The sequence below is a fragment of the Zea mays genome, chromosome 3 (assembly GCF_902167145.1).
Source record: "Zea mays cultivar B73 chromosome 3, Zm-B73-REFERENCE-NAM-5.0, whole genome shotgun sequence".
NCBI classification, from domain to species: domain Eukaryota; kingdom Viridiplantae; phylum Streptophyta; class Magnoliopsida; order Poales; family Poaceae; genus Zea; species Zea mays.
The window spans coordinates 22,332,974-22,404,488 of record NC_050098.1 but is presented as its reverse complement, the minus strand read 5'-3'; the positions used below and the strand labels follow the sequence as shown (position 1 = coordinate 22,404,488).

At 45.7% G+C, this 71,515-nt stretch overlaps 2 protein-coding genes and 2 non-coding genes across 7 annotated transcripts; 3 read left to right on the top strand and 1 right to left on the bottom strand.

Annotated features, from left to right (window-relative positions):
• The first annotated feature begins 17,570 nt into the window (after nt 1-17,570).
• LOC103649838 (phospholipid-transporting ATPase 2-like) lies at nt 17,571-25,140 on the top strand. Of its 4 annotated transcripts, XR_002267963.1 has the most exons (7): nt 17,571-17,671; nt 21,256-21,463; nt 21,584-21,652; nt 22,380-22,550; nt 22,990-23,106; nt 23,909-24,025; nt 24,132-25,140. XR_002267963.1 is itself a non-coding variant. In XM_035966160.1 (5 exons), the coding sequence occupies exons 1-5, from the start codon at nt 21,326-21,328 to the stop codon at nt 23,948-23,950; spliced, it is 537 nt and encodes a 178-aa protein (XP_035822053.1). In that variant the 5' UTR covers nt 20,921-21,325; the 3' UTR covers nt 23,951-25,140. The 4 variants fall into 4 exon arrangements, 1 of the variants encoding a protein (XP_035822053.1); XR_002267962.2 differs by lacking the exon at nt 17,571-17,671 and having other exon boundaries at nt 20,924-21,463; XR_004857095.1 differs by lacking the exon at nt 17,571-17,671 and having other exon boundaries at nt 20,924-21,463; nt 21,584-21,759; nt 22,462-22,550.
• On the top strand, nt 20,287-20,360 carry TRNAT-AGU (transfer RNA threonine (anticodon AGU)). The gene has a single exon. It is a non-coding gene; the product is annotated as a tRNA-Thr (tRNA).
• A 3,972-nt stretch (nt 25,141-29,112) lies between the features above and the next one.
• TRNAT-AGU (transfer RNA threonine (anticodon AGU)) lies at nt 29,113-29,186 on the top strand. Its single transcript has one exon. It is a non-coding gene; the product is annotated as a tRNA-Thr (tRNA).
• Nucleotides 29,187-61,190: 32,004 nt separating this feature from the next.
• Nucleotides 61,191-62,881, bottom strand: LOC100382381 (uncharacterized). Its single transcript, NM_001321419.1, has 5 exons — nt 62,596-62,881; nt 62,422-62,521; nt 62,006-62,323; nt 61,595-61,912; nt 61,191-61,515 (listed from the first exon to the last, which is right to left on the bottom strand). The coding sequence occupies exons 1-5, from the start codon at nt 62,806-62,808 to the stop codon at nt 61,328-61,330; spliced, it is 1,137 nt and encodes a 378-aa protein (NP_001308348.1). The 5' UTR covers nt 62,809-62,881; the 3' UTR covers nt 61,191-61,327.
• Nucleotides 62,882-71,515: the final 8,634 nt, after the last annotated feature.

Genomic DNA, 71,515 nt, shown 5'->3' with positions numbered 1-71,515 from the left:
AACTTCCAGCCGTCGTGGGGGGGTTGATGTCGTACGCCTCCCTGGTCACCTGCGAGGGGGCGATGAACGCGCTCTCTCGCGAAGGGTGCCGGCACTTTGAGGCCCTCGACCAGGTAGATGAAGATTTTGGGCGAGATATCTATGAGGTCGAAGACCCCGTGGTGAAGGAGTCCGTCGGGGCCCTCTATGACCGAATGTGGGGTCTGTACGGTCGTGAGGTGGTCAGGGAACGGGCCGAGGCTGCGAGGGCTCAGGTAACGTTGTCGTTTGTTCGGTGTTTGCTGGATGTGTTCTGTGCGTGTGCTTGCTGAATTTTTGTGTGTGTTGTCTTAGGCGGAGCGTGGCGAGCGGGTGGACGACTTCGGGGCACTGAACAGCGCGCTGCCTGGCCCGGAGCCGACCCCTGCGGAGGCCGCGACTGGAGTCGCCCTGGAAACAACCCCGGAGCCTGCGGAAGACGCGCCGAGCGTGCCCACCTCTGCTGTGGCCGGCGAAGACCTGCCCCCAAAGGTGGCCGAAGGCGCGCCTGACGCCCCCGCAGCTGCTGCGCCGAGCGCTGAAGATTCCGCGGCGGTGGTGGCGGAAACAGCGGCGGAGGAGACAGCGGAGGCTCCCGCAGCGGCAGGGCCTTCGCAGGTGGCGTAGTGGGTGTTTAGGGTTGGGGACTTTTTGGATGTTGTACTGAATCTTGGTTGCTGCGCAGGTTCAAGATTTTGGGCCTGCGCACGCAACCGCTACTACTGGGTTTTTGGCGGCTTCGACCGCGGAAGATGGAAATGAATATGGTGGGTCTGTATCTGAGTTTTTTGATTTTACTGATTCTGGGAGCTCGGTTGAGTGGACTGAGGAGTCGTCGGAGGAGGACTTGGATTATTTTGCGGCCTTGGACGTGGCTGCGGCGGAGGCTTCGCCACACGCCGCGGACGCGCCAGACGTGCCGGGTCCTAGCACCGGGCGCCGACGACGAAGGGCGGTTGCAAAGCGTAGGGTTAGTGCGGAGGAAGGGGCTCGGCTTCGCGTGAGTAGGGGTGGTCGGCAGGAACTGTTGTCTTTGCCGGCCGCCACGAGCACAGGGGAAGGGGAACTGCGAAGTCTTTTTGCGGGTGAGGAGCTTAGGATAATGTTATTTAATTATAGGGAGATGGGGATTATTCCTAAGGTGGAGCCGATGTAGAGCGTGGTGCCCTCGCTTGTATATGTGTAAAAGGTTGTAAGATGAAGTTGTGTGCCCTCGCGTGCCTGTGCCTGCGAGGGCGCTGTGTACTTTGTGTGGCATGGTTGGCTATGCTGTGCTGGTGTGATTATGGTCGGTCTTAGCGCGGATGGTTTGATGCTGTCGCTTCTGCTTTTGTTGTACTAGTTTGACTGCGCCCTTAGGCGGCTTCTGCGCGGAGTCTTCGCGAGAGACATCGGAATTTTTCGCACTTGATGTGTTTAGTCCGGCTGCACCCTTAGGCGACTTCTGCGCGGATAGTCTTCGCGATAGACATCGGAATTTTTTCGCACTTGATGTGCTTAGTCCGGCTGCACCCTTAGGCGACTTCTGCGCGGATAGTCTTCGCAATAGACATCGGAATTTTTTCGCACTTGTTGTGCTAAGTCCGGCTGCACCCTTAGGCGACTTCTGCGCGGATAGTCTTCGCGATAGACATCGGAATTTTTTCGCACTTGTTGTGCTAAGTCCGGCTGCACCCTTAGGCGACTTCTGCGCGGATAGTCTTCGCGATAGACATCGGAATTTTTTCGCACTTGTTGTGCTAAGTCCGGCTGCACCCTTAGGCGACTTCTGCGCGGATAGTCTTCGCGATAGACATCGGAATTTTTCGCACTTGTTGTGCTAAGTCCGGCTGCACCCTTAGGCGACTTCTGCGCGGACTTGTCGCACGCGAGGGTGGCTAGCGCTTAGCCTCGCGGTGACTTCGAATTGGTCGAATGCCGAAGACCGTTGTCGCGGTCTTTTTTCGACACATGTTTTTGCGGGGGATTTTTCTCACATATATTACATGGCTCCGCCTCGTTAAAAACCTCACCCCCCGGGAGGAAAAGAGTGCGGGCCGGTACAAGATTGTTTGCGGCGAATTACAAGGGCGAAATCAGCCCTAAATGGGTCAAACAAAAAATTTGCGAAGGTTGTCGATGTTCCAGGAGTGCTCCAGGTCCTCGCCGTTTGGCGTTGTGAGCCTGTAAGCGCTGGGGGAAGCTTTTGACTTGACTATGAAGGGGCCCTCCCACTTGGGCTCCAACTTGCCCTTGGACTCCGTCCGAGCCGTCCGGATGAGTACGAGGTCCCCCTCGTTGAACTCCCTCGGGATGACTGTGTGGTCGCGCCATGCTTTGGTCTGGGCTTGATATTTGTTTAGGGCCTGTAGGGCGAAGACCCGGTCTCCGTCAATGAGATCTTTTGAAGTTGGCTCATCCACGTCGGGGACGGCTGACGGAACTGTACGCGGGGACCCATGCTTTATTTCTTGCGGGGTCATTGCCTCCGATCCGTATAGAAGGCGGAAAGGAGTGAACCCGGTCGCCCTGCACTCAGTTGTGTTTAGCGCCCAGACTGCCTCCGGTAATAAATCGGTCCATCTGCCTTTTCTTTCATCGAGGAGCATCTTTTTGACAGCTGTGAATATTTTCCCATTGGCACGCTCCACGACCCCGTTGGACTGCGGATGATAGACTGAAGCGAAGGCAAGCTTGGTGCCGATGGAAAAACAAAAATCCTTGAAATCTTGGCTGTCGAACTGCTTGCCGTTGTCAACTGTTAGCTCGGACGGTACTCCGAAGCGGCAAACGATGTTCTGCCAGAAGAATTTTTGGGCAGTCTTTGATGTGATTGTGGAGACAGCCCTCGCTTCAATCCATTTGGTGAAGTATTCGACGGCTACGAAGGCGAACTTAAGGTTCCCCTGAGCGGTGGGCAGGGGCCCGACGATGTCCAGGCCCCAGCGCTGGAGAGGCCATGTATGGGCAATCAGCTTTGTATATTGCGAGGGGTTGCCTGACCGAGGAGAGAACTTCTGGCAGGCTTCGCAGGACCTCGTGACCCGATTTGCGGCGCAGGTCATTGCGGGCCAGTAAAACCCTTGTCGGATCACCTTGGCAGCCAGGGCCCTCGGCCCTGCGTGCGAGCCGCACGTGCCACTATGGACTTCGCGTAAGATCTGCATGCCTTCGGTTTCGGTGACGCATTTGAGCATTGGCTGACTGACCCCTTTCTTGTATAATTGGCCCGCAATCAGTGCGAAGTCCCTGCTTCGATGTCTGAGGCGCTTTGCCTCACTGACGTTAGTTGGATGATAGTACCCCTGTAGGAACAAGGTTATTGGCGCCCGCCAGTTTTCGGTCATGATTAGGTTGACTATACGGTGGCCCTCGCTATCATTGGTTATTTGGAGCCCTTCGGGGCTCCGGACGGCGGGCGTGCCGATGGTGTGAAAGAACACGTCGGAGGGCAAGGGCTCGCCCCTGGCGGCAGCCTTGGCCAATGCGTCGGCCTCCTCGTTCTTGGCCCTATCCACATGCTGCAGGGTGAATCCCTTGAACTGTCTCTCGAGACTTCGGATAGCCGCAAGGTATTGCATGAGCGCGGGGTCCTTTGCTGCATAATCTTTCTCGATCTGGCCGGCAACTATCTTGGAGTCTGTCTTGATGATACATGTGGTGACTCCGAGGGCCCTTAGCTTGCGGAGGCCGAGGATAACCGCTTCATACTCTGTGATGTTGTTTGTGCATCTGTCGGACTCCAGAGCGAAGCTGAGGCGTGCTGCATATCTGTGTTTGACTCCGGTTGGTGAGGTGACAATTGCAGCGACGCCTGCCCCCGCATGGCACCATGCGCCGTCGCAATGGATGGTCCAGACCTTTTCTGTGGACGGGTCCGGCTGTGCTACTGGCCCAGTCCAGTCGACGATGAAGTCTGCCAGGACTTGCGACTTGATGGCTGTCCTGGGCTCGAAGCTGATGTGGTAGCCGGAGAGTTCGGCTGCCCACTTGGCAATCCTCACCGAAGCCTCCGGGTTTCTGAATAGTTCGCCAAGCCCCCTGTCAGAGGTGACTCGGACCTTGAATGCTTCAAAGTAATGGCGCAATTTGCGCGAGGACATAACAACTGCGTAGGCGATCTTCTCCAGCTCTGTCATGTTGCATTTGGACGGTGTCAGGACTTCGGAGACATAGTAAATAGGGCACTGTCTGACTGTGCCTTCGATAGTCTGCTCCTGTACTAGTGCCGCGCTGACCGCGTGCGGCGAAGCCGCGACATAGAGCAATAGGGGGAGCGAGGAGTCGGGGCTTGTGAGGATGGCCAGCTCCGATAAGTACTGTTTTAATGAGGCGAAGGCCGCTGCTTGCTCCGGCCCCCAGGCGAAGTCTTTCGCACCGCGAAGTGTTTTGAGGAAGGGGAGACTTCGCTCGGCGGACCTGGAGATGAATCTGTTGAGAGCGGCCAATCTGCCTATCAGACGCTGACGTCCCTGACGGACTGCGGAGGCGACATGTCGACGATGGCCTGGATCTTGGTTGGGTTGGCCTCGATGCCGCGGTGTGACACCAGGTAACCCAATATCTTGCCCTGGCGAACACCGAAGACACACTTTTCCGGGTTCAGGCGGAGTCGTGCATCTCGCATGTTCGCGAATGTCTCGGCGAGGTCGGCGAGATGGTCCTCCTTATTCTTGCTGGCGACGACGATGTCGTCCACATATGTAAATATGTTTCTGCCGACCTGCCCTTCGAGTACTGTTTTGGTGAGTCTGGAGAAGGTGGACCCCGCATTCTTGAGTCCCTCCGGCATCCTGATGAAGCAATAAGTGCCGAAGGGTGTTATAAAGCTGGTGCTAGCCTTGTCTTCCTCCTTCATGTATATCTGGTGATAACCGGAGAAGCAGTCGAGGAGTGACATGACCTCGCATCCGGCCGCGCTATCGACTATTTTGTCGATCCGCGGCAATGGGAAATTGTCCTTCGGGCAGGCCTTATTGAGACTGGTGAAGTCTATGCACATTCGCCATTTCCCGCTTTTTTTCTGCACCATTACGACATTGGAGAGCCACGTGGGGTAAGCCACTGGCTCGATGAATTTAGCTTCTAGGAGGCGGTGCACTTCCGCCTTGGCGGCCTCTGTCTTTTCGTCGGACATTTTGCGGAGCCTTTGCTTTTTTGGTTGCACCGAAGGGTCAATTCCCAAGCTGTGCTCAATTATGGATCGGCTGACTCCGACCAGGTCTAGGGCGGACCAGGCGAAGACATCTTTATTTTTGGCCAGGCAGCAGAGAAGCCTTTCTTCTTCAAGTGACGTAAGGTCTTCGCTGATAGTGACTGTCTGCTTGGGCGTGGCCTGATCAAGGGGAACAGTCCTGGTTCCATCTTGGCTCTGCAACTGTGCCTTCTCGTGCTGCTTGTCGGCTGGGCTGGCGGGCGCGGGGACCTCGCGCTGGGTCGTGAGACAGTGTACGTTCCTCTGACCAGGCACGAAGTCCCGCTCTATGTTGCACGCCGTCTGCTGGTTGCCGTAGATCGTGATAGCGCCTAGCGGACCTGGTATCTTCATACATAGGTACAGTCTGTGGATGGCGGCTTCGAACTTATTGATGGAGCCCCGACCCATGATGGCGTTGTACGGATATACCATGTCGACAATGTCGAAGGTTACTTGCTCACTTCGGGCATTGGGTGCTACACCGAAGGAGAGGGGAAGCTCTATTTTGCCAACGGGGAAGGTGCCTTTGCCGCCGAAGCCATACAACGGATTGTCCGAAGGCTTGAGCAGGCTGTGGCTTATACCCATGCGGTCGAAGGCGTGGAGGAAGATGATGTCCGCCTGACTGCCGTTGTCGACTAGGACTTTGTGCAAGTCCCAGCCTGCCACGCTGCAATTGATGACCATAGCGTCGATGTGGGGGGCGCTGCGCAGGTCGACGTCTCGTGCATCGAAGGTTAGCGGTATGTGGGACCACTTCGTCTGCACGACTGGGCCGGTGACCGCGACATGGTTGATGCTGCGGTAGTGGTCCCGCTTCTGCCGCTTGGTGTCGAAGTCAGTGCTGGACCCCCCTATTATCATCTGAATGACTCCGCGATATGGTTGATCGGCGAAGTCTTCCTGCTTTGGGGCATGGGGGATGTTTTGGTGTTGCTGGTGTGGTGGTGGGGGTGGAGGAGGTACGATTTGTACTTCCTGATGGTGTTGGTAAGCGTGGTGCGGTGGATGCGGAGCGGGAGCGTGGATATATGGTGGAGGGGGTGGCTGGTAATTATGCGCGACAATTCTGGGATTGTCGGCTGGCTGCGCCCGCGCCATTCTGTCTCTGGTGGCCTTCGTTTCGGGGCAGTCTTTGGTTTGGTGGGCGCAGTCTTCGCCGTGGAAAAGGCAGTAGAACCGGCGCGGCGGCTGCGCGCGCCCTCGGCCCCTGCCACGAGTTCCGTTTCCGCGGCCTTGGGGGGGATATTCCTGGCGACGAGGGGGTCAGCAGCAGGCTGCTGGTTTGCGATGTTGTGCACTTGCTGTTGACCGCGGCCATCTCGACCGGAGTCTGGTTGCGGAGTCCTCGTCCATGTGCGGCTGGACTGCGGGGCATCCTTGGGCTTCCGCTGTGACTCAACTTTGCGCTGGTGGAGCTCTTCGGATTTGGCATATTTTTCAAAGAGCTGATATAGCTCCTGAAGGTTCTTGGGTGGATCTCTGATACAGTGGCTGTAGAGGACGCCGGCCCGAAGGCCACTGATGGCGTAGTGGATAGCGATCTGATCATCGACGGAGGGCAGCTGTGACTTGAGTGTTAGGAATTTGCGGTAATACTCCCGCAGAGTCTCCTTTTCCAGCTGTTTGCAGAGCGAGAGCTCGGCCAAAGCGTCGGTGTCTGGACGGTACCCTTGGAAGTTGAGAAGGAACTTGTCCCGGAGACTTCTCCACGAATCAATGGACAGCGGAGGCAATCTGGTGAACCAGGTGAGTGCTGGGCCCTCTAGGGCGATGATGAAAGACTTCGCCATTATGGCGTCGTCCTCTCCGGCGGATGCAACGGCGACTTGATAACTCATTATGTATTGCGCCGGATCGGTGCTGCCGTTGTACTTGGGATATGCCCCTGCTCGGAAGTTAGCTGGCCAAGGCGTCACTTGCAGGTGTGGCGCCAGGGGACTGCGCTCGTCGAGGTAGTTGACCCCTTGGAATGGCGCGCCGTGCTGGAAGGCGTAGTCATGTTGGGGGAAGCGCGGGTTCTCCGGCTGCGCCCGGTGTTGCAGGGGTGGGCCATGCTGCAGGCTGAGGTGGCCTTCGCGCGTGTCCTCCGGTTGCGCGCGCTGCTGGAGGGGTGGCTCTTGCTGTAGACCGAGGTGGCCTTCGCGCTGCATCAGCGCGATCTCGCGCTCGAGGTCTTGGGCCTTCTGCTCCTCGTCGTGTATCATCTGCCGCACCTTGGCTAGTGCGGACACACGTTGGCGCTTGGCTTCCAGTATCTCTTTCTGCCTCTGGAGATTGCGGTTCTTGAGGCGCAGGGCGCGCAGCTGTAACTGTTCTTCTGTTGAGACGCCGAGGACCTCGCCGTCCTCGGTGAGATCCGCGCCCTGCACTGGGGCGAAGCCTGGGGGCGGCTGCGATTGTCCTTCGGGCCCGCAGGTGCGGAAGTTGTCGTCTTCGCAGGTGCGGGGAATGTTGTCTTCAGTGGGCTCTTGGTGGGTGGATTGGGTGAGGGCGAGGGCCTTGCCCTTTCTTGCGGCCAGCAGTGCTGCCTTCGCAGCCTCGTCAGCCTTCGGGTTAGCTCTCTTGGGTGCCATCGCGGGTGGTCTTGTCGTAGCACGAACGGTGGGCGCCAAATGTTGGAACTTGCTCTCAGCAGCAAGGAAGCCAACAAGGGTGAACGGTGGTGACAACAGGGTTACGTGCACGGGGGCAATAGCTCTGTTGATCTAGCCTCTCATGGGCACTGTGCGGGGGTATTTATAGGTATCTGAGTGCCCAGCGCCTTGTGTTAAGGACGCATGTGCCCTCAGACACCTAGTTTATCCCCAGAATATTCCCATAAAGCGGGGTTACAAGCCGTAATTACAAGAATGCCTTTACAAACTAGGCCCGTAACACAAAGGCGGCCACGCGGGGCCCGTTACAATGGGCCAGATCACACGTGGGCCTCAGAGCAGGACGAGGCCGTGCTACGGGGAGACGTCACCGCAGGCCTTCGTCTGGTGCTGAATGAAGCGAAGGGTGTCCCTGCCCGTTTTGTCTTCGCCAAACCAGCGACTGCAGCGAGAGACGACAAGCGAAGGGTGGCGTCTTTGCCTTCGCCCCAACATCTTGCCAAGCAGTTATCATCATTTGCTTCATCAAAAGATAGTTATATGGTGATTTTTCCCAGATAAAAATAAATTCTTGGCCTTGTCTGTTCTATTCCAAAGCTTCTCTTTTTGCCGAACAACGAAGAGATCGAAATAATGCTTTATAGAACAATTTGGTATATAATATGAGGAGAAATGTTTGCCTTGCTGGCAACACCACAAATAATTAATTATTGTTATAAGTTCTCTCTCAAAATTATTATACCTAAAAATGTTGCATTAACCGATACCCAATTTCAGAACGGTATGAGTAATTGGGTAAACCATGGGCAATAATAAAATGAACTGGACTATACATCTCTGCATATAAAAATCTTTGCTTGGCAGTATTGGCCTGATGCCGTGCACTTCACTACCAATATAAACACACACATTTTTCCTATGTGCTTAAAAGCACAATGCAACCAGTGAATGTCTTTGTGAGCGTTAGACCCTGATGGCCATTTTACTTGTTGATCTGAAGTCAAGTACTGGCTCCAAACGACGAATGGTATGCATGAGCCCCTGAAGGACCCTTATGGATAAAATAGTGTTGTGCATATCAGTCTAAATCTTAATGATTGACTATGCATTTGGTAGTAATAACAATAAGTTTGCAGAATTGTAACCATGAAGCAACTTGTTGTTGCGTGTCTCGCTGGATGTTGAGACTAACCCTTCATGTTGAAGGACAAATATGTAGTATTCATGCCACTACATTAATCTAAGTCCAAAGCTCACTGCATAAAACCCCTATCTGTAATGTGCGTAAGATTTCCCAAATAAATCACCACAATAGCATACAATGGTCACAAATGGATGATTGTGGTTGGGGATATTATCTGTATGCTTTTAGAACATCTCGGCATTAGGGGGAGATAAATGTCCATCTAGTGTAATGCCTCAATATTCTATTAAACGCACAAAAGCTAAACTGAACCTGTCGTTCGGTGTGTACTCCTATGTATATGGAGTCTGCCAGAAATCGTTGAGGAGTAACCATATTGGTTTGAATGCTTCTACCTGATGTAGATGTGAATATACTCGGGATTAATATCATATACACATTTGACTTATTGGTATTTGATCTATTCTCGGGGACGCCTGCGAATATGATCCATCAGCCTTAGTCAAAGCATATGTTCTGATTGCAGATACACGTGGTCTGTGATAACTCTCCTCTGATTAATTCACCCTGATGGTGATTTACCTCACAAAGAAGTTCATCTTGATGATGAAATTCCTAGCAATGCGCGCAATATCATTGTGCTGGGAATTCGGAACAATGAATCTTTCATTTTGGGAAATGATGGAGATCATTATTAAATGTGGGAGACAAATATGTCGACACTTATCTTGCCTCTATAGATTGCATAGGGATACAAAACAAAGTCCTAGGCATGAGTGCTTGAAGCTCTCTTATCGGGTCATTGATAAATGCAATCGAGGCTGAACCAATAATCGCAAAATGAAAGTCACGAGCCTAAAGTTTGGATATTTATGGGCACTATTGAAATAATGTGTGGTGAATGCGATGATTCAAGTGGTCTTGTAAGAGACCCATCCCACATATGTGTTGAATAAACACTGTTCCGTTATGTAATATATCTGGCAAATGGCATGAATTAAAATATGCAGTTAATAGGATTCTGAAGATCCATCATGAGATCCTAGGAGGACTCATAATCTTGAATTATAAATATGCAACATACAAATATCATACCGTATAATGCATTCCTGATGAATGACCACTCTCCTATGTAGGGAGAATATCTCCTAGTTGAGATTATAGTTCCTTGATGGAACCTTTCCAGAAGAAATAAAGTCTGTGTTGAACACCAAAGTTTGATAATCCCTATAAAGGGATAAAGACCCATACAGACCCGAAAAGGAATAAGATGAGGTACCAAAGGACTTGAAGTTCACCGAATAAGCACATGTGCATTCCACGAGTTTTACTCATGGTATTTTCCACTTGATGTGGAATTACGGTATCCTCTAAAGCCCCGATGGCAGAAACCTATAAGGTTTAGGTGTTACTGGCAAAAATATCCCCATTATGCCAGAATGACAGACTATAACGATGTATCTGATCGATGAAAAATCCCTGATGGATTATGATCTTTGATGGACTTTTGTTACACCATCATAGATGTTGCAATGGATGAACGCCTGGAGCGATGTGTCATATTTAGAATATGTACTATTGCAACTATATTATCCCCTAAGTCCTATATAAGGACATGTTACTTGCTTTGCACAACTATGTATAAATTGTGGTGTAAGATAGAAAATGATAGCACCCCAACCTCGTCCATTCTCGTTATTCCAGATGAACAATGAGATATATATCTTGAAGAATATGCTTGAGTTATGAGGGATAACGACTTTGACATATGTCATCGTCAGGGGGAGCGAATGCTTATATTGATCACAATCGTGTGACAATAAATGTCATATTCTATGCCCTGAAGGCGTCAGCTTGATGATCAATATGTGAACCTTTATGGAAGTTTCTATCAAATATGTAGATCTAGTCGATCGAACACCACTAGTCGAAGTGGCTTATTTATGTTGATACGTGCACTTACCTCGTGTATCCTAGAAGTGAGTTGAGGTGAAGTTCCTGAAATAATCTTTGCAAGGATATGCAATCTGTTTGCTAAATCTATATGTGCATATACTTCCAGAAGAAAATATTTTGCCATATTGATACAGTTTTGCAAGGATCAGGGGGAGCACATTTCTAAAGTTAGCCTTTGTAGAAGATTCGGTAGAATCTAGATCCTAGAGGATCGAAATCTGTCCCGATGACAGCTGTTGTACTCTTTTTCCCTTGGTGAGTTTTCTTGAAGTTTCTCACATGAGGTTTTTAACGAGGCAACAAAGTGCAAACGCAATTTATATCACCATGCACTCTTTCTCCATATTTTTCCCACTGGGTTTTTTGGAGTTTTAACGAGGCATGTGTTGGTCGCGGTATTCGCCCAAGGGGGAGTATTGAGAAACCCTAATGAAGGGTTATGTGGGCAAATACCGAATATAGCCCTGAGGGCTATCGCGTCTCTATATATAGAACTTGTACCCCTCATATGGAATACAGATCAGAAAGAGGCCAGAGGCCCAACCCTATATCCAGTGTCACGTATGTTTTCTCTGTCGTGCTTATGAGAAGGGAGACGGGTTCTCTACATCTTCTTGCGCCTCTACTGCTGATGGAAGTGAAGGGAGCGGATCTGGTGATCCGTGGTAACGTAGTTCTCAATAATGGCAATATGGATCCAATGCCCGGTTATTAACTAGAAATTCTCCTCTTATAGAATGTGGATGGAAATAATTTAATTTCAACATATATTAAAATGGAAAAAAATTAATCATCAGATTTACAGGGACATTGATAGAGAACTATTCTATAATGGCAACGACTAATATATAAACAACAATTAGGTAAGCACACAATCATACATTTTGATCCGTTAAATCTAGATCCAACCATATGTCATATTTAGCATTTAAACACTTCTACTATCACCTCGTCTAGCTTTATAAAAAATTCCGAATAAACCAAGATTGCATCTGCAATTAGATTTAAATTTAACAGACCAAAATACATACTTACACTCTTGCACCTAATGGCTACTGCATATTAATCGTTGTCTTATATAATTTTGTTATTCGTATTTCAATTTAGTGTTTCTCTTCATTTAAATTAGTCTCCTGATATGTTAAAGTTTTATTAAAAATCCAACACATAGCTTGGTATAAATAGTAAACTAAATTTTAAAGTGATCTCTTATAATTTTAAACCTTATTTATTTAATTTATATTGATTTGATATAATTAATTTATATTTGTCTATAATATTGTATTCGTAATGACGGATTGCCGGCGGGGAAGGTGCAGGAGGAGAAGAGGCTCCCCGCGAGCGCTGAGCCGCTGAGCCATCCCCCAGCACCGGCACCGCAGCCACTGGGCAGACGACTAGAAGCTTCGCGGACGTCATGACCTCGCCGTCGCCGTTGTGCGGTGTCTCCTGCTCTGTCACAGCTCGTGGCCGAGGGAGCGCCCGCCTCCCTGACGTGAGCCGCGGCAAGGGGATGAACTCAGATGAGTTCAACGGGCAAGCACACCAGGTAAGTTTCCCAGGTGAGTTCGTGGTGGATTTCTGTTATTCATTTCCTGTCTTTCTTCTTTCACAAGTATGAGTACTTGTAGCTATTACAATCTGGGCTTAATACTCCAAGATTACATGGCCCAATACCGGCCTGTCATATCAACAGATAATTGCTATACTAAGTAGTAGTAGAGGTTCTCACATCTCCCCCTGCTCCAGAAGTTGATTGCCCCCAATCAAGCTCATTTGGAAACCTGGCCTTCAAAACATCAAAATCCTCCCAAGTAGAATCAGCAGCATCCAAATGAGACCAAGCCACTTTCACTTGAACCACTGGGTGGCTGCCCTTGCGCACCAGACGGCGGTCCAAAATCTGCACTGGTTTAACCTCCAGCCCAGACAAATCCACCAACTTAGACAGATCAGAAAATACTGGAACAGAGTTAGGAGTAAAAGGTTTCAATTGAGAAACATGAAATACTGGATGAATTAAGGCATGAGCCGGCAACTCCAACTCATAAGCAACTGTCCCAATACGCTTCAGCACAGTAAAAGGTCCGAAATATTTGAAAGCCAACTTTGGACATGGTCTATTGACCACTGAACTCTGCACATAAGGTTGCAGCTTAAGAAGAACTGATTCTCCCACCTGAAATTCTCTATCAGTTCGATGTTTATCTGCTTGTAATTTCATACGATTACGAGCAGCTGCCAACTTGTCTTGCAAGAACCTGGAATAACTCTGCCTTTCAGCCAACATCTCATCCACAGTATGCTCACCAGTACCAACAACCCCAAACTCCCCAAAAACAGCTGGATCATAGCCATATAGTGCCTTAAAAGGAGAACATCCAATGGCTGAATGAAAAGAAGAATTGTACCACAATTCAGCCAAGGGTAACCAGTGCTTCCATTTCTTTGGAGTATCATAAATGGCACACCTCAAATACATTTCAACACATTGGTTAACTCTTTCAGATTGGCCATCTGACTGAGGGTGATAGGCTGTAGATAAGGCCAATTGAGTTCCCAATGTCTGAAATAAAGCTTTCCAGAATTGACTAGTGAAGACCTTATCCCTGTCAGACACTAATGTCTTAGGAACTCCATGAAGCTTAACCACGTTATCCAGAAAAACCTGGGCAACAACAGCAGCAGAAAATGGATGTTTGAGTGGTAAGAAATGAGCATACTTCGAAAAACGATCCACCACCACTAAAATAGTGTCATAGCCCTCAGATTTAGGTAATCCTTCAATAAAATCCATGGTGAGATCTTGCCAAGCCCCACTAGGAATTGGTAATGGTTGGAGCAACCCAGGTGGATGAATCCTTTCTGACTTGGCATGTTGACACACCAAACATTGCTGCACAAAAGAAATCACCTCAGCTTTCAACCCTTTCCACCAAAAAAGTCTTTTAACTCGGTGATAAGTAGCAGGTCCTCCAGAATGACCCCCCACAACACTATCATGCATAGCAGCAATTATTTTAGTCCTGAGAGCAGAATTATTAGCAATCCAGATTTTATTCCCTTTCTTAATCAAACCTTGGCTCAAAGAAAAACCTTGTTCATTTGGACTATGAACACTTAATTGAGTCAACAGATCCTGGGCTGCCTGATCGGTGACATAGGAATTGATAACTTCTTGAATCCAAACTGGTGTCACTTCTGAAACAGACTGCAGAGCCATCACATGACCCACTCTGGACAAAGCATCAGCAGCTAAATTCTCTTTACCTTTTCTATATACAATTCTGAATTGCAGCCCCATAAGCTTTGCCATAGCTTTCTTCTGCAAATCTGAATGCAATACTTGATCCTCCAAAAAACTCAAAGCTCGATGATCTGTTCTGATCACAAATTCCGCACGTTGCAGATATTGCCTCCACTTCTCCACTGCTAAGATCAGAGCTAAAAATTCCTTTTCCTAGATGGACAACGACTGATTCTTTGTGCTCAAAGCTTTACTGAGATAAGCAATAGGTCTATGTTTCTGCATTAACACCGCCCCTATGCCCTTCTCACATGCATCAGTCTCAACTTCAAATGTGTCCTCAAAATTTGGTAGGGCCAAAACAGGAGTAGTAGTCATGGCCCTCTTAAGAGTCTGAAAAGCCTGTTCTGCTTCAGAATTCCACTGAAAATTCTTGGTCTGCAATAAGTTGGTAAGTGGCTTAGCAATCATCCCATAATTCTTCACAAATCTCCTATAATAGCCAGTCAAACCAAGAAATCCTCTCAAATCTGTTACAGAAGCAGGAGTAGGCCATCTTAGCATAGCATTAGTTTTGGAGGGATCAGTTGCCACCCCTTGCTGAGATATCACATGCCCCAAATAAAGCAATTCAGTTTTGCCAAAAGCACATTTGGTCTTCTTCAGAAAAAACTGGTGTTCCCTCATCTTCCCAAAAACCAGTCGAATATGAGATAGATGTTCAGACCAAGTAGCACTGTAGATCAGTATATCATCCAGAAAAACCATAGCAAACTTTCTAAGAAAGGGAGCTAGAATAGAGTTCATAGCGCATTGAAATGTAGCAGGAGCATTAGTGAGCCCAAAAGGCATCACTCTGAACTGATAATGTCCCAAATGTGTCTTAAAAGCTGTCTTAAACTCTTCACCCTCTCCCATTCTTATCTGATGATACCCAGCTGTGAGGTCTAGACTGGTAAAGTAACGAGTTCCTGCTAATTCCTCCAAAATTTCTTCCACCAATGGCATGGGAAATCTGTTTTTATGGTCAAGTCATTTAACTTCCTATAGTCCACACAAAATCTCCATGACCCATCCTTTTTTTTGACTAGTAAAATAGGTGAAGCAAAAGGACTGACACTAGGAGTAATAAATCCAGCCTCTAATAATGCAGCCACCTGTTTCTCAATCTCATTCTTATGCAATGGAGAATACCTGTAGGGTTTAGAGTTGACTGGAACAGCTCCAGGAACCAGTGATATGTGATGATCATAAACCCTAACAGGAGGAAGTTGAGTAGGTGTGGCAAATATATCACTGAACTCCTCAACTAGAAGTTGGATATCAGAATGTTGAGAACCTTCCTTGTTAGCAGCAGCCGATTCCACTAGCACAAAGGCCCACACATCATTGCCCTTAATCCATTTCTGTACCTGCAACACAGATATCCCAGGCACAGAAGTAACTTCTTGCACTTCATCACCAATCAATTTCACCTGAACTCCTTCATCCACAAACTGCAACTTCTTATGCTCCCAATCACACTCCATTGGGTTGTGTTGCTTAAGCCAATCAAACCCTAGAATAGCATCAAAAGCTCCCAAAGGTAACACCCTCATATCTGTATGATAGAAATGTCCATTAGACCACCATTCCAGATTCTGAATCAAAGTAGCACTCAGCAGCTTCTCCCCACTAGCAACCTTCACCTGCACAGGTTGGCAAGGCACCTTAGTCAGACCCAACTGCTTCACCATGTGCTCACTGATAAAGCTAGTAGAACTCCCAGAATCTATGAGCATAACCATCACTTGTTTGTTGACTATGGATCTGACACACATACTATCACTGCTGTCTCTGCCAGATAAAGCATGGATTGACAAACGACAACACGCCTCCTCTTTTTCTTCCTCTTGTTCCAACTGCAACAACACCTCATCAGTTAATTCCATTTGGAAATCTTCAGTAGTCAATGCATTCAGCTGACCCTGATTTCTTTTAGCACACTTCGCTATATGCCCGGGTTCAAATCTTTCTCCACAAGCATAGCACAACCCATTAAGTCTTCGAAAATCTCTGATCTGCCTTTCTCGACTCAAGTCCACAGGCTTCTGAACACCCTTCTCCTCCATCCTGACTTGATAAGGTTGTTGCCTCACCATACCAGCAGACTTGATACTTCGAGTTTTACTGCGGTCCAACACCTCTTGCTGCATGCGGGCCAACAGAATAGCCCGATTCATGGTGGTAGGTACTTGAACTTGAACCACATTTTGTATCTCAAACTTGAGTCCCCTCACAAACTGAGTAACAAAAAATGGTTCACCCATCCCTGGATTATGAACTACTACTCCATACTTGGCTCGTTCAAATTCATCCACATAAGTCTCCAAACTATCAGTCTGACGCAGAGCCAACAACTTCCTCAAGGCTTTTGGATAGGCATCAGCACCAAACTGTTCAGTCACAGCTGCAACAAACTCCTGCCAATTCCCAATTCCATGACTAAGCTTATAACATCTCCACCACTGGGCAGCATTCTGTTCCAAATTCATGGTTGCTGCTGACACCCAGATTGACTCGGGAACACGATAGATAGTGAAATAATCCAAACACTGATCAATCCAAACCACTGGATCTCCACTGCCAAACTTGGGAAAAAGGAAGTTTAGGCAATACCTCTTTGTTAGCATCAAATGGGTGTCGCCCTTCTCTGTTTCCCTTTCCTTGCTCCCCCTTCACCTGTCTGTTTTGTTGAGGAATGCGATTCTGATCTCGATTAGGGAGTTCCTCTTCCGATCCTCCTGATGTATCTCCCAGTTCCCTTCCCATCTGCTCCAGACGCAGCTACGACATCTCCTTGCCTGTCTCCTCTACCTTGGCGTACAACTCGTTCCTCTCCATTGCCGCCTGCTCTGCTACTGCAGCCGCCAACTCGGATTGCGTCATCAGCTGATGCTGCGTCCGCTCCACTTCCTTGACCCGCCCCGTCAAGTCCTCCAACGCCGCGAACACACGATTCCAATTCTCCTGGTTCGTACGCTGGTGCTCCTCCATGGCTTCCAACACGAAGCGCGACTGCACCGATGGTCTCGCCGAAGGCGCCGTCGCGTCCTCTTGAACTCCACCGCAGGACTCCAACCTCTGATACCAACTGTCACAGCTCGTGGCCGAGGGAGCGCCCGCCTCCCTCACGTGAGCCGCGGCAAGGGGACGAACTCAGATGAGTTCGACGGGCAAGCACACCAGGTAAGTTTCCCAGGTGAGTTCGTGGTGGATTTCTGTTATTCATTTCCTGTCTTTCTTCTTTCACAAGTATGAGTACTTATAGCTATTACAATCTGGGCTTAATACTCTAAGATTACATGGCCCAATACCGGCCTGTCATATCAACAGATAATTGCTATACTAAGTAGTAGTAGAGGTTCTCACATGCTCCACCGTTCTCCGCGCGCCGCCGCCTCTCTTTCGTTTCCGCCGCCTCTGTGGCGCGCGCGGCGCCCGCCGTCTCCGACGACCTCGTCCTCCGTATCGCCGAGCAGCTCGAGGACTCGGTAACCTCGACCTCCCCGCTCCTCGCCCCCCTCCACTCCGCCTCCGCGCTCTCCCTCCTCTCCACGCTCTGGCCCACCCGCCGCTCCAGCGAGACCTTCCGCTTCACTGACATCTCCTACCTCCGCTCCCGCCCCATCTCTCTCCCCTCCCGTGAGCCTGACCTCGCGCTGCCGTTCTCCCCTCTCTCTTCCCTATGGCCGTCCCCGGGACCACGCCGCCGCTGCGCTGGCCGCTGCCGCTGAATTCGCCCACAAGAACCTCTTCTACGACTTCAACGCCGTTGGGGCGAGGGACGTTGTAGTCGTGCACGTGCCTGAGGGGGTCAATGTTGCCGACGACTCAGTGCATATCATGTTCGCCTATACCAACAGCGGTGCTGAGATAATGCTGATGTCCAATCCAAGGGTTCTGGTAGTGGCCGAGAAGGCCGCAGAGGTGGCCATAGTGGAGGAGCAGGAGCACTTCGGGGTTGGAGAAGAAGGTGGTTGCTATTGGGCCAATCCAGTGGCAGAGATTATCATCGACGAGGGCGCAAGAGTGGTTCATTCATACGTGCAACATCAATCATTTGCTGCAGCACATACTAAATGGACAGTCGTCAAGCAGGTGAGTCTGGATTTTAGATAATTAAATGTTATAAGTTACTTGTAATTGTAGTTATGACGGTAAAGTTTTGAGTGTCATATGCTCTTGAAATGGGATAAGATAATGATGATAAGAGAACTCAACTCTGACCAAATTATGGAAGAGAGATTGTCGGAGGGACATTTGTCATTCCAGGGTCTCACTGTTTGATGTATCTCAAAATTTCGGTATTTTTGGTGGGACCCAAAAAAATTGTTTCGGTAAAAAAAAAAGCTGAATTTGTGCATCCACGAAAAACATGCCAGAAAAGCTTATTTCCCATCCTGGCCCATTAAAAATTATATTTCGTTGTTTTGCTGCAATTGCCTTATATTTTTGTTGCCATGTTTAATTGTGATATGTAAATAAATATAAACTGGTTTCTACCGTGAATGTAATATTTTTCTTTAAAAAAATTGAGGTTGCTTGAATTTGACCCGAAATTTCTGGAATTCCTGAAATTTTGAGCTTTTCGGTGAGGCTCAAAATTTTTACTTTCCGAAATTGTAAACCCTGATCATGACTCAAGACAGTTACCTTCAATAGTTCAATTTGCTAGTGTTAGTAGTCATTGTGGGTGTTAGCCAAGTTGTGCTTGCTCTAGTGGGTTTGGGCTGGGATTGATCAATGAAGCTTGGTTGGAAAGGGTGAATCAGTCTTTCTTTTTAATTGCTGCAGGATGCAACTAGTAAATAAGTACGAGTTTGTTGAGGTCAGCACTGGAGCAAAATTGAACAGACACAATCTCCATATCGAGCAATTAGGTCCTGAAACAGAGACGGAACTATCAACACTTCACTTAACATCTCAGAATAAGCAGATACATGACCTCTTGCAGACTGATACTTGATCACCCTAGAGGTTTTTCACGACAGCTCCACAAATGCATTTGTTGTGTCACAGGAAATAGCATATTTGATGGCAATATTAAAGTCAACAGGTATGTTTATCAGTTTTTTTCTTTTTGTTGTTTTGTTCTTCCTGGAGAATTGTTATCTATTCCGGTCATTTACCTGACCAGCATTGCACAGATTTCTAGTTTCGTCCACGTGCCATACACTTTTTTATCGCTCAATATCTCACAGTAGGCGAATATATGGCATCCTGATATTACATATTTGTTTAGGATAGATTTAAGTTTTAACTGAAATCTTGAATATAATATATAGTTGCATAACATGTTTGATGTGTTTGTGGCATAAAAATCTAGTTTCATGCATGTACCAGAAATCTTTTTATTTCTGAGGTTTCACAGTAACTGAATATATCACATCCTAAGATTAAATATTTGTTTAGGATAGATTTAAGTTAACTTGAAGTCTATAATATAGTATGAATAGTTGTATAAAGTGTTTGGTGTGTTTCACGACATAAAATAATTGAAAGAGAGTTAGCAGAAAGCCACACAAACATTACTTATTACCTTGTACAAAGCTGTTTTATCAGTTAGTTTGGCACATTTTGGCGAGATGAGAAAAATAGCAAAGGTTAGAAATATTTCTGCTAAGCAAGGGGAGTATCTATAACCACATTTTAAAATGCTGTAAGCAACACTACCCTAGCTTGCAAATGCAGTTTGTTTGCAAGCGGCTTATTCGTCTGTAGCAAGAGAAGATGCTGTGAACAGCAGAGTAGATTATTGTTGTTGCGCATGTTACATTATACTTCAGTCGAATCTGAACATGAAAAAAAAATTAATAACCACAAAGTGATGCAGCTCGGCGGAACAAATGAAGCTTTTTTTTTCTTTGGACGATTAAAGACATAGGGTAGGGCAGGCACATTTTTTCCTGCCGAGTTTCCAGTTGTTCTGTCTTATTAACTTTTCTGGATGAATATGACGCCTAAAATTGTATCTGTGCTTATGTGTGCACTGTGCGTCGACTGCTCGATTAGCAAGCAGAATACCAGATCTGGACAGTTATTGTCACACATTGATGCAGAATATAGAACAAATAACAGGTAACCGTTTAACATAACCAATATGATTGCTTTCGTAGCTCAGTTGGTTAGAGCACCCGTTTAGTAAGCGGGAGGTCTTGAGTTCGACTCTCAACGAAAGCAGTTTTTTTTAATCTGTGAATTTAAAAATAATTTTTATAATTGGTAGTGAAATCTCTACTACTACTTAAGTGTGTATTGTAGGCGTCCACTGGTGCACGTTCTGCCGCGACCGCGGTTCGCTCCCCTCTCCCCCGCGGCAATCTCGGCGAGCCCCCAGCCGCCATTCATGGCGCCTTCCAATCTCGCTTCTAGAAACCCCGCCCGCCAATCTCGGGGCGCCCTCGCTCGCTCGCTCCGCGGGCCCCCCAAGCTCGCCATCCCCCGCGCGTCGCGTCCGCGCCGATCCACTTTCCATCGAGTTCTAGGCTCTCGCGGCAATCTGCCTCCCCCGGAAAGGTGCCATCCCGAGCCCGCCCCAGCCGCCATTGTCGCTTCGGGGCGCCGCGCTGATCCACTTTCCATCGAGTTCCAGAAACCCCGCCCGCCAATACCCTCGCGTGTCGAGGCGGAGCGGTTCCTTCGAGCGGTGGACGACCTCTGCCGCCTGGCGCCGGCGTCACCGGCCTCTGTCGGTAGCCCGCGCCGCGCCTCGTCCGCGGGCGGTGCCTGCACCGTCGTGGAGGTCGCCATGACTCGGCTCGAGGACGAGTTCTGCCACGTGCTGTCGGCGCGCGCGCTCGACCTCGAGATCGAGGCGCTGTCCAGCCTCAGCTCGCTTTCGATGGCCAGCGACTGGAGTAACTCTGACGCCACAGAAGCGGCCGCTGGGGAGGAAGACGACGGCTCCGTGTCGTCCTCCGTCGGCAGGCGCAGCAGCTACCGCTCCCTGCAGAGCATCCGCGAGATTGACCTCTTCCCCGTGGATGCAATCTCCGACCTCCATACAAAAGTCCGATCTGCTCGTGCATGTCACCCATCGCCGATAATGAGATCTGACATTATTTTGTTTCTGAAGGAAGGATCACAGTTGAAAGCATGGTGGCTTCATCATTGCATTCACGAGAGGATGGCTCCTGGCCCTTGTCATGCTTTCAAGCGTCCCTCCGATTGCCATTGCCGGTGCAATTGTTTCAAAGTTGATGACAGGACTCTCCACCCGAATGCAAGCAAACTACAGTGATGCTGGAAACGTCGTGGAGCAAACTCTTGGTGCCATTAGGACGGTTTGTCCTACTAGCTAGCAAACACTTATTTTTGTTTTGTCTATTCATTTACTATCATCACCAGTAACTTCCTGATATATATCCTGCTTACCTGGTTTATCTGTCCATGTTTATCTGAAGGTTGTTTCATTCCACATCTGGAGGAACAATTTCACAGAAAGCAAACAAAGACATCATACATCATACATGGTATTTCTATCTTTTCCCACTAGATTATAATGACTGCCCAAAACTATTTTTCTGTGAATTTTTCCTCAGCTTCATGAAGCGCAAAGAATTAGCTTCAGAGGCACATGGTGAGCTATACTTGTTTGTGCTTTATACCTTGCCTATTTGTTAGATACATGCTACTAACATGAGGTTAAAAACTGATTTATTTAGCTCGATTCTTATTTGTCTAAACTCATCTATCATCAATTTCTATTTAGTTTTAACCTAGGTGCTAGACTGGACACCCAGAGACAATGAAGCAGAAACTAGAGTATCAAGACAGTAACTAGAAGTTCTCGATGGTACTGTATTGAGACGACAAACATCCATATACTGAAATAAACAACTAACCATAAGAAATTAGTCATAAAGCACACTGTTTGGCATGTCTTACTATTAATCAATACTCAATAAGTAACCGTACAGTACTTTTAATATTTGAGCAACTCTCCAACTACACTTGACAAGGCTGCACACACAAAGACACCCTAAAACAGCGGATGGTTTCTTTAGTGATTGTGAGACAGGTTTTTGTGCAGTTTTTGCTTTGAGAAGAACTACTCTTGAAAATTTAAGGCCCATCTTTGAAGTTGTTGCATATGTGCTATTTTTTTAAAAAAACCGTTCCTTGCTGAATTAATAATGAGATCTGTAGGTTTTTGTGCGCTTCATGAATCAATATTTCTTATTGATAGCTTGTCTGCAGCTATGGTCACTTATCACTCCTGTAAATCCTGCAAATACCTGGGGTCCACTTATATTTATCTTTGCTGTTTCTGCAACCAAAGAGGCATGGGATGACTACAACAGGTATATTTCAGATAAACAAGTGAATGCTAAGGAAGTGTGGATTGTTAAGAATGGTACCCGGAAACACGTATGCTCCTATGTCATCCTATCATTTCCCAATGTGCACATCTTTGGTCTTTCAGATATGCATTTAACCATTTGATTTGAAATGAAAGAGAAAATCAGAAGTGTGTCTGTATCCAGAAAGCAAAGTGGAAAATATATCCATGTAACCTTCTTGTATCGGGCTTGCTACCTTTTGCTTCTTTGTAGTGCTACATCTTGAAATATTTCTATACGTACTTATGGCTACATCATGGAACTATTTCGCGATGCATGATCTGCAAGTTTGCAACAACAATGCTTGCTGTGAAAGTTTAGTTCAGTTAAATGTGTACCTTGACCTCCAAGGACACTATTGAAGTATAACAGTTCCTGTTGTACTTTCAGTATATATTACCTATTCTTCTCACAGTAGTCAGGACATTGAACCTGAGAATGACCCTCTCTATTTTTTTGCTATATAGATTCAAGCTCAAGATATCCGTGTCGGTAACATAGTTTGGATTCGAGAGAATGAAGAAGTACCATGTGATCTTGTTTTGTTGGGAACTTCTGAACCACAAGGCATCTGTCATGTTGAGGTAAATAAACGTTGTAACCCCGCCACACCTTCTGTCTGTTTGTATTGTGCTTGGTTTGCTCAAGAAATTACTTTGCTGTATTGGCCATGTGGGGCATTTCACAAAGTCAAAGTGAACTAAAGTACATATATTATTCCTTTTAGCAACCCATCGTGTTTTTCTTCTTCTCAAACCACGCAGGAGATTGAGAGTCATTTCATTAAGAAGAAAAAGAGGGTCTAAATACAGACTTAGGCAAAGACAACAAACGAAAACAAAACAAGACCACCAGACCAGCACCCCTGCAAACAGGATCTGAGCTACTAGAACTCAGTCTGTTACATGGGTGAAACCTAGACCAAAAAAGAAAAGGGTCAGGCCATCAGGATCTGTTCATCCCTGGCCCTTGCCCAAACCAAAAATCATGCAGTTTGGATATGTTCTACCCTGGCCCTTGCCCAAACCAAGAAATCATGCAGTTTGGACTTTGGAGGTCCATCGTGTTTTCGTAAATCATATATGAAATCTCACCATGAAGTGTGAATGTGTGATATACGTAATAAACTGTGATTTAAGGGAGGATTACCACCAGAGGCAGTATACAATATCATAATTGATCCAAAGAATAAAAGGGTGTTCATGATTAGTAAGGTGTGTACATGTATGCTTTTACTATTCAGATTTAGGCATGATTTTTTGAGTGCCTTTGTGTTTACTCTTTCATGTGAACATTTTTACTGTGCCAAATTGGTGCGTTGCAAAAGCTTGTGAATGTATCAATAATATTTTTATCAACCCATCACCCTGCACCCTCTTGTATCAGGCTCTTTTCTTATTGTTAGAGCAGTTGTTGCATTCCTCTTGATAAAGAGAGATCAATGAAAAGATGCACTGCGAGAACACTAGCCATCCAGTTCATTCCCTTCGAATGAAGTTAAAGGTGGGTTTATATGACACTCTGTTCCTAATTTGATGTCTTGGTTTATATTGTGATAGACTGATGGTTAAATAAAATGGCCTATGGCATCGTTTTCTTTCTTTATCAGATTTCTAATTTCTCAGATAGAGGGATATCCTGATATATGCTACGAAAAGGGGTGGGGGTTGGCTGCTCCGAGTCTTCGACCTTCAATTATTTGCTGTAATAAAATCAACACGTGTGTTTGATGTAAAGTTTCCATCTGAAAAGGAAGAGATGGCCAGCAAGTATTGTTCCACAGAGCAAGTTCCATATGAGTGGGTTTTTGGTAATGCTTTTACTAAGGTGCAAGACACACTGGTTATCTATTGCAACAGAGGCTCGAATAGCCAATCGCAAAAACAATCTCCAAGGCTTGTTTCATCGTTTCAGTTGCTTGTTTACTGTCATTTAATCCAAAGTCACATAAAAATGTCATAATTACAATTGTGTTCTGTTATGACACTCTGTTCCTAATTGTTGCACCCATTTTATGTTTTTCATTACAGCTATGTAGGTTTTTGTACAATAATCCCTCCGTTTCAAAATAGTAGTTGTTTTAGCTCTAGATTTTTATGTTTATATTCATATGTATGGTAACGAATCTTGACACATATATAGGACACATACACTAAAAAGGTAAAACAGATTTTAATTTGGGACGGAGGGAGTACTTTATAGTGGTTCTGGCCTTCTTGACACCATGGTGAAGCTAACAATGATAGCCCGTGTCACTGATGGACGTCCACTAGCAGAAGGGTTGGATGATGGGCGAGATTAGAAGGATGTTGATTTCTATAAGCAGCAAGCTAAACTTCTATTTAAGAACTTGTCAAAAGGGCATCATGAAGCTTCACGAATGTCAACTGAGACATGGCCCTACTATTTCCATTATCCTTGTGCCATTTATGATCCTTATATGTATATGTATGTCTGTGTATGTGTGTATATCAGAATTAGGCTTGCTTTTACATGTTGCTCCTCATATAGTTCTTTTGTTTGTCTAATTTCCAGCTAAAGATGATGCGTCCATTTGTAAACAGTTGGGATTCCACTGTGGCTATATAAACTGCTTTATGTAATTGTCTATTTGTGTATCACACCTGTCTCTTTAATTGCAAGAATACGTTTTGCAGGCATTCCTTTTTCCGTTTGTGATTCTTCATTTCTTTTCATTTTTATTATAGGGCTAGCAACATAATTGTTCTTGTTCTTTTTCAATTTGTAGAGGGCCTGCTGTTAGTGTGGCGCTGCGCCTGGACCGAAGCATGAATTAGGGGGCACAAACCTGCCCTCTAGGGCTGCTAGGTCATTCTCTCTCCTTTGTTTTTGTGTCAGCTTAGTTTTTTGTCATAGGTATTCCTTAGGATCTATTTTTTGTTTGGAATCGAACTCCAAATTAGGGCCTACTTGCCATATAAAATCTACAAACATCATGTCCAAACTTAATGGATTTATCGTGGCCTAGATTTTCTATTTATGCATTATTTGATTCCACATTTAGGATTTGAGTTGAGTGTATGCTAAAAGAGTTGTTGACCTTAAACATGGGGTCAGGGTCAAAGTTCAGTCTCATTTTTTTCTAATTGAGGTTTCATTCCTGCAATAAAAGGGAAAGCTGGTATGGAGGAATTTTGTCTATTTTATCAAACATTCAGACTATGAACCAGCAGACCCTCTACAAATTGAAAAAAACAAGAACAATTATGTTGCTAGCCCTTAATAAAAATGAAAAGAAATGAAGAATCACAAACGGAAAAAGGAATGCCTGCAAAACGTAGCTTGCGAAGGTGGATTCCTTGACATCTTGAGTTCACCATTTCACAGCCTTTGAGCAGATTTATATTGTGTTGCTTTAGAAGTAGACGTGATTTTGTGTTTAGTTCAAAAATGTTCATATAGTTTACGAACCTTTCAATCAGTAAGTCGGTGCCTCCTTAAGACCACCTAGGTTATGGCTCGCTGTCAAGATGAAGGCACCAGTAGTCTTTGATCCCTTTTGTTCATGTGTTTATAAACCAATAGTCAGGTTATTCATTAGACTCTATAAAGAAGTAGACGTGAGATTGTTTTGTCTAACACAAACACATCTTACTTGATGGGCAGCAGCCATTTTTGTTGTGATTTGTAACAAGCAAAATCTATGGATTTATCCTAAGAACTGGATGTGCTCCTTGTGTGGAGTTGGAGCATTTCATACATTATGTACCTACTTATTCATTTCAAGATTCTTTTCTAAATATTTTTGTTTGTTGTAGCATTGTATCTTTGTGCCTCAACAAATATCCTATCGGAAGACTCGATCCACACGACGTGGACGTTTGCGGCATCCACCGCCCCACCACCATCCCACGACCACCACTCTAGCGCCATACCTGGACGCGACGACTGCGGTATTGAGCTCACACCAGATGGCGCGCAGTCGCCCAAGGTTCCACACGGATGTCCACCCCAGGCCTCCGACCAAGTTGTGTTCCTCCCCGTTGGATGTCGCATGCCATCGTGCGATGGGGAGGCGAAGCACCGAACCGAAGGACGTGAAAGGGGTGAGCAAGCGAGTGAGAAGCTCAGGAGGTGTTGCATCGCTACTACTTCAACCAGAGGAAGGCGAGCCGCACTGGACTTGGTAATACTCGAGCATCAGAGAACATAAAGCTTGTTCCTTTTTTGGCACCATTTACCAATCAAGTCAAAATATTCACGTATATGGATCGAACTGACTATTGCATTCTACTTATATTTAAGCGACAATTTGCACCCAAAAAGTGTAATTTGGTCCTTCCTAGATTTGTCAAATGTGTTTACTGCACTTTGTTTGCTTTTGTGGCGGCACCCTAAGTGATGTTTGTGAAGTTTGATGCTAACAAACTATTGTTGTGCTATGTAATATATGGTCTTAACATACTGGTTTGTTGACTGTTCGAACATCAGCTTTATATTATTATGTCAGGTGTTATATGTGCTCACCTTTTTAAGCTTTCGTTATACATTTTATCATTACATGAGACAATGTTGTGATGTACAGTCATACTATATTTGCATTGTAATATAATTTGATTTATATTAGTTTAGTTATGTATTGTTTGTTGCCAAATAATTTTTAGATATTGAGGTCGATAATATATATAGTGTTTGTTTTTTGTAATCATTATGCACTAATATTTTGTCGAATATTTCGCATGCCGTTGCAACGCACGGGCATCTAACTAGTTTTTATAAGAAGTGTATATGAAAGCTAAAAACATAAGATATGACCTAATAGTGTATATCTTCATTTCTTAACGCTATTGTATAATTAGACTAACTGACGTAAAAAAGACAACTGCAAAGCTGGAAATTACAAAGAAAATCAGCTTCCTATGATCCTTCATTATTAAAAGCAGATGTACGAGAACTACTCTTAACTAGTATCGTGCTCGCGCCTTGCGCGAGTCGATGATCGCTTTATATAATACATTAATTTTTTTCTAATACATTCAACAATCTAATTTATCATAATCTTCTTACTTTATAAGAACAATTTCTTTATATGTATCAAGGTCAACGCCTTCAATTTGGCTTAGGAGATGAAGGTTATTACCTACCTAGAAGATTAAAAAAACAATTTCAATTTGCATGACTTAAGAAATACATTTGAGTAGATTATTCAGATGACGCTGAGTTAGCGGACCACGTAGTTCATTTCTTTCCTTTCGGCGCTTTTCCTTTTCTCAGAAAGGCTCCTATAGGGCAAACATATTGTTATCAGTTTCATATAGGATGGCGTAACCTGATAATGGATTTAATCAGTGCCTCATTCACGTGGCATGGTAAAATGCATGGTAAAGAATTAAGGAACAAAGACAGATTCTAACTTATGCTTCAAGCCTGCAACAAACCAGATACTACATTCGGACCTAGAATTTGTTCATTTCTATGAAATTATAAAGAATAAATTCAACTCTGTTGTTAATAGTTTCTGCAACCCTGTATCATTAAAATAGCAAAATATGATGGGACATATGGCTTCATTAATACTTAAATGGGATAGGTGAAGTCATAAATTTTAGGTTTATTGTGTGATGCATGTTCACATATACCTTGAATTGTATTAGCAACAATCAAACTGCAATCCTATATTTGCATCTTGATATTGTGATGGTCCTCTTGATTCACAGGTATGCACAACAAACTGATGCAGGCCAAGAAACCAAGTGTCTTATCCTATCACCAAAGGCACTTGTTAATGTCAAACCAAACCTTCAGATTATTGCAGATGATGTGAAGTGTACTCATGGTGCTGCCATCAGTGGTGAGCTTGATCCGAATGAGCTCTTTCTACTTCCAGGCAAGAGGCATCAACACGGAAACTGCAACAGATGCCCTGTTATACTTCTTTGGAGCCCATGTGATAAAAGCGCATACCGTTTAAGCCCATAAGTGAGAAAGCGTTAGCACAGTTCAAAGAGTTGCTTCATTCATCCAGACAAACAACGGACGAGGCCCTTCATTCGTAATATTGCTTCAGTTAGTTTGGCACATTTTGGCGAGATGAAAAAAATAGCAAAGGTTAGAAATATTTCTGCTAAGCAAGGGGAGTCTCTATAACCACATTTTAAAATGCTGTGTAAGCAACACTACCCTAGCATGCAAATGCAGTTTGTTTGCAAGCGGCTTATTCGTCTCTAGCAAGAGAAGATGCTGTGAACAGCAGAGTAGATTATTGTTGTTGCGCATGTTACATTATACTTCAGTCGAATCTGTACATGAAAAAAAATTAATAACCACAAAGTGATGCAGCTCGGCGGAACAAATGAAGCTTTTTTTTCTTCTCTGGACGATTAAAGACATAGGGTAGGGCAGGTACATTTTATCCTGCCGAGTTTCCAGTTGTTCTGTCTTATTAACTTTTCTGTAATTTCTTTTCTGGATGAATATGACGCCTAAAATTGTATCTGTGCTAATGTGTGCACTGTGCGCCGACTGCTCGACTAGCAAGCAGAATACCAGATCTGGGCTAGTTATTGTCACACATTGATGCAGAAACTGCATCAAATACCAAATTACCGTTTAATGCAACTGACATGATTGCTTTCGTAGCTCAGTTGGTTAGAGCACCCGTTTAGTAAGCGGGAGGTCTTGAGTTCAACTCTCAACGAAAGCATATTTTTTTATATAATTGGTTTAGTGTCCAATGTTAGTGAATCTCTTCGTTAACTTTACGAGGATTTATTTTTTTTCTTTATAAAAAGTTTAAATGAAAGCTAAAAACATAATATATGACCTGATAGTGTATATCTTCATCTCTTAACGCTATTGTATAAGTAGACTAACTGATATAAAAAAGATAACTGCAAAGCTGGAAATTTAAACACAAAGAAAATCAGCTTCCTATGATCCTATAATTATTAAAAGCAGATGTACTCACTTCCAATTCTTACAGATCTCCAACTCCAAGGATTACACATTTCACTGCTTAGCTGATTCTAATACCAGATTTGTTAGCGTGTGGTAGGCAGGAAAGGAGAAGTAGATAGAAGGGATCAGCTTGGGGAAGAAGATAGGAGCAAACTGCAAACGGCGGCTACGATGGCCATGGTATTCTGTTGCGTCTGTGTTTCTTCGATAGTTTGGACGTTCCCTGGGTTCTACCCTGTAAAGCTTACATATGGGCTTGGCCCAGCAGTCAGCAGACCATTACACGACCCAATTGGGCCCAGAGACACGAATGCACCTTTCGCGACGGGGGTCAGATCGTCTTGAATTGCTGGTCTGACAGAACCTATCGAGCACAATGTTACCCCCGACGAGCCATGGCACGGGCTGTGGCTGCGGCCCTGGAGCCTTCCTCGGGGTCGGAGATGGAGCGATCAGGGCGGCGCTGCTCCCTGCGACGAGAATGATGGTGTCACAACCGGAGGTAGGAAGTTCGGCGGTCACCGGAGTTTAGCGCGAAGAACAGGGAGCCAAGAATAGGAGAGAAATTCAGAAGAGAAGAAAGGTACGAGCAGTATTGTTTTCTTCCTTGTTCTCCAGAACTATTACAATCCAGAACTATTACAAGCCTAGCTTATATATCAGTCGGCCACCACAATCACAATACGGCCCAATACAGCCCACCAACTACATTTCAAAATTGTGATTCCAGAATTAACTCCCGTGCTCAGTCGCCACCAACTACATTTCAAAATTGAGCCTTACATTTCAAAATTGGGCCTTACACTGCGGCGAGAAGGATGGCGACATGACAACGGCGAGGATACCCGTGTTAACGTATGTGGAGATAGAAGAAGTAGATCGGAAGCAGAAAGTGGAGGAAGCAGGAGGACGGAGGAGTTCTTCCTTAATTCCGAGAGAAGATAGCAATATTCTGTTTTTTTCCTTCCCTAGACCCTTGCCCAAGTCTAGGCTTAATACATCAGACATAAGCGAGCCCACACGCGAGCCAATACACGACAGCCCAAAAGTAAATATTAAACCCAGTCTGGCCCAACGACGCGTGGATTTGGTCGACGAGTCCGGGCACCACGACCGCGAGGAGCACTTGAGCTCTGTTCGGCCTCCGACAATGCTTGCTTGTCAACACTCCCCCGCTCTTGAAAATCTGCTTGACCCCAAGCAGGGGCGAACGGAAAGCGCTGATGGAGAGCATCACGGTCCTCCCAGGTGGCCAGTTCGTGAGGGAGGCCAGACCAGGCGACCAGCACTTGCTGCACCAGGCGATGTCCCTTGGTGACGCCGCATGTCTGAAGGACCTGCACTGGAACATTGAAATCGGGAAGTGAAGCAGTTAAGGAAGAAGATGCAACTCCTTTGAAACCAGCAACAAGCTTCAGCTGTGACACATGAATCACGGGGTGGATGCGTGAAGAAGACGGCAACTGCAGACGGTAAGCAACTTCCCCCACCCGAGCAGCGACTTGATAGGGGCCAAAGTATTTGAAGCTCAATTTCTGATGGGAGCGAGGCATAACCGACGACTGGACGTATGGTTGTAGCTTCATATAGACCCAGTCTCCGACTTGGAAGGAACGCTCAGACCTGTGTTGATCAGCAATGTCGTTTCATACGAGCTTGGACACGGACTAAATGCTGGTGAATCAGCTCCTGTATGGATGAACGCTCTTGCAGCCATTCAGACAACAGGGACGGAGCAGCGTCATCGAGTGTGATGCCTAGTGAGCGAGGTTGACGGCCATACAGAGCTGAGCTTCAAAGGGTGAACATCCAAAAGCCGAATGAAAGCTGGTGTTGTACCAATATTCAGCAGAAGGGAGCCAAGCATGCCATTTTTTCGGGCAGGCGTGAACGAAACAACAGAGGAACGTCTTAAGACACTGATTGATGTGTTCCGTCTGTCCGTCCGTTTGAGAATGGCACGAGGAACTGAGCTTCAATTCAATACCAGCCATTTTAAACAGGTGGCGCCAGAATTGACTTGTGAAAACTGGGTCGCGATCCGAGACTATGGCAGCAGGGAGTCCGTGTAGCTTGTAAATATGAGTCTTGAAGCAATGAGCCACTGAACTGGATGTATACGGATGGGAGAGTGGTAAGAAGTGGTCGTATTTGGTGAATTTATCAACAATTACCAGAATACAATCAGCAGCACCGGAACGGGGAAGTCCTTCAATAAAATCCATGGTAATAGTAGCCCATGGCCATGAAGGGACTGGTAAGGGTTGGAGCTTCCCTGGGTATGCCGCACGGTCGGCCTCTGCTTGCAAACATGTTTGACACTGGTTTACATAGTGCTGAACAGAAGTTTTCAACCCTTTCCAAGCAAAGAGCTTCTTTACTCGACGGTAGGTCACTGGAACCCTAGAGTGGCCACCCAAAGGAGAAGAATGCAGAGCAGACAGAACCCTGTGGTGAAGCTGCACGTCATTACCAAGCCAGAGGCGACCTTTGTAGCGCAATAAACCATCCTTTAGCACAAAATTAGGTACAACTGCAACATTGATTGATAATTTAGACAGCATTTTTTGTGCATCTGGATCAGCAGAATAGCTGGTCTGAACATCAGTCAGCCACTGAGGCACCACAAGGGACACAACGCGGCTGTTTGGTTCAGCTTCTGGGCGGCTTCTGGCCGCCAGAAGCAGAAGCTGGAGCCAAACGGGTAGCTTCTGGCGCCGCTTCTCCGCGACGCGCTTCCGCAGGAAGCCGTCCGGCCACTTAACGCCCGAAGCGGCCGTGAGTTGGCTTCGGTTCGAAGCCGCGCCCACTTCGCTAGGCACGCGACGCTCCTCCGCCGCCGCGTACCCATCGCGCCGCCGCCGCGGACCCATCCGGCCGCCGCCGCGAACCCATCGCGCCGCCGGCAGTCCGTCTCCTCCCCGCATCGTGGTACGTACGGGTTCCCGAAACAGCAAAACCCCAAACCCTCTCCGGCGTCTCCGCTCCCTCTCGCAAGTCGCAACGCCGGCGGAAACCCCAAGTACTGCACGGCTTAGCAGGTGAGCTGCGGCGCTGATCCTCCTCCCTCCCGCTCCCATTTTTCCACCCGCATTTTCGTCGGGAGGGGGTTTCGATTTTGTTTTCTCCGGGCGGAACCAAACTTTACGGGCCCCCTTCTTGCCCCTCTTTCCGTTAGTTGGGCGTGATTCTGCGTTCTTTCTTAAGATAAGAATCACTTATTCTGGGAGATGGATGGACATTCTCCGAGCAACCAAACCCAGATTTTCCTCCGCAAAAATACATGAAAACAATTGTTGGATGCCCATGCTCTGATGCTCCGCCACTGGGCTCCAATTTTTGGTCCCGTAAGGGTTCCACTATTTTAGGGTTCGTAGAAATGTGTGTATTTACACTAATCTCCTAGCTTTGAAGGAACACCTGATAGGCACTTACTTTGTAGCTGCTGGTTTGGGCGTTGGGCTGATCATCTCGGTTTGCACAGTGATGAATTTCGCATATTAGTTTCTTGACGTGTTAATTCTTTTGCCTTTTGTAGTTAGCTACTTGTACGAATATTTAAGCGGCGCTATTGTTCAATAGAATTTTCCTAATTATGTTGTTACATTACACCTCATGCTGGGTGCTTGCATGCGTCTTATGCATGGCTGCTCCGCTCCTGTCAGAATAAGAAATGGATCTTGTAGATTTTTTTTATGGTAACAGGAGGGAGTGTGGGCTCCGGGCTCCCCTACTGGAATGAATTTTGTAGATAGCTGCCCTAGTTTTTAGTTTGCTTGATATGGTAATTACGAGCTCAATTTTCTACTTTTCAATGCGCTAGACAGTTTTATGCACAGAGTTCTCCATTTGCTTGGTACAACCATGACTTAATGTCTGTTTTTTAGTTTAATCTTACAGCTGAAATCTTGAAGGAAATGAACATTATTGTTATATTAGCTATATAACTAAAAAATTAAAACATGTGACTTTGTTGCTCCAGGTGTGTGCTCATTAATCATAGCTAAGTGTCAGTACCATTAATTTTTTCCTAACTATTCATTTTCAGGCAGTGTTACTCTCTTGCTTTCAACTTCTAATTGTTCTATCAAAGTATCAATTCTGTCCTTCAGGTAGGTAGTTACTCCCTTGCTTCATTGTACTCTTGCTTGTATTCTCCTTACAGTAGGGATCAAATGAAGAATAGGTGGGACTCCTTAAAGAGAATGTTCACACAGTGGAAAACTCTTAATGAAAGGGCACTTAGATGCTGGTCGTCCGACAACAGAGGCTTCTGTTCAGTATTATGGTAGTCACTTTCCAGCGGCAGTCCCGGCCTCAGAGCAAGCCATAATTATATTGGACAACACAGTTACACGATAGAGACTTTGATGAACTAGGACCTAATAGCATCAGTCATGATGTACCTTTAGGTGAGAGTAGTAGTAGCACATCTGATGAGTTAGACATGAGTGCTTTTCGAGATGCAATTGCTAATGCATTAGTGTCGTAGTTAAGTATGTCAATGTAACAGTACTTATGATGTAATCAACTCCACTAATTATTGTGTAATGACCTTTTGTTCGTTATGGGTTTCATTTTATCGTTTGTTCGAACAGAATCTGCAATATGAGAATCTGATTATCCAAACACGTAGATTCTCACGAACAACTTTTCTGCACAGCTGGCGAACCAAACACCTAAATTCTAACCACCAGCTTTTCCCAACAGCTAGCTTTTCCCCACAGCCAGCTTTTCAGAAAAGCTGGTCAGAAAAAAGCCGAACCAAACACGCCCAACATGGAGTTCAACATGGCCACGTCGAGACAAGGCATCCGCAGCACGATTTTCATTGCCTTTACGATATTGGATCCGGTACTGAAGTCCATGCAATTTAGTGAAGACTTTATGTTGCCAAGGAGTGTGAAGTCGCTGCTCGTTAGGTTTTTATGGTCAGTGACTATCACAAACTCTCTGTGTTGAAGATAGGAAGCCATTGTTGGACAGCAACAATAATGGCCATATACTCTTTTTCGTAGGTGGATAGACCCCGAGATTTAGGACCCAAGGCCTTGCTGAGGAACGCTAGAGGGTGACCATGCTGCATTAATACTGCCCCAATGTCGAGGTCACTGGCATCTGTTTCAATGGTGAATTGCGAGGAGAAATCCGGCAAGGCAAGTACAGGGGCCGACACCAAGGCTTGTTGTAAGGTGTGAAAAGCCAAGTCGTGGTCCGCTGTCCAAACAAAGAGCACTCCCTTTTTTAAGAGGGATGTCAAGGGCTGGCAAATAATTCCAAAATAGCGAATAAATTTCCTGTAATAACCAGCAAGACCGAGAAAACTACGTAATTCCTTGAGGCATTGTGGAGTAGGCCAATCAACTATTGCTTGGATTTTAGTAGGATCTGTAGTAACCCCCTTAGAACTGACAACATGGCCAAGGTAAGAAACCTGATTCTGAGCAAAGGAACACTTGGATAGCTTAATTTTCCATTGTTCTTTGGCTAACAGCTCAAACACCTGCTGCAAATGGTTGAGGTGACTCTCCAAGGATACATTGTACACTAATATGTCATCAAAGAACACAAGAGCGCATTTACGGAGCATTGGAGCTAATGTATGATTCATGGCCTTTTGAAATGTGCCAGGAGCACCCGTAAGGCCGAAAGCCATAACTCGGAACTCATAGTGGCCCAGATATGTTTGGAATGCCGTCTTGTATTCTTCACCCTGGTGCAAAAGAATTTGGTGGAAACCAGCCCTTAAATCCAATATAGAAAACCACGATGCTCCAAATAGCTCATCTAGCAATTCGTCAATAACAGGTACTGTGTACTTAGATTTGACAGTAAGAGCATTTAGGTGCCGATAGTCAACACATAAGCGCCAAGAGTTATCCTTTTTCTTCACCAACAGAACTGGGAAAGAAAAGGCACTGTTGCTGTGTTGAATAATTCCATTGTTCAACATGTCAGTCACCTGGGACTCAACTTCATCCTTGAGGGCCGGTGTAAGGCGGTAAGGCTGAATATTGACTGGCCTGACACCTTGGATAAGAGGAATGGAGTGGTCACAAAATCGACTCGGGGGCAAGGTTTTTGGTTCTTCAAACAAATATGCATATGTGTATAGCAGTTGTTGAACTGAAGGTGGAATAGACAGATCGGTGACAGCACACAATGGTTCCCCATATAAAGTGCATACAAGCTGAATCTGCAGCAATGACCCTGATGGCATTAATGGAGTCAGACCACGAAGCACCACTGATTGGTTACCATGAGGAAAGGACAGCCACGTGTGCTTCCAATCAACATACATCGGACTATATTGGGTCAACCAGTCTATTCCCAAAATTGCATCATAAGTAGGCAGAGGGAGCAGCTTGAATGTTGAACAACAAGTGAACCCTTGAACAGACCATTCAACATCTGGAATATGTTGGGTACACTAGAGGGTCTGACCATTAACCACCTGCACTGAGATTTGTTGCTCCAAAGGTTGGACAACGGATAGAGAGGAACCCACTGTAGAGCTCAGGAAACAATGAGAACTACCCGAGTCCACTTACATGAGCAACTCCACACCTTGAAGATAGCCTTGCAGCCTGAATGTTTTAGCAGCAACCTTGGGTGAAGCAGCCTCTTGAGACAGACAGATCATAAACTGTTCAGCAGAGTCTTCAAATTCGCCTTCTGAATTCTGATTCTTGCTTGTCAGGAAGTAACATGTCCCACAATTCTTGCATCGCATAAAGCTGCACAGTAGAAGAGCATATGTGTCCCTTTACCCATTTTTCAGCACAAAACCGGTAGAGTCCATGGGCGAGACGATATGCACGAAGGGATGCCACCCGACTGTCAGAAGTTACTGAATCAGGAGCAGTAGGAGTGGCATTGGCATGTGTCTGCTTGGAGATAACCGGCTCTCCCCCCAGTGATTTATCCCACCTGGGAGGAGGTGCTTGGAGTTGTTTCATCTGAGAACGACCACTCCAAGATGCATCCAATCCACGAGAATCACGTCGCTTGGACGAATCAGCTTCTTCCTGCAACAGGGCAAGAGCGCATGCAGTATCCAAATCTCCAGGCTGTTGGACAAGTATATCAGACTTACTATCATCGCGCAACCCATCTATAAAATGCATGGTATAATAAATAGGGTCTGTGGTGTGCTCATATGTCACTAATACATCAACTAATTCTGAAAAACGATCGACATAGTCATGGACTGTGGGGTTTGCCTAATGTGGAATAGTTTACGGATGAGGAGTTCATGTTGTTCGCGACCAAAGCGTTCGTGCACTGCGTGACAAAAACGCTGCCATGACCAGGATGGGAGGCGAGGCTCAATTGACTGAAGCCATCGCACAGCCACCCCGACAAGTGCATTGTGGCTGCTTTCACCCACACAATCTGCTCAGTATCATACATATCGAAATAATCTTCACACCTCTTCTGCCACAGCTTCGGGTTAGTCCCATCAAAGGAGGGAAAACTAAGCTTAGGCAGGCCGTCGAGGGGACGACCGTGTGGACTCTGATGGTGGGAACCGCTGGTCTGAGCAAACGCAAATGAAGGTGAAGAGTGAACATCCCACATACCCATGACCGGGCAATGAATAGAGGGATCTAGAGGCCCCAATTCACTGTCCCGGAGGTAATTGTCGAAGCGGTGGCCGAAACGAGGGCCGTCGGTTTAGTTCACGCCGGCTGGTGGGCGCCGCGGCACCGATCCGGTTGGGGCGAAGACTCCAGGTGCACCGAGAATGCCCGGCGCGTCGGAACCTCCTAAGGGCGGCGCAGGGGAGAGTGGAATCTCACGCCTGGCAGCCTCAGAACACACCCAATCCATGGAGGTCTGGAGGGTGTGGATCGAGGAATCCACCTGCAGCCTCCAGTAATCCAACATCTGGGCGTTTGATTCCAGAGCCGTGAGGCGACCACCCACATCGACCTCGAGTTGGCGGATCCGCGAATCCGTCGAGACGTTCGAGGCGGTGATATGCGCCTCGACGTCAGCGCGGAGGGCGGACGAACGCTCGGTGAGGGATCGAGTCGTCTCCGACACTTGAGACTCCAACGCATTGACGCGCGTCTCCCACTTGCCATCAATGGATTGGAGGCGAACATCCAATTCCGCCAGCAGAGCTCGAGTCTGATTCTCAAGGGCGAGCGTGAGCGACGCATCAGCAGTAGGTGCCTTGAACGTGGAGTCGAGAATCGATGAATCTGATATCAATTGTTAACGTACTAGTGGATAACGCGCGCCTAACGCGCGCTGGTTTGTCAAACACTGAGATAATGACATACATATACAGTTTTGATAGCACTTTCAAGTCATTCATCATCCAAAATATATAGGATAGGCTGAAACGATCAAATACTTTTAGCAAGTAATAACACTTTCAGTAAGTAGTTATTACGATCTAAAAGCTAATTATACATGTATGTATTGTAAATAGTTACAAACTAATAATGTATATAGTTTTCATGTTGTATCTAAGTGGGTCATCATCCAAAACAAATATAAGGTAGACCACATCAATTGATCTTAGAAGTTAGTACTACATTTGAAGGGTTATATATCTATCTGGCCAGTATATTTAGTTACAAAAGGTTGGGTAGGATGAATAACAAAATGTGGTGGTCTTTTTGGTTCGTGCAATCTTGGGTTTTGAGTGGTCCTTCTTTGAGCCTATTAAATGTTAAATATAAGCTATACTTTTATTAATAGCATCGATCACTATGTAATGAAGTACAAACATGAAACATGCCGTCTGCGTAAAAGCGTAGGAACTATTGATGGATACGTGTAGATTCGATATTTATATATACAGTCTAGCAACCATGTGTTTCTTATTTCAAAAAGCAAACCCATCATATCATTCCGCAAAGATATATCAAGATCGGAATTCAACCAATATTTGGAACACTCTCAAATTGTACCATAATAATTTAAGATTCGTGTAGTCCATACTCTTTATATTAACTGCTAATTGAACTTATATGACCATACTTTAGGGAGCATAAGATGGCAAACAAAAAACTAACAGAATTTAAACTCTCAAAAATACTCTTACCGGTAGTATAGAATGCCCGACGCAACAGTCTTGAAAGATCTCTAAATCTGCCAACTTCCTTTCTGTTGTGACAAACTAAAAGAGCAGCCGAATCAGTAAAAGCTCAAATAAAAAAATATATTAAACATTGAGGTGGGTAGCAATGTATAAGCACACATAGAAATGGGAAAAATCATAAAGATAATATAGAAAGGAAACATTAGATAGACAAGAAAGAGCATATCAGGAAGCAGAAGCAGCAAATGTCACTAAATCCCCATCCAATCTCAACTTAACCTTCATAAAACCCCTTCGCATACAACACTACTTTGTCCTAATCCAATCTCTTACTGGCAACACCTATTTGATCTAGGTGTATTCAGTGACAGGAATTATCGCGCAAGGACTACATGAATCTTATATGTTATAAAGCGTATATATTATAAAGTATGGACCACCACAGTGCCGTGAAAATAATTCATCCATTCATGGAGTGGGGGACTGGATCGGACAGAGACATATATGCAAGCTTCTCAGCTCATTGAACTGATCGATTAGACTGGAGGAAGAAGATGATAGATGTAAAACCTGATGCGAGAAAGCTTTTATATATATATATATATATATATATATATATATATATATATATATATATATAGAGAGAGAGAGAGAGAGAGAGAGAGAGAGAGAGATATCTGGTCGGAAGGGAGGGACTGGGATATAAAAAGGAAGGCGAGAGAGAGGGTGGGGGAAGAGAAAGATCATAAAATTCATGCACAAAAATGCAGTTAGGCAAGGACCTAAAATAACTGTGGCTAAAGAAATTGTATCAATCAAACAAAGGGAATGCAAGGTAACCATGTATACAATACTAACACATATAGCTCAATTAATAGTCAGAGCGATTAAATAAATCAAGTCTATTGGAGAAGCACGAATAAAGTGGGAGAAAAAAATAATAATAGAAATAAGAACAAACTGAATAGCGAATACAGAAGTGCTTCAGCTGTTGATACATGGTCGTTTCCTTGTACAGGAAGCACGAAGGAGTCGATTTTGAAGTTATGAATGGTTCTATTTATCTCACCAAGACGGATAGTTATTTTTTTGAACTTCAGTAATAAACTATATACACCATGTAATTTGACATAGGAGACCACAGTGAAGCACAATGCAAGGTAAGGTGATTTTTTCAAATAAGCTGCTCGTGATGTAGTTTAAATAAGATGATGTAAAAAATCAGATTTACTTATTAAAAAAAGAATACCTATGGCTTTTAAAAAATAAATGTGCATGCCCTGGCCAACATGACAGCCCTACAGCTCCGCAGTGTTGAAGCGCCCTTCATTGGTTAGCAACCCTGCAATGGTATTGTCGATTAGTCGCTATACACTTCAGTTTCTTGCATTCGCTTCATATTGGTGATCAGTCTCGCAATTAATTTTGTTCAAGTCTTGTGATGCCAAATCCTAAGAGGCTCGTGTGGAGGGATATGGCACAGCATGTGGACGTTCTCACAATGAGAGTCCATGGCAGGGAACACAGCAGGCGGGTATTGTTGCGCTAGAGCGCCTCATCCGGCCACATCTGGACGTCGGTCAGTAACATGTCCGACATTCCTAAATTGACAGAGGGACCTGGATCCTCGTCCCTGGAGCCGGCACGCAAGGGCAAGGGGAGGGACGGAGCTCCTAGCGGCGACTCGTGCTGGCAATGCGCCAGGGATGCCACTCCGGCTCGTGCGGACATGGCGGCGGCGTTTGAGGGGAGGGAACAGAGGGACCTGGATCCTCGTCCCTGGAGCCGGCACGCGAGGGCAAGGGGAGGGACGGAGCTCCTAGCGGCGACCCATGCCGGCAATGCGCCAGGGATGCCACTCCGGCTTGTGCGGACATGGCGGCGGCATTTGAGGGGAGGGAGGGAGGGGGAATGTACTTACCAGCGGCGGCTCGAGACGATGCCGCGATGGTGGCAGCCCGAGACGTCACCGCGCTGGCAATTGGGGAGGGGATGACGCTACATCCGCTTCTGGCGGCAGACTGAACCAATACAGTGGCGCTGGTTGAGGCCTGAGGGGAGTGGCGGAGGGGATGGTGCCCATGGCGTCGTGTGACTCGGCAGCAAAAAAGTGTCGCCGCCGTCGCGGTGGCCGAACTTTTTAGCTTGGACGACATCGCCCTGGGAGCTGAGAGGTTTTGGCTTCGTCTGGAAGCTTCGTGATTTGTCGTGTGAATGAAGAGGCTAGTTGGTGTAGGAGAAGCTGAACCATTCATTTGTGATCCGACGATCAGGAAAATAAAAGATGACGTGGATACTATCTGCATCGACGTTTTCTACTGCCTTTCATATATAGGAAATGTGGAGATAGAAGAAGTAGATCGGAAGCAGGAGGACGGAAGAGTTCTTCCTTAATTCCGAGAGAAAATAGCAATATTCTGTTTTTTCCTCCTCTGGACCCTTGCCCAAGTCCATGCTTAATACAGAGTTATTTGAATTTGTAACAATCTCGTCGCGCGACTTCGTCACTTTATAACTCCGCAGCCGTGCTTCGCCGGTTTGTTATTATGGAGGAAACACCCGCGCCATTTTGGTACTGTTAATGTCTCGGCCTCTGTAAGCGTCTCTTACCTACGGTAAAAGTCATTGTTGCCCCTCGCTGTAACCACGACGCCCCTCGGTGAAAACCTAACTCTCATCCCTTTCCACGGCGTTGCCACTCCCAATATCTGTGAGCTCGATCCTCCGATAGTGCTCTTCCTCCGATGGCGGCTCCGACGAGGGGGAAGAAACGCCTGGTCCTCGACGTCGATGTCGAGTTGGACAGTGAGGCCGAAGTGGCTTCGGCTTTCAGTCGTTTGTCGGTGTCGATCGTTGCCAAGCCTTCAGGCGAGTACATTCGCGCCAAGGAGCACTCCTCCACGAGCCTGAACTGCGCGGCCACATCAGGTACTAAACACCCAACAAACTTACCAATCATACAACCGGCAGATATATGAGCATTCTCTTTTTTCAGCATTTGGAAATACATCATTTACTGCTGATGTCAAGCCTTTGCATGCATCAGAGCAAAAGGCTAAAACTGGAGGGTCTCCTATGGCCTTACGAAGTTGTTGCATGAACCAAATCCAACTGTCTTTTGTCTCTGACTCGAAGAAACCAAAAGCCACTGGAAACATCCAATTATGCCCATCAACACTTGTAGCTGAGGGGAGGTGACCATTCCAACGACCATTTAGAGCTGTGGAATCCACACTTAAGTAGGTGAAAGGGAAATGTACCCTTGGGACATTTCTATAAGATTTTGGTGATTAAGTGCTCCACACAAATGCTTTGAGTAATATTTGTGCCAAAGACTTAAGAAGTGCAATTCAAGAGTAAAGGTATGTTTCTAAGACTTAGTACATTGTTTTGGAGACTAATGTATTGTGTCTAAGTGCTAGGAACAGGAAAAGACCAATTTGGAAAAGACTTGGCTGTGCAGCCAAGACTCTGCGCAGTCTGGGTGCACCGGACTGTCCGGTGGTGCACCAGACAGTGTCCGGTGCGCCAGACTGGCACTGACGAACTGGCTGCTCTCGGGTTTCGTCGGCGGCGTACGACTATAAATCACCGGACTGTCCGGTGAGCCAACAGTCGGCCCGGCCAACGGTCGGCCGCGTAATCCGCGCGCGACGCGTGGCAGAGCCAACGGTCAGAAGGGGGCACCGGACTGTCCGGTGGTGCACCGGACAGTGTCCGGTGCGCCAACGGCTCTGGATCTTCAACGGTCGGCTGCGCCAGAACAGGAAAGAAATCCGCACCGGACTGTTCGGTGCGCCAGGCGACAGAAGGCAAGAATTGCCTTCCTGGAATGCTCTCAACGGCTCCTAGCTGCCTTGGGGCTATAAAAGGGACCCCTAGGCGCATGGAGGAGTAAACCAAGCATTCTCTAAGCATTCCTAAGCACCAAGACTCCAATTCCGCGCATTTGTTTCTTTGTGATAGCAACTAGAGCTCCATTTGAGTAGAAACCTCTTTGGGTTTGAAAGGGAAATGTGCCCTTGGGCCATTTCTAAGTGTTTTGGTGATTTAGTGCCAACACAATTGCTTAAATGTGAATCTATGCCCATGGATGAACAAAGTGCAAATCAAGAGTAAAGGTATGTTTCTAAGTCTTAGTACATTGGTTTTGTGTACTAATATACTTGTCTAAGTGTTAGAAACAGAAAGAAGAAGAAAAGAAAAGAGGTGAAAAAGGCTTGGCTGTGTACAGCCAAGACTCAGCTCTGTCTGGCACACCGGACTGTCCGGTGGTGCACCGGACAGTGTCCGGTGGTGCACCGGACAGTGTCCGGTGCGCCAGGCTGGCTCGAGCGAAGTGGCCGCTCTCGGGAATTCACCGGCGACGTACGGCTAAAATTCACCGGACTGTCCGGTGTGCACCGGACTGTCCGGTGAGCCAACGGTCGGCCGGGCCAACGGTCGGCCGCGCAATCTGCGCGGGACACGTGGCTGAGCCAACGGCTAGATGATGGCACCGGACTGTCCGGTGTGCACCGGACATGTCCGGTGCGCCAACGGCTCCATGTCTGCCAACGGTCGGCTTCGCTAATTAAGGAAGGAAATCGGGCACCGGACAGTGTCCGGTGTGCACCGGACTGTCCGGTGCCCCCGATGACAGAAGGCAAGAATGGCCTTCCAGATTTGTGCTCAACGGCTCCTAGCTGCCTTGGGGCTATAAAAGGGACCCCTAGGCGCATGGAGGAGCATACCAAGCAACCTTAGAGCATTCTTGATCATCCACACTCAGTCTTTGCGCATTCGTTTGTCATTCTCAGTGATTCGAGCTCCGTTCTAGTGAGAACTTTGAGATAGTCTTTTGAGCTCGATTCTTGGTCGTGTGTGTGCGCATTTTGCTGTGGATTTGTGTGTGTTGCTTCCCTCCCTTACTCCGTATTTCTTTGTGAATCTCAAGTGTAAGGGCGAGAGGCTCCAAGTTGTGGAGATTCCTCGCAAACAGGATATTGAAAGGCAAAGCAAAACACCGTGGTATTCAAGTTGGTCTTTGGACCGCTTGAGAGGGGTTGATTGCAACCCTCGTCCGTTGGTACGCCACAACATGGAGTAGGCAAGCGTTGGTCTTGGCCGAACCACGGGATAACCACTGTGTCATCTCTGTGTTTGATCTCTTGTGGTATTGTGTTTTGTTGAGACTCCTCTCTAGCCACTTGGTGATTATTGTGCTAACACTTAACAAGTTTTTGTGGCTATAAGTTTAAGTTTCACAGGATCACCTATTCACCCCCCCTCTAGGTGCTCTCAATTGGTATCGGAGCCGTTCTCTTCACAAAGGGACTAACCGCCCGAAGAGATGGATCCTAAGGGGAAGGGAATCGTGATCAACGACAAGGAGAAGGAGTCCTTCGTCAACGAGCCAAGGGATGACAAGTCCAACGACTCGGGCTCGGGCCACAAACGCAAAGATGGGAAAAAGAAGAAGACAAGACGCATCAAGGAGATCGTCTACTATGACAGCGATGAGTCTACTTCCTCCCAAAAGGACGACGACCACAACGAATACGAGAGAAAGAAACCGGTCAATTCGAACTTTTCTTTTGATTACTCTCGTATTCCTCAAAGTACTAATACTCATTTATTATCCATTCCACTTGGTAAACCTCCTCATTTTGATGGAGAGGACTACGGATTTTGGAGTCACAAAATGCGTAGTCACTTGTTCTCTCTCCATCCTAGCATATGGGAGATTGTAGAAAGTGGAATGCACTTTGATAGTACGGATAGTCCCATGTTTATTAATGAACGGATTCATAAAAATGCACAAGCTACTACTGTGTTGCTAGCCTCCTTGTGCAGGGACGAGTACCATAAAGTGAGCGGCTTGGACAATGCCAAGCAGATCTGGGACACCCTCAAGATCTCTCATGAGGGGAATGATGTCACCTTGCTCACCAAGATAGAGTTGGTGGAAGGCGAGCTTGGACGGTTCGCAATGATAAGGGGCGAGGAGCCAACTCAAACATACAACCGGCTCAAGACTCTTATCAACAAAATAAGGAGCTACGGAAGCACACGATGGACGGATCACGACGTCGTCCGCCTAATGCTAAGGTCCTTTACCGTTCTTGATCCTCATTTGGTGAACAATATTCGTGAAAATCCTAGGTACACCAAGATGTCGCCCGAAGAAGTTCTTGGGAAGTTCGTAAGCGGGCGAATGATGATCAAGGAGGCAAGATATGTGGACGACGCGTTGAACGGTCCTATTCATGAGCCTCAACCCATTGCTCTCAAGGCAACAAGGAGCAAGGAGGCGCTACCGAGCAAAGTGGCGCAAGTTGAGGCGGCCGGGCTAAACAATGAGGAGATGGCCCTCATCATTAAGCGCTTCAAGACGGCGGGACAGCCAAGCAAGACCAAGACAAAGGAGAAGCGCTCGTGCTTCAAATGTGGTAAGATTGGTCATTTCATTGCTAACTGTCCCGATAATGAAAGTGACCAGGAAAAGGGGAACAAAAGGGAGAAGAAGAAGCATTACAAGAAGGCCAAGGGCGAGGCACATATCGAAAAGGAGTGGGATTCGGATTGCTCCTCCTCCGACTCCGACAATGAAGGACTCGCCGCCACCGCCTTCAACAAGTCATCCCTCTTCCCCAACGAGCGTCACACTTGCCTCATGGCAAGGGAAAAGAAAGTAAGCACTCATGATGCTAGTACTTATGCTTCTTCAAGTGAGGATGAGTCTAGTGATGATGATGAGATAGATTACTCATGCTTATTTAAGGGATTAGATAGATCTAAAATTAATAAGATTAATGAGTTGATTGATGCTTTGAATGACAAGAATATATTACTAGAAAAACAAGAGGATCTTTTATATGAGGAGCATGATAAATTTGTTAGTGCACAAAATTCTCTTGCTCTAGAAATTAAAAGGAATGAAATGCTCTCTAGTGAATTATCTACTTGTCATGAATCCATCTCTAAATTAAAAAGTGTTAATGATGATTTGAATGCTAAGTTAGAAATAGCTAGTAAATCAACATCTTGTGTAGAAATTGTTGAAACTTGTAATAGGTGTAAAGATTTTGACATTGATGCTTGTAGTGAACACCTAGTTTCAATTTCCAAACTTAATGATGAATTGGCTAGTCTTAATGCTCAACTTAAGACTAGCAAGAGTAATTTTGATAAGCTAAAATTTGCAAGGGATGCCTACACAATTGGTAGACACCCCTCAATTAAGGATGGACTTGGCTACAAGAAGGAAGCCAAGAACTTGACAAGCCATAAGGCTCCCATCTCCGCCAAGGAGAAAGGGAAGGCCCCTATGGCTAGTAGTGTGCAAAAGAACCATGCCTTTATGTACTATGATAGAAGACAACCTAGAAATGCTTATAGGAGTTGTAATGTATATAATGCCTTTGATTCTCATGCCATGTTTGCTTCTAGTTCTTCTTATGTGCATGATAGAAATGTTGGTAGGAGAAATGTTATTCATAATATGCCTAGGAGAAATGTTGTTAATGTTCCTAGGAAAGTTAATGAACCTTCTACAATATATCATGCTTTAAATGCTTCTTTTGCTATTTGTAGAAAGGATAGGAAGATAGTTGCTAGAAAATTAGGGGCAAGATGCAAGGGAGACAAAACTTGCATTTGGGTCCCTAAGGATATTTGTGCTAACCTTGCAGGACCCAACATGAGTTGGGTACCTAAGACCCAAGCCTAAATTTGCCTTGCAGGTTTATGCATCCGGGGGTTCAAGCTGGATTATTGACAGCGGATGCACAAACCATATGACGGGGGAGAAGAAGATGTTCACCTCCTACGTCAAGAATAAAGATTCCCAAGATTCAATAATATTCGGTGATGGGAATCAAGGCAAGGTAAAAGGGTTAGGTAAAATTGCAATATCTAATGAGCACTCTATCTCTAATGTGTTTTTAGTTGAGTCTCTTGGATATAATTTGTTATCTGTTAGTCAATTATGCAATATGGGATATAATTGTCTATTTACAAATGTAGATGTGTCTGTCTTTAGAAGATGTGATGGTTCACTAGCTTTTAAGGGTATTCTAGACGGCAAGCTTTACTTAGTTGATTTTGCAAAAGAAGAGGCCGGTCTAGATGCATGCTTAATGGCTAAGACTTGCATGGGCTGGCTGTGGCATCGCCGCTTAGCACATGTGGGGATGAAGAACCTCCACATGCTTCTAAAGGGAGAACACATGATAGGTCTAACCAATGTTCATTTCGAAAAAGATAGACCTTGTGCAGCTTGTCAAGCAGGGAAACAGGTGGGAGGCTCTCATCACACCAAAAATGTGATGACAACATCAAGACCCCTGGAGCTGCTACATATGGACCTCTTCGGACCCGTCGCCTATCTAAGCATAGGAGGAAGTAAGTATGGTTTAGTTATTGTTGATGACTTTTCCCGCTTCACTTGGGTGTTCTTTTTGCAGGATAAGTCTGAAACCCAAGGAACCCTCAAGCGCTTCCTCAGGAGAGCTCAAAATGAGTTTGAGCTCAAGGTGAAGAAGGTAAGGAGCGACAACGGGTCCGAGTTCAAGAACCTTCAAGTGGAGGAGTTCCTTGAGGAGGAAGGGATCAAGCACGAGTTCTCCGCTCCCTACACACCACAGCAAAATGGTGTGGTAGAGAGGAAGAACAGGACGCTAATCGATATGGCGAGGACGATGCTTGGAGAATTCAAGACCCCCGAGTGTTTCTGGTCGGAAGCCGTGAACACGGCTTGCCACGCCATCAACAGGGTCTACCTTCATCGCCTCCTCAAGAAGACTTCGTATGAGCTACTAACCGGTAACAAACCCAATGTATCTTACTTTCGTGTATTTGGGAGCAAGTGCTACATTCTAGTAAAGAAGGGTAGAAATTCTAAGTTTGCTCCCAAAGCTGTAGAAGGGTTTTTGTTAGGTTATGACTCAAATACAAAGGCATATAGAGTCTTCAACAAATCATCGGGTTTGGTTGAAGTCTCTAGCGACGTTGTATTTGATGAGACTAATGGCTCTCCAAGAGAGCAAGTTGTTGATTGTGATGATGTAGATGAAGAAGATGTTCCGACGACCGCTATACGAACCATGACGATTGGAGAAGTGAGGCCACAGGAACAAGATAAACGAGATCAACCTTCTTCCTCAACAACGGTGCATCCCCCAACTCAAGACGATGAACAGGTTCATCAAAAGGAGGCGTGTGATCAAGGGGGAGCACAAGATGATCACGTGATGGAGGAAGAAGCGCAACCGGCACCTCCAACCCAAGTTCGAGCAATGATTCAAAGGGATCATCCCGTCGACCAAATTCTGGGTGACATCAGCAAGGGAGTTACTACTCGATCTCGATTAGTTAATTTTTGTGAGCATTACTCCTTTGTCTCTTCTATTGAGCCTTTTAGGGTAGAGGAGGCCTTGCTAGATCCGGACTGGGTATTGGCCATGCAGGTGGAGCTCAACAACTTCAAGAGAAATGAAGTTTGGACGCTGGTGCCTCGTCCCAAGCAAAACGTTGTGGGAACCAAGTGGGTATTCCGCAACAAACAGGACGAGCACGGGGTGGTGACGAGGAACAAGGCTCGACTTGTGGCAAAAGGTTATGCCCAAGTCGCAGGTTTGGACTTTGAGGAGACGTTTGCTCCTGTGGCTAGACTAGAATCAATTCGTATCTTGCTAGCATATGCCGCTCACCATTCTTTCAGGTTGTTCCAAATGGATGTGAAGAGCGCTTTCCTCAACGGGCCAATCAAGGAGGAGGTGTACGTGGAGCAACCCCCTGGCTTCGAGGATGAACGGTACCCCGACCATGTGTGTAAGCTCTCTAAGGCGCTCTATGGACTTAAGCAAGCCCCAAGAGCATGGTATGAATGCCTTAGAGACTTTCTAATTGTTAATGCTTTCAAGGTTGGGAAAGCCGATCCAACTCTTTTTACTAAGACATGTGATGGTGATTTGTTTGTGTGCCAAATTTATGTCGATGACATAATATTTGGTTCTACTAACCAAAAGTCTTGTGAAGAGTTTAGTAGGGTGATGACGCAGAAATTCGAGATGTCGATGATGGGCGAGTTAAACTACTTCCTTGGGTTCCAAGTGAAGCAACTCAAAGACGACACCTTCATCTCCCAAACGAAGTACACGCAAGATCTGCTAAAGCGGTTTGGAATGAAGGACGCCAAGCCCGCATAGACCCCGATGGGGACCGACGGACACACCGACCTCAACAAAGGAGGTAAGTCCGTTGATCAAAAAGCATACCGGTCAATGATAGGGTCTTTACTTTATTTATGTGCTAGTAGACCGGATATTATGCTTAGCGTATGCATGTGTGCTAGGTTTCAATCCGATCCTAAGGAGTGTCACTTAGTGGCGGTGAAGCGAATTCTTAGATATTTGGTTGCTACGCCCTGCTTCGGGCTCTGGTATCCAAAGGGGTCTACCTTTGACTTGGTTGGATACTCAGATTCCGACTATGCTGGATGTAAGGTCGATAGGAAGAGTACATCAGGGACGTGCCAATTCTTAGGAAGGTCCCTGGTGTCGTGGAACTCTAAGAAACAAACCTCTGTTGCCCTATCCACCGCTGAGGCCAAGTACGTTGCCGCAGGACAGTGTTGCGCGCAACTACTTTGGATGAGGCAAACCCTCAGGGACTTTGGCTACAATCTGAGCAAAGTCCCACTCCTATGTGATAATGAGAGTGCTATCCGAATAGCGGAAAATCCTGTTGAGCACAGCCGCACAAAGCACATTGACATCCGGCATCACTTTTTGAGAGACCACCAGCAAAAGGGAGATATCGAAGTGTTTCATGTTAGCACCGAGAACCAGCTAGCCGATATCTTTACCAAGCCTCTAGATGAGAAGACCTTTTGCAGGCTGCGTAGTGAGCTCAATATCTTAGATTCGCGGAACTTGGATTGAAATGTAGCATACATGTGTTTATGCTTTTGATCATGTTCATTCTGCATTTTGTTGCTTATTGTGGTGCTCAAGTTGTACAAACACTCCCTGGACCTCACAAGTCCTGTTTGCAAGTGATGCACATATTTAGGGGGAGCTGTGCTATAACTTGACCCTTTGAGACTAACCATGTACTTGAGTTTGGTTGTTTTAGTCTCCAAGGAGAATTGAAAGGGAAAATGGTGGACTTGGACCATGCAAGACTTCCACTGCACTCCGATGAAAAGAGTAACTTTTCCAAGTTCATCTTTATACTCTTATTGCCTATTTGTTCTTAGTTGAAGATTTTGGTGAGGCAATGGGGTTAAAGGGCCAAGATTGATCCCGTTTTGGTGCTTGATGCCAAAGGGGGAGAAAATAAAGGCCAAAGCAATTAATGGATCAGCTACCACTTGAGAAATTTTGAAAATAGTAGATTAGAGTTTTTGGTTTGTTAAAACTCTTTTGTTGGCTTCTTGTGGGAGAAGTATTGATTTTGGGAAAAAGGGGGAGTTTTTGAAATCTTGAATCAATTTCTCTTGGAATGACTCTCTTTATGTCTTAACATGTGTGTTTGACTTAGAGACTCTCTTTATGTCTTAACATGTGTGTTTGACTTAGAGATAGAAATTTGAGTTGGATTTGCAAAAACAAACCAAGTGGTGGCATAGAGTGATCCATATATGTCTAAATTGAATCAAAACAATTTTGAGTTCTTATTTGATTTGATTTTGTATTTGTTCTACTTGCTTTATGTTGTGTTGGCATAAATCACCAAAAAGGGGGAGATTGAAAGGGAAATGTGCCCTTGGGCCATTTCTAAGTGTTTTGGTGATTTAGTGCCAACACAAGTGCTTAAATGTGAATCTATGCCCATGGATGAACAAAGTGCAAATCAAGAGTAAAGGTATGTTTCTAAGTCTTAGTACATTGGTTTTGTGTACTAATATACTTGTCTAAGTGTTAGAAACAGAAAGAAGAAGAAAAGAAAAGAGGTGAAAAAGGCTTGGCTGTGTACAGCCAAGACTCAGCTCTGTCTGGCACACCGGACTGTCCGGTGGTGCACCGGACAGTGTCCGGTGCGCCAGGCTGGCTCGAGCGAAGTGGCCGCTCTCGGGAATTCACCGGCGACGTACGGCTAAAATTCACCGGACTGTCCGGTGTGCACCGGACTGTCCGGTGAGCCAACGGTCGGCCGGGCCAACGGTCGGCCGCGCAATCTGCGCGGGACACGTGGCTGAGCCAACGGCTAGATGATGGCACCGGACTGTCCGGTGTGCACCGGACATGTCCGGTGCGCCAACGGCTCCATGTCTGCCAACGGTCGGCTTCGCTAATTAAGGAAGGAAATCGGGCACCGGACAGTGTCCGGTGTGCACCGGACTGTCCGGTGCCCCCGATGACAGAAGGCAAGAATGGCCTTCCAGATTTGTGCTCAACGGCTCCTAGCTGCCTTGGGGCTATAAAAGGGACCCCTAGGCGCATGGAGGAGCATACCAAGCAACCTTAGAGCATTCTTGATCATCCACACTCAGTCTTTGCGCATTCGTTTGTCATTCTCAGTGATTCGAGCTCCGTTCTAGTGAGAACTTTGAGATAGTCTTTTGAGCTCGATTCTTGGTCGTGTGTGTGCGCATTTTGCTGTGGATTTGTGTGTGTTGCTTCCCTCCCTTACTCCGTATTTCTTTGTGAATCTCAAGTGTAAGGGCGAGAGGCTCCAAGTTGTGGAGATTCCTCGCAAACGGGATATTGAAAGGCAAAGCAAAACACCGTGGTATTCAAGTTGGTCTTTGGACCGCTTGAGAGGGGTTGATTGCAACCCTCGTCCGTTGGGACGCCACAACGTGGAGTAGGCAAGCGTTGGTCTTGGCCGAACCACGGGATAACCACTGTGTCATCTCTGTGTTTGATCTCTTGTGGTATTGTGTTTTGTTGAGACTCCTCTCTAGCCACTTGGCGATTATTGTGCTAACACTTAACAAGTTTTTGTGGCTATAAGTTTAAGTTTCACAGGATCACCTATTCACCCCCCCTCTAGGTGCTCTCAGGGTTGTGTTGTGAGCTCAAGTTGTGACTTGTGTGCGTACTGTGCTCTGATTTTGTGTCTTGTGTGCGTTGCTCATCCTATCCTTACTTCCGTGCTTCTTTGTGAACATCAAATTGAAAGGGCGAGAGGCTCCAAATTGTAGAGATTCCTCGCAAGCGGGATATAGTAAAGCAAAGCAAAACACCATGGTATTCAAGTGGGTCTTTGGACCGCTTGAGAGGGGTTGATTGCAACCCTCGTCCGTTGGGACGCCACAACGTGGAGTAGGCAAGTGTTGGACTTGGCCGAACCACGGGATAAACTACTGTGCCTATCTGTGTTGATCTTCTTGTGGTTATTGTGTCTTGCTAGAACTCCTCTCTAGCCACTTGGCTTTATTGTACTAACTCCTAATCAAGTTTTGTGGCATTAAGTTTCAAGTTTTTACAGGATCACCTATTCACCCCCCCTCTAGGTGCTCTCAATTGGTATCAGAGCCGTTCTCTTCACGTAAGGGACTAATCGCCTGAAGAGATGGATCCTAAGGACAAGGGGATGGTGGTCAATGATAAAGAGAAGGAGTCCTTCGTCAATGAGCCAAAAGATGACAAGCCTACTGACTCAGGCTCGGGCCACAAAAGAAAAGACGGAAGAAGAAGAAAACAAGGCGCATCAAGGAGATCGTCTACTACGACGACAGCGATGAGTCCTCTTCTTCCCAAAAGGACGACGACAACTACGAGAAAAAGAAAACGGTCAATTCAAACTTTTCTTTTGATTATTCTCGTATTCCGCAAAGTACAAATGCTCATTTACTCTCCATTCCACTTGGTAAACCTCCTCACTTTGATGGAGAGGACTACGGATTTTGGAGTCACAAAATGCGTAGTCAGTTGTTCTCTCTCCACCCAAGCATATGGGAGATAGTAGAGAGTGGAATGCAATTTGATAGTACTGATAGTCCCATATTTATCAATGAGCAAATTCACAAAAATGCACAAGCTACTACTGTTCTTCTAGCATCATTGTGCAGGGATGAATACCATAAGGTGAGCGACATGGATAACGCCAAGCAGATCTGGGACACCCTCAAGATCTCGCATGAGGGGAACGACGTCACCATGCTCACCAAGATGGAGTTGGTGGATGGCGAACTTGGGAGATTCGCAATGATCAGGGGCGAGGAGCCAACCCAAACATACAACCGGCTCAAGACCCTCATCAACAAAATAAGGAGCTATGGAAGCACACGATGGACGGACCATGACGTCGTCCGCCTAATGCTAAGGTCTTTCACTGTCCTTGATCCACATCTTGTAAACAATATTCGTGAGAATCCTAGGTACACCAAGATGACGCCCGAGGAAATACTTGGGAAGTTTGTAAGCAGGCGAATGATGATCAAGGAAGCAAGATACGTTGATGATGCGTTGAATGGCCCAATCCACGAGCCCCAAACCGTTGCTCTCAAAGCAACGAGGAGCAAGGAAGTGCTACCTAGCAAGGTGGCACAAGTTGAGGCGGTGGGGCTCAATGAGGAAGAGATGGCCCTCATTATAAAGCGTTTCAAGACGGCGCTAAGAGGTCGCAAGGAGCATCCCAACAAGAACAAGGCAAAAGGGAAGCACTCATGCTTCAAATGTGGTATGATTGGTCATTTTATCGCTAATTGTCCCGATAATGATAGTGACCAGGAACAAGAGAAGAAGAGGGAAAAGAAGAAGGCCTACAAGAAGGCTAAGGGCGAGGCACACCTTGGAAAGGAGTGGGACTCAGATTGTTCGTCATCCGACTTTCACAACAAAGGACTCGCCACCTCGGCCTTCAACAAATCGTCCCTCTTCCCCAACGAGCATCACACTTGCCTCATGGCAAAGGAGAAGAAGGTAAACACTCGAAAGACTACCTATGCTTCTTCTAGTGATGATGAATCTAGCGATGATGAAATAGATTATGCTAGTTTGTTCAAGGGCTTAGATAGAACTAAGATTGATAAGATCAATGAGTTGATTAATGCCTTGAATGATAAGAATAGATTATTAGAAAAGCAAGAGGATCTTTTGTATGAAGAACATGATAAATTTGTAGAAGCACAAAATTCTCTTGCTTTAGAAGTTAAAAGAAATGAAATGCTTTCATGTGAATTGTCTACATGCCATGAATCTATCTCTAGCCTAAAAAGTGTTAATGATGATTTGAATGCTAAGTTAGAAATAGCTAGTAAATCAACCTCTCGTGAAGAACATGTTACGATTTGCAATAGGTGCAAAGATTTTAATGTTGATGCTTGTAGTGAACACCTAGTTTGCATTTCTAAACTAAATGATGAAGTGGCTAGTCTTAATGCTCAACTTAAGACTAGCAAAAATGATTTTAATAAACTAAAATTTGCAAGGGATGCCTACACTATTGGTAGACACCCCTCAATTAAGGATGGGCTTGGCTTTAAGAGGGAAGCCAAGAACTTAACAAGTCATAAGGCTCCCATCTCCGCCAAGGAGAAAGGGAAGGCCCCTATGGCTAATAGTGCTCAAAAGAATCATGCATTTATTTATGATAGGAAATTTTCTAGAAATGTTCATCATAATAGGAGTTGTAATGCTTATGATTCAAATGCAATGTTTGCTTCAAGTTCTTCCTATGTGCATGGTAGAGATATGCCTAGGAGAAATGTCATTCATCATATGTCTAGGAGAAATGTTGCTCATGTTCCTAGGAAAATTAACGAACCTTCTACAATTTATCATGCTTGCAATGCTTCCTTTGCAATTTGTAGAAAGGATAAGAAGGTGATTGCTAGGAAATTAGGGGCAAAATGCAAGGGAGATAAAATTTGCATCTGGGTCCCTAAGACCATTGTTACTAACCTTGTAGGACCCAACAAGAGTTGGGTACCTAAGACCCAAGCCTAAATTGCCTTGCAGGTTTATGCATCCGGGGGATCAAGCTGGATTATCGACAGCGGATGCACAAACCACATGACGGGGGAGAAGAAGATGTTCACCTCCTACGTCAAGAACAAAGATTCCCAAGACTCAATCATATTCGGTGACGGGAATCAAGGCAAGGTCAAAGGGCTAGGGAAGATTGCCATTTCATCCGAGCACTCTATTTCTAATGTGTTTTTAGTTGAGTCACTTGGATATAACTTATTGTTTGTGAGTCAGCTTTGTAATATGGGATATAATTGCTTATTCACAAATGTAGATGTGTCTGTCTTTAGAAGGAGTGATGGTTCATTAGCTTTTAAGGGTGTATTAGACGACAAACTCTACTTAGTTGATTTTGCAAAAGAGGAGGCTGGTCTAGATGCATGCTTAATTGCTAAGACTAGCATGGGCTGGCTGTGGCATCGCCGCTTAGCACATGTAGGGATGAAGAACCTTCACAAGCTTCTAAAGGGAGAACACGTGATAGGTCTAACAAATGTTACTTTCGAAAAAGATAGACCTTGTGCAACTTGTCAAGCAGGCAAATAGGTGGGAAGCTCTCATCATACCAAGAACGTGATGACCACATCAAGACCCCTGGAGCTGCTTCATATGGACCTCTTTGGATCCGTCGCCTATCTAAGCATAGGAGGAAGTAAGTATGGTCTTGTTATAGTTGATGATTTTTCCCGCTTCACTTGGGTATTCTTTTTGCAGGATAAATCTGAAACCCATGGGACCCTCAAGCGCTTCCTAAGGAGAGCTCAAAATGAGTTTGAGCTCAAGGTGAAGAAGATAAGGAGTGACAACGGGTCCGAGTTCAAGAACCTTCAAGTGGAGGAGTACCTTGAGGAGGAAGGGATCAAGCACGAGTTCTCCGCTCCCTACACACCACAGCAAAACGGTGTGGTAGAGAGGAAGAACAGGACGCTCATTGACATGGCAAGGACGATGCTTGGAGAGTTCAAGACCCCCGAGCGGTTTTGGTCGGAAGCCGTGAACACGGTTTGCCACACCATCAACCGGGTCTACCTTCATCGCCTCCTCAAGAAGACATCATATGAGCTTCTAACCGGTAACAAACCCAATGTGTCTTACTTTCGTGTATTTGGGAGCAAATGTTATATTCTTGTGAAGAAAGGTAGAAATTCTAAGTTTGCTCCCAAAGCTGTAGAAGGGTTTTTGTTAGGTTATGACTCAAATACAAAGGCGTATAGGGTCTTCAACAAATCATTGGGTTTGGTTGAAGTCTCTAGCGACGTTGTATTTGATGAGACTAATGGCTCTCCAAGAGAGCAAGTTGTTGATCTTGATGATGTAGATGAAGAAGATATTCCAACGGCCGCAATACGCACCATGGCGATTGGAGAAGTGCGGCCAGAGGAACAAAAGGAGCAAGATCAACCTTCTTCCTCAACAATGGTGCATCCCTCAACTCAAGACGATGAACAGGTTCATCAAGAGGAGGCGTGTGATCAAGGGGGAGCACAAGATGATCATATAATGGAGGAAGAAGCACAACCGGCACCTCCAACTCAAGTTTGAGCGACGATTCAAAGGAATCATCCCGTCGACCAAATTTTGGGTGATATTAGCAAGGGAGTAACTACTCGCTCTAGATTAGTTAATTTTTGTGAGCACTACTCTTTTGTCTCTTCTATTGAGCCTTTCAGGGTAGAAGAGGCCTTGCTAGATCCGGACTGGGTGTTGGCCATGCAGGAAGAGCTCAACAACTTCAGGAGAAATGAAGTTTGGACACTGGTGCCTCATCCCAAGCAAAACGTTGTGGGAACCAAGTGGGTGTTCCGCAACAAACAAGACGAGCACAGGGTGGTGACAAGGAACAAGGCACGACTTGTGGCAAAAGGTTATGCCCAAGTCGCAGGTTTGGACTTTGAGGAGACTTTTGCTTCTGTGGCTAGGCTAGAGTCAATTCACATATTGTTAGCCTATGCGGCTCATCATTCTTTCAGGTTGTTCCAAATGGATGTGAAGAGCGCTTTCCTCAACGGACCAATCAAGGAGGAGGTGTACGTGGAGCAACCCCCTGGCTTCGAGGATGAACGGTACCCCGACCACGTGTGTAAGCTCTCTAAGGCGCTCTATGGACTTAAGCAAGCCCCAAGAGCATGGTATGAATGCCTTAGAGACTTTCTAATTGCTAATTCTTTCAAGGTTGGGAAAGCCGATCCAACTTTATTCACTAAGACTTGTGATGGTGATCTTTTTGTGTGCCAAATTTATGTCGATGACATAATATTTGGTTCTACTAACCAAAAGTCTTGTGAAGAGTTTAGCAGGGTGATGACTCAGAAATTCGAGATGTCAATGATGGGCGAGTTGAACTACTTCCTTGGGTTCCAAGTGAAGCAACTCAAGGATGGCACCTTCATCTCACAAATGAAGTACACGCAAGACTTGCTAAAGCGGTTTGGGATGAAGGACGCCAAGCCCGCAAAGACTCCAATGGGAACCGATGGACATGTCGACCTCAACAAAGGAGGTAAGTCCGTTGATCAAAAGGCATACCGGTCTATGATAGGGTATTTACTTTATTTATGTGCTAGTAGACCGGATATTATGCTTAGTGTATGCATGTGCGCTAGATTTCAATCCGATCCAAGGGAGTGTCACTTAGTGGTCGTGAAGCGAATTCTTAGATATTTAGTCGCTACGCCTTGCTTCAGGATCTGGTATCCAAAGGGGTCTACCTTTGACTTGATTGGATATTCAGACTCCGACTATGCTGGATGTAAGGTCGATAGGAAGAGTACATCGGGGACGTGCCAATTCTTAGGAAGGTCCCTGGTGTCATGGAGTTCTAAGAAACAAACTTCTATTGCCCTATCCACCGCTGAGGCCGAGTATGTTGCCGCAGGACAGTGTTGCGCGTAACTACTTTGGATGAGGCAAACCCTCAGGGACTTTGGCTACAATCTGAGCAAAGTCCCACTCCTATTTGATAATGAGAGTGCTATCCGCATGGCGGATAATCCTGTTGAACACAGCCGCACCAAGCACATAGACATCCGGCATCACTTTTTGAGAGACCACCAGCAAAAGGGAGATATTGAAGTGTTTCATGTTAGCACCGAGAACCAGCTAGCCGATATCTTTACCAAGCCTCTAGATGAGTCAACCTTTTGCAGGCTGCGTAGTGAGCTAAATGTCCTAGATTCGCGGAACTTGGATTGATTTGTAGCATACATGTGTTTATGCCTTTGATCATGTTCCTTATGCATTTTGTCGGTTATTAATGGTGCTCAAGTTGTACAAACACTCCCCTGACCTCAAAAGTCCATGTGTGAGTGATGCACATATTTAGGGGGAGATGTGCTACAACTTGACCCTTTGAGACTAACCATGTGCTTGGGTTCTCTTAATTTAGTCTCAAAGGAGGTTTGAAAGGGAAAAGGTGAACTTGGACCATGCAAGACTTCCACTGCACTCCGATAAGAGGGTAACTTATTCCAAGTTCATCTCCATGCTCTTATTGCCTTTTTACTCTTAGTTGAAGATTTTGGTGAGGCAATGGGGTTTAAGGGCCAAGATTGATCCCGTTTTGGTGCTTGATGCCAAAGGGGGAGAAAATAAGGGCAAAGCAATAAATGGATCAGCTACCACTTGAGAAGTTTGAAAATAGTAGAATAGAGCTTTTGGTTTGTCAAAAATCTCTTATTGTCTCTTTTGTCAAAAGTTGGCCTCTTGTGGGGAGAATGGTTGATTATGGAAAAAAGGGAAGTTTTTTGAAATCTTTGATCAATTTCTCCTGGAACAACTCTCTTTATGTCTCAACAAGTGTGTTTGACCTAGAGATAGGAAATTGAGGTTGATTTGCAAAAACAAAACCAAGTGGTGGCAAAGAATGATCCGAATATGCCAAATGTGAATCAAAATAAATTTGTGTTCTCATTTGCATTGATGTTGCACTTCTTTTAGTTGCTTTTTGTTGTGTTGGCATTAATCACCAAAAAGGGGGAGATTGAAAGGGAAATGTACCCTTGGGACATTTCTATAAGATTTTGGTGATTAAGTGCTCCACACAAATGCTTTGAGTAATATTTGTGTCAAAGACTTAAGAAGTGCAATTCAAGAGTAAAGGTATGTTTCTAAGACTTAGTACATTATTTTGGAGACTAATGTATTGTGTCTAAGTGCTAGAAACAGGAAAAGACCAATTTGGAAAGACTTGGCTGTGCAGCCAAGACTCTGCGCAGTCTGGGTGCACCGGACTGTCCGGTGGTGCACCGGACTGTGTCCGGTGCGCCAAACTGGCACTGACGAACTGGCTGCTCTCGGGTTTCGTCAGCGGCGTACGGCTATAAATCACCGGACTGTCCGGTGGTGCGCCGGACTGTCCGGTGAGCCAACAGTCGGCCCGACCAACGGTCGGCCGCGTAATCCGCGCGCGACGCGTGGCAGAGCCAACGGTCAGAAGGGGGCACCGGACTGTCCGGTGGTGCACCGGACAGTGTCCGGTGCGCCAACGGCTCTGGATCTTCAACGGTCGGCTGCGCCAGAACAGGAAAGAAATCCGCACCGGACTGTCCGGTGCGCCAGGCGACAGAAGGCAAGAATTGCCTTCCTGGAATGCTCTCAACGGCTCCTAGCTGCCTTGGGGCTATAAAAGGGACCCATAGGCGCATGGAGGAGTAAACCAAGCATTCTCTAAGCATTCCTAAGCACCAAGACTCCAATTCCGCGCATTTGATTCTTTGTGATAGCAACTAGAGCTCCATTTGAGTAGAAACCTCTTTGGGTTGTGTTGTGAGCTCGAGTTGTGACTTGTGTGCGTACTGTGCTCTGATTTTGTGTCTTGTGTGCGTTGCTCATCCTATCCTTACTTCTGTGCTTCTTTGTGAACATCAAATTGTAAGGGCGAGAGGCTCCAAGTTGTGGAGATTCCTCGCAAGCGGGATATAGTAAAGCAAAGCAAAACACCGTGGTATTCAAGTGGGTCTTTGGACCGCTTGAGAGGGGTTGATTGCAACCCTCGTCCGTTGGGACGCCACAACGTGGAGTAGGCAAGTGTTGGACTTGGCCGAACCACGGGATAAACTACTGTGCCTATCTGCGTTGATCTTCTTGTGGTTATTGTGTCTTGCTAGAACTCCTCTCTAGCCACTTGGCTTTATTGTACTAACTCCTAATCAAGTTTTGTGGCATTAAGTTTCAAGTTTTTATAGGATCACCTATTCACCCCCCCTTTAGGTGCTCTCAGTAGGGCCTGCAATCTTCACGAAAACCTTCAAGACAAGGGCCAAAAGCACAAAAGAATCTGCTGAAATATATTTTTCCATCTTCAACTGCGACATCAAACTCAATCACTGAGTCTGGCATAACCTCCAAAACAGCTTCTCTCCATCTAAATAGTAACTTGAAGCTATCCTCCCAGGTTCCATACAACTCTCTAAGGGCCTTCTCTTTACCTTTCCACACTGTATCATAAGAAATTGTGCAATTGTGCTGCTCTTGCAAGGTAGTTTGCAATTCTTTTGCTCCCATATGTGGTTTCTTCGTTAGGATTGGAAGTGCTAGGGATGCAACCCATGAGCTCGTGGGTGTTGTTGTTTTTCGACGACCACTTGAAGTGCATGTGTGCTGATCCACGATTACTGTAACCTGCACACAGAAAGGAATCATTGTGAGCTTCCCTAATTTCATCCACTATGCAGAGTACAATAAATGCGTGCTAAAAAATTACTCACCACTACTGTGGGAGACCCGGCATTCTGTAGCCTTGCATTGATTCTCCATGGACAATCACCTCCTTTGCAATAAGCTCTATATCTGAAAGGTGAGCTTGACTCAATTCCTAACTCGAACTCATTACTGATCGCATACTGCCTCATAGCCAGCCTGAATTCTTTTATATCCTTGTACAAACTACCAATCTTCATTATTGGATTAGATCTGTTGCAAACAAATATCCTTTCTTGTGGTATGCAATCATTGCAGGGCAAAGTAGCAGTTTCATCATCAATTTCATCGCTTCCACGGACACCAAACGATCTACTAGTAAAAGCATCTTGCCTTTCAGTAGTTTCACGTTCATCTTCTGCTAGCAATCCTAACCGATCATAAAGCACTGACTCTGAGGCAGTCTGTTGTTCTCCTTCTTCTTCTCATCTATCATCAATCTGTATTGCCCCCCAATCAATTTCTAATACCTGAAACCAAAGGATAATTCACCTATGAAGTACTAGGCGCAGGTACTAAACACAATAAACTGTTGTATACTATAAATTGAATCAAACCTCCATTGTATGTTGATCCCTAAAAAGAAAATTTAGGGGACCCGACAAATCCGAGGTCCTGACCGATGCATCCACTCTTTCCACCGGAGAACCAGTGGGAAGGCAAGGAAGGGGTGCCTCCGAGCTCATAACCGGTAAATCTTGAGTTGAATCCGGGGAGTGGGCAGAGTTTTCTACCTCCATGCAGCTAGGGCAAGGGAACCAGTAGCCAGACGGCTGCGCGGGATGCAGAGGGCGGCTCGGGCAATTCTCTTTCTTCAGACGGGGGCGCGGGCACTAGCTCCTTGCTCACACGGGAACGCGGGCACCATGTCGCAGATGGCCGCGCGGATTGCAGACGGCGGCGCAGAGTCTCCGGCGGCGCGGGCGAGTCTGAAGAAAGAGAGTTGCTCCCGTCGGTTCTCACTAGCGGCTAGGGGTAGTTTAGTCCACGGGTGTACACAAGCTTCATCAAACGCAACAAAACGGACGCTTACAGAGGACGGGACATTAACAGTACCAAAATGGTGCGGGTGTTTCCTCCATAATACCAAACTGGCGAAGCACGGCTGTGGAGTTATAAAGTGGCGAAGCCGCGCGACGAGAGTGTTACAAATTCAAATAACTCGCTTAATACATCAGACATAAGAGAGCCCACACGCGAGCCCAGTACACAACAGCCCAAAAGTAAATATTAAACCCAGTCTGGTCCAAGGACGCGTGGATTTGGTCGACGAATCCGGGCACCACGATCGCGAGGAGCACTTGAGCTCTGTTCGGCCTCCGGCAATGCTTGCTTGTCAACAACCCGCGCCGCTCCCACATCCTTCGACTCGGTATTGTGATCGTCCGAGCATGACTCGTCAACAGCAACGTCAATCTCTGGCAGACGCGTTCGATCAAATGCATCAGAAAGACATCAAAGAACGAATGCGTTCGTGCTATATACACCTTTACTTACCAGAGCGTCCCGCCGTTAGGACCATCGCTTCGCTCTTTCCGCCATGCCCAGCATTGGTCGCTGCAGAGTCACCGGCGGATCGTGACGTCCCCGACGGTGAGCCGAGGCTGGCGGTGGGCTGTGGACCGCTTGCTGCTTCTGACGTGCGGGTGCCAGTGCCAGGATCATGAGCGTTGGCGATGCTCGACGCTGTGTCTCCCGCGGCGATGAAGCGGGTCGGGTAGTACTGCTTTCGGCTTCGGAATGGCAGGCGGCGGTAGGACGATGGCGGCGTCGCGTGCGCGATTGCTGGCCTGGCCGGTCGAAACCCTTGACGCTCTGAGAAATCCATGTTTTCTTAGAAACTCAGAATCAAGAAGGCAAACAAGAACAGTGGAGCACGCACTTCGTGCTATATACACCTTTACTTACCAGAGCGTCCCGCCGTCAGGACCATCGCTTCGCTCTTTCCGCCATGCCCAGCATTGGTCGCTGCAGAGTCACCGGCGGATCGCGACGTCCCCGACGGTGAGCCGAGGCTGGCGGTGGGCTGTGGACCGCTTGCTGCTTCTGACGTGCGGCTGCCAGTGCCAGGATCATGAGCGTTGGCGATGCTCGACGCTGTGTCTCCCGCGACGATGAAGCGTGTCGGGTAGTACTGCTTTCGGCTTCGGAATGGCAGGCGGCGGTAGGACGATGGCGGCGTCGCGTGCGCGATTGCTGGCCTGGCCGGTCGAAACCCTTGACGCTCTGAGAAATCCATGTTTTCTTAGAAACTCAGAATCAAGAAGGCAAACAAGAACAGTGGAGCTAGCACTTCGGGATGGGATGCAAGCTGCAAGCATTACCGAAGTAAATGTGTTCGTTCCGGCCACTCTCCGGCGCATCGCCACGGCCAGAATCACCCGCCGGAGGAGCGACATTTTCCAACTCCTCCGTCAAAGCTTCCTGTTACAACGAACCAAGAACGAAATCAAGAACGGGGCATCCCGGAATGCAGACATCACCGAAGCAAAGATCACCTTAGCATCCTCCTCCTCGTCGTTCCCCAATCCAGCAGCGGCATAGGAACCGGCATCGCCCGCCCCCGAGTCGCCCTCCTGCTCGGATGAAGCTTCCCCTCGCGCCAAGCCGTGCCCGGCACCGGCCACCCTGCTCTGCACCGGAGCACCGCCTCCCTGCTCCTTGTCCTTCCCCTCCGGCAGATCAGGAAGCTCGAGCTCATCTTGCCCCATGGCAATCGGCGATCGCGTTCCAAGATCGTGGGGTGGGTGAGACGCTGAGAAGAGGAGCGAAGAGAGAAGTTCCAACGGAGAAGAGCAGGGGCGGGGGAAGAAGTAGGGGTGATGGAGGAATAGGGCGCGATGCGAGCGATTATGAACTCTGAAGTCTGAAACGGTTATTTGCTGCAGCGCAAAATTCATCAATCGGTTGCTGCTGACTGCTTGGGTTGGGCTTGGGCCCAGCGGACGAGATGGCCAATTTGTGTGATTCGGTATGAAGTACATTTGATTGATTCTGGATTTCAAGTTATAAGGGCTAGTTTGATAATTTCATTTTTTTTAATGATTTCTAATTTTCCTAAGTGAACTTATTTTTCTTAGAAAAATAGAAATCCTTTAAAAAATAGGTTTAATAAATTAGCCCTAATAGGGAAATAATTGTCCTATGTGTGCCTGTGTGGGATCGAGTAGTTGCATCCTATGTGTGATTTCGTAGGTTGGTAAGTTTTCCTTAGAATTATGCAGTACAACATAAATGCTCACAATTTGCGTGTACAAATCCCCTGAAATTGGTAAGATCCTTCATAGGATGTTGATCATGGAAAATAGATTTTGTCAACTCTAGAGACATGATCACATGACAACCAACCAACAAAGAGACTAAGAGTCTGTTTGGTAACACTATTTTTCAAAACCATAGTTTTATAATACTATATTTTACAATTGTGATGATAATATCATAGTTTTGCTAGCTGCAAAAATACCGTGGTTTTGAAAAACATTTTTATATAACATCGTAAAGAATGGTATTAGGCAAAAGCTAGCAATGCCATGAAAACGTTGGGTTGCAGTGGAGTTTTCAATAGTCCAAAAGTTCCATGGTATCTAGAATATTGCGATTTTAAAAACAAAATTTTTCAAGAATGCAATAAAACTCCTTATGCCATAGAATACAATGGTATTACTAAACACCATAGCATTGCCTAATAACTGTAAAAAACACTCTACTCCTGAACAGGCCCTAAGGGTTCGTTTGTTTGAGCTACACCTTTTAAAGTTTTTTAAGAAAACTGTTATTGGTCTTTTAACCTTGAGAAGTTAATGACAATCGTTAGATGATGCTATTAGCTTTTCAAAGTCAGGTACGTAAAGCCTGCAAAACTAGATTATTTGTTTTTCAGGAAGATAGAAACTCAACTTTTCACGCCTTTTTTTTGTTTTTCAGGAAGATAGAAAAGTAGTTATTTGTTTGAACGTCTGAATTTTGCGAACAACCCGCCATCAATAGATTTGATTTCAATCATTAATTTGCATCTGCCGATAGATTATTTGATTGTGTGTGAAACATACGTTTGTATTGTGTGGTTCAAAGAAAATAAGAATAATAATAAATCAATCAGTTAGGGCCAACCTAGCGAACTACAGAAACATGCTGCTCGATGCTCGTTGATGCCGAGGAATATAGCGGCTGATTGGTTGAGTGCCTCACGCGGGCTAGCCTTCTCCACGCCTGCGATTGTGGCCCGTGCCATCTTCACGCATGCAGGCGGCTAGTGAAAAAAAAGCATAGCCTGCACGTCCACATGCACGTCCACATGCTGGACAACATCTTTAGGGCCTGTTCGGTTAGCTCTCAATCCATGTGGATTGAGTAAGATTGGATGAGTTTGAATCCCAAATAAGTCAAACTTCTTCTCAATTTTTTCCAATCTCATCCAATCCATGTGTATTGGGAATAACCGAACAAGCCGTTACATGTGTACAACTAATTATGATCCTGTGTTTAGTTAAAACACCCTGTGTTTAGTTAAAACACGCGAAGAGCCTGTTTACCTCTATACAGTCAACCAATCGATATATATCCGTTTCATGCAAGGCATACGCAAGCACGCGCACAACCGCGCGCGCGCACACACACACCACAACGCAGGCACGCAACGCGGCAGCGCAACAGTAGAAACCCGTTTCACCTTAGCTGTTGGCGTTGGTGTGTGTCGCTGTCGCATCACCAAGCAGAGAAGCACGCTGGTTGAACAGTCCTGAGCCCTGACCACGAACGAATCTACAGGTAGGCAGCCGCCTGAAGCGCAAAAATCAGAGAAGAATCAACCGTCGCATCGCGAAAGCTCCCCGTGCTCTGCCTGCGTCGCATGAGATGGGGGTCTAGCAGCCGCGACCGAGTGGCTGGCAGCATCGCAGTCGCGAGCAGCCTCAACAACGACTCGCCCGGCGGCGAGTGGGTCACGTGAACACCCGGCCGCCGAAGCCACCCCGGTGAACATTCGATTCGAACCTGAGACTGAGACACTGGATGGCTGGCTGAGACGTCCAGAGTCCAGACCAGCATGGCACCATCCATCATACGTGCTGACACGCGGGCCCGGAGTCCTGGGGCCCACGCGTCAGCGGCATCACCCGCAAGCCGCGTCGTTCCGTTCCCGTCCCCCAAACCCCGTTGGCTTTTCGATGACGCAAGTGCTACTGGTACAGACCTACAGCGACAGAAACGGTACGGGCGCTGCGTAGTACACGCGAAACAAACATGTGGGGTCAGGCCGTCAGGCAATGCTGTTGTTTGCTTGGTCCCCCATGTCAGCCCTTAGTTGGGCATCCCGTCCGGAAGTGACGGCGTTATTATTACTATTAATCTAAACGTGCAGCTGGTTGTGCGGGGCGTGCGCGCGCGCCGCAGATGGATCCGCAGAGCTCGCCTGGCGTGTGGCAGGCAGCCAACTCATCCAGCGAGCGCCACACCGGCCAGCCGGCCACTCAGACTCAGTCAGAGCATAATAATAATCTACTTCCGCTTTTGCCCCTCTCATACTGGGCTTCTTTGCGTAGAAGACCACGGTACTTCGCCAACAATCTTCGAGGAATCCCTCGGGGTCGGAGGGGCATATCGCGCTTTCCGTGATGATTCATACCAAACACCGCTCTCTTTTCGAGTTTTCGTTGCGTTCGCGTCATCTATTCATCCAGGGGCCGGTACTACGAAAACAAGCGGTCGTGGCTCCAAATCATGTCACACCGCGAAACCATACTGTGAGTAATCCATGTAGCGCCGTATTTTATTACTCCCTCCGTTTCTTTTTATTTGTCGCTGGATAGTACAAATTTGCACTATCCAGCGACAAATAAAAAGAAACGGAGAGAATATTATCTTTTCATTTTTTTTGGTGCTATGCTACGCTTGTGCACAACAATAAGTAATGCTAAGACACACATGATCTGCTAATCTTTACGTCTCACGATGGTACCCTCAAAGCTCAACTACTGTTTGTGAGTTGTGACCAATAAATGAGAGCAACAAAGTCCATCAATGACTAAATAAACTCACTTGCAATTTCTAGAAAAGACTTAACATAAAGAAGAAGAAGAAATTATAAACGTAGTCGTCTAAGAGGAGCAAATGTTAGAATGTAATGAAGCCAAGGCATCATGATGTGGTTCGAGTTCTACTTCGAAATGCATTCCAACTTGTTCATGATCATCTTGTTGTATCTCATGACCACGTGTTATCACATTGCTTCCCTTTTTCTATCTTGTATCCATCTACTCTTATTACCATGGCTTCCCACAGGGATGTTCGGCAGAAGAAGAAACCACCGTTTGCGTACGTTGTTTTATTGAAAGCAAAAAAACATAGCCGCTGCAGCTAGAGATGGCAACTGGGACCCGATTCCCCGCGGGGAATTCCTCTATTAGGGGACGGGTATGAGACTAATTTATTCCCCGCGGAGATCCAAATAGGGAAATTTAATCTCCGTCGGGTTCGCAGGGACGGGAACGGGAAACCATCCCTCGTCCCCGTTCTCTGTGTACCCACCCCACGAAACTTTTTTATCCATGTTAGTCAATTTACTTATTAAAATTATAGTAAAAACTTAGTGCATGACATGTTAGAAATATCAAACTAAACTCTAAAGTAGATGTATCTTGTAATTTTCAATCTTGTATGCTAAATTTGTATTAATTTGATACAATCAATTTAAATTTATCTTTAAATATTGTACTTCTAACGGGGACAGATTCCCCACGGGGTTCCTCGATGGGGACAGAGATGAGAGAAAAAGCTCCCCGTGAGCGTTCGCGGGGACGGAGACGGGGAATTTTTCTCCCCGCGGGGACGGGGATAGGGAGCCATTCCCCGACGAGGAAATCCTCATTGCCATCCCTGCCTACAGCTGCAGTGGCAGCAGCAGTTGTTTCTATCTCAAGTGAACACTCGGAATAAATGTATATTTGGGAACATAAATTTTCAAAATTATAGTTTATAATACCACAATTTACTAAATATCATGACACAACTATGATATATTCTATATCAGTCAAATTCAACGCCTGTTTAAAGACATAATATTTTAGTTGCAGCACATGATGGGGAGAAAGAGCGAGACATTGGTGACAAAATGATTTAAAATACAGAGTTTCTAGATGTGCTTCCAAACATATTTTGTCTAAAATATTATGGTATGCTAAAATATCGGAGTATTATCTTTGAAACTAGAAAAAATATTGTGTTCCTAAATAGGCCTTAACATATCACAAACAACATGCACTACAGGAAAATAATAAATTTTGGGTGGCATAGCCTCGTCCAAAGTATTTAGCCAAGAATAAAAGTTACTTTTGGCAGTCATAGCTGAAAATTATTTATTTTCGGCGACCACAAGAAAGCCATAGAAACAGATCACATAAACATATATCATCAACAAACTAATCACATATACATATTCAATTACATACATACATATCTCTAAGAGGTCCCGTAGGATACAATTGAGGAAACATTGGTGGCATCTTAACAACAATAATCATCTTAAAATAGTTAGCATCTTAACAACATTTGCAAAATTATTATTGATAAAACCTCTTGAGGATGCAACATTTTAGAATAGTTAGCATGGACATGACAAGAATTAATTACCTCTTTATCAACCTTTACTTCTAGTGTAGTGGGTGTAGAAGCAACAACATTACCAAAGTCAAGCTCATGAAAGTGTGTTAGTTGTCTTGTCGATCTTTGGTACAACTGTCCAAGAAAGATCCAACTCAACATCAAACTTGGCTAGAATCTTTTGACGAAGCTTATCGAGTAGCTCTCCAAGTAATGGCAGGTGGTTAATGTTCTTAGGATTGAAGGGATTAATGTGATTCTCTACATCTTTAGATCTGTCACTGTCTGACATATTACTAGTAGATTGGATCTTGGTAGTCTTCTTTTTCTTTCCTAGCGAAGTGGCAAAAAAAGTTGTGTTCACGGTATAAGAGACCTAGATCGCACAGTAGCAAGGGCTAGCATGTCTGCGGTTGACGCACGACCTTAAACAAAATGAGGAACAAAACATAACTTCAAAACTAATTTAGAGACCAATTAATCCAATGTCAATCTTATTCTTGCCTAGTAGACTCATGAACAACTTTCGAGAAGATTCGTCAAGGTGGAGCACGTGGAGATTGTACTAGTATCAGCAAGGCCATCTAAAATATTGTTAAATATCACTGAAAGATGGGATGCCCATCAAGATAGAGAGGATATTGGATGTATTTTTATCGGTTGGATGCTATGTACTTCAATTGATTGTAATCCTCTTATATATTATAAGTGACGGTCATATCCCAATAGGAACTCACTCAAACATGTTTGACAAGTTTCTGGTTTCAAAAACCAATCTAGAGATAAATCGATTTGAAAGCAGTAAAAGTCGGTATATCCAACTACCAAAATCGGCTAGGCTAGGTTTCAAGTGGAAAACCAACCATTGTAGCCGTCTTGACAATAGAAAGGTGGTTCGACCAATCTAAAAGATGGTACAACCGACTTAACACTAAGAAGCTGACCTGAGTGGATTTTGTTGGGGGCCTTCGTCTTCCGAAGGTCCTAAAAAACACGGCTAACTATTTATTTCTAGCATATTATTAAGTATTACAAGGGCTTTGTCACCAGAAAAGCTTCGACATAACTCAAGGGAAGTAAGAAGAAGCAAGCTTCGTCATGATAAAGCAGGAAGGCAACAAAGGGAGAAGGTGACGTTCAAGTTATTGAATGTAAATGACGATGCTGCCCCTATAACATTTGTAAACCTTGTATGCAATTGTAGAGGATATAAATGTAATAACGTACAAAGATGTACGATTGCCTATAAATAGTTGAACAATACACCCATACTGTTCGCACTGAATTGTAATTGCCCTCGCGTCATTACCTTCAAACAAGCCGAATGTATCAATGTAATGTAATCTTTAAAAGTACTTTTATATTCATTATGAAATGAATACTTGGCATGATATTACATCATGCGAGTATATTTTTATATTTGCGAATAATAAAGACTTCTTATTTATGACCTTTGTCTAAGATTCATTATACCCAAGAGGGAATAATGTTTCGGAGGACGAAGGTATTTAACATATAACAAATGTGTTGCCTTGTTCTTAATTCACAGCAATTGAGAACAAGTGACCAACAGATTTCACGAACGACCTAGACGACTTTAGGTTGTGGAGCCAGCATGACCCACTCTATACATAGCTAAAATATTTTCTTTATCTCAATTTTATATGTCAATGGTGACATACTATATTTTACTAGTATTGTTTGTCATCTAGTAAATCAACTTATTACACAATTTTCCTTATTTGAAGGTTTATGTAACTCGAAAACCTAAACATCAAAATGAAAATCACCCCTAGCATGGAATTATACTAGAACTAAAGTACAATAGAGAGAATATAAAAACATAGAGACCTTCTCTCTAGAAATGAGTACAATACCGCAAGGCAGTGGCAGAGGCACCATCCGGCTAGCCGAGCACGTGCTTAGGCTTCTTCTATGTGTGAAGTTGAAGGAGACATCATCATTTCTACGATCACATATTGCATCCATCATCTCCTTCGCAACATGCCATAACCATCGAACATGCCATATGCACACTCGCTACCGTAGTTGGGTGATGAAACAAAATGCATGCAACTTTGGGTAGATTTGCTATGGCCACAGGCGCTTGTTGTGCCTAGCGGGGCCATTTGTGCTTGTTGCTGGACCACACGCTGCAGCACCTTGAGTCCCTGAGCATTATAGATGGTCAAACGAGTGGCACAACCCGACCCGACACGTGCCTAATGCAGGCACAACACGACAGGTTCAAGCACTACATGCCCGTTTACATAATCGGTCTAGGCCGGGCCACCTGACGTGCTTGCCTTTAGGCCCAAGCACGGCACGACTGGTTCATAATCGTGTCGTGCCAGCCCGAGAGTCCGCATGGACGCCAGTACCGTGTCGACCTGAAAGCCCACTCAGTCAGCATCTGTCTATCAGCAGTTATACACATGCCAATTCACAATATACACAAATACACATAGATTACAATCACACTGTAATCCCGCTCAGTCAGCACCAATATACACAAATTACAATCATAGTTCACAGTAGATATACACATATTATAAGCACAATTCACAGGCCAATGTGCATAGATTCACAATCACATTATACAATCACAGTTCACAACCAATATACATAGATTACAATCACACTTCATAGACCAATCATAGATCATATAACACATTATTAAGTTTGAGCTAGTGCAATGACTTCCTCGTTAAAAACCTATCAAGGTAAAACTCACACCTCATGAGAAACTCTAGATAGGAAAAGAGTACAACCCAGCTAATCAATTTCATTATTTCATCACTTAGTTCATCACAAACTTCATAGTGCAGAGTTAAGTTATGTGTCCACAACCACATGATAGAAACCCAACCATAGAACATACTAATCAATGAACAAATCTTTGAAGGACTCTTCTAGGGTTTTATCTTCTGTTGTGTGCTGCATTCTTGCATCTGCTGCCTCCCAGTCCTTTAGCAAGGAAAGCACCTCCACCATTCCTAAGCCATGTCGGCAACGCCGCTCCTCAATGACCCTACCTGCAAGACTAAATGCTAATTCTGAACTCATAGTATAGACATGAACTGAAATGATATCTTTAGATAAGATTGAAAGCATTGTATAAGTGAGTTTATGATCATGCCACCAGTCTAGGAGATTGAAGTCACCATCAAACTTCTGAACGGTGTCACTATCTAGATAAGCAGCTAGTTTAGAACCATAAATACCAGGAGTGCTTGCTGCATGAAGCAAAACACTAGCAAATGTTCTTCTTGAGAGTTCAGGACCCATGGAAGAACTGGCACCAAAGGCACCTAGACCAGCACCAAGTGCCATTGAAGAACTGCTACCAATGCCATCTGCACCAGCACCAAACACCAAATCCCAAGCATATTTGCTCTTACCTTCACTAGGGGTAGCATTTGAAGTCTTCTGTAACCTCACAGAATCAAATTTATCATCATATTTATTAAATAAATCAGGTAACTCAGCCCTCACAGAAGTTACATAACCAGAGTAATCAGAATGAGTAAGTTGAGACATCAGTGCAAGCACATTGTTGAAACCTCTCATTTTAGCTCTAGGGTCATGTATAAATGCAAATACATATAGGAAAGGAATTGTACCCCAGTATTTTAAGAATTTGTCTTTCATTGGGACAACTACATGTCTAAGCAAGTTATCATTCTCATACATGTTCTTGTGCTTATTAATATGAAGAATGTGGTGCAACATTAAAGGTGATGTAGGATAGTGCACACCAGACATCACAACAATAGAATCATAGAACCTTTCAAGGAACTCCAATATTTTTTCAGCAACATA

Excerpts from the sequence above, each read along its gene's own strand:
- LOC103649838 (XM_035966160.1), top strand. The coding sequence starts at position 21,326 with ATGCTTTCAAGCGTCCCTCCGATTGCCATTGCCGGTGCAATTGTTTCA. Across the intron at positions 21,464-21,583 it reads CTCTTGGTGCCATTAGGACG|GTTGTTTCATTCCACATCTG; the intron begins GTTTGTCCTACT and ends GTTTATCTGAAG. Across the intron at positions 23,107-23,908 it reads AAGGCATCTGTCATGTTGAG|GCTCTTTTCTTATTGTTAGA; the intron begins GTAAATAAACGT and ends CTCTTGTATCAG.
- LOC100382381 (NM_001321419.1), bottom strand. The coding sequence starts at position 62,808 with ATGGGGCAAGATGAGCTCGAGCTTCCTGATCTGCCGGAGGGGAAGGAC. Across the intron at positions 61,913-62,005 it reads CCTGACGGCGGGACGCTCTG|AGCGTCAAGGGTTTCGACCG; the intron begins GTAAGTAAAGGT and ends TGGATTTCTCAG. Across the intron at positions 61,516-61,594 it reads CCTAACGGCGGGACGCTCTG|AGATTGACGTTGCTGTTGAC; the intron begins GTAAGTAAAGGT and ends CGCGTCTGCCAG.